Source organism: Megalops cyprinoides, chromosome 4 (genome assembly GCF_013368585.1).
Source record: "Megalops cyprinoides isolate fMegCyp1 chromosome 4, fMegCyp1.pri, whole genome shotgun sequence".
NCBI classification, from domain to species: Eukaryota; Metazoa; Chordata; class Actinopteri; order Elopiformes; family Megalopidae; genus Megalops; species Megalops cyprinoides.
In genome coordinates this window covers 26,056,561-26,127,206 of record NC_050586.1, presented here as the reverse complement: position 1 = coordinate 26,127,206, position 70,646 = coordinate 26,056,561, and the positions used below count along the sequence as shown (strand labels likewise).

At 45.4% G+C, this 70,646-nt stretch overlaps 4 protein-coding genes and 1 pseudogene across 4 annotated transcripts; 4 read left to right on the top strand and 1 right to left on the bottom strand.

Annotated features, from left to right (window-relative positions):
• Nucleotides 1-7,513: 7,513 nt before the first annotated feature.
• si:dkey-88e18.2 (interleukin-12 subunit beta) lies at nt 7,514-10,042 on the top strand. The gene is made up of 6 exons (XM_036526308.1): nt 7,514-7,586; nt 7,938-8,183; nt 8,362-8,452; nt 8,570-8,763; nt 9,124-9,272; nt 9,851-10,042. The coding sequence occupies exons 2-6, from the start codon at nt 7,952-7,954 to the stop codon at nt 9,971-9,973; spliced, it is 789 nt and encodes a 262-aa protein (XP_036382201.1). The 5' UTR covers nt 7,514-7,586; nt 7,938-7,951; the 3' UTR covers nt 9,974-10,042.
• A 5,055-nt stretch (nt 10,043-15,097) lies between these two features.
• On the top strand, nt 15,098-18,479 carry LOC118777239 (protease-associated domain-containing protein 1-like). Its single transcript, XM_036528028.1, has 5 exons — nt 15,098-15,271; nt 16,088-16,188; nt 16,340-16,449; nt 16,936-17,103; nt 18,137-18,479. Exons 1-5 carry the CDS (start codon nt 15,202-15,204, stop codon nt 18,255-18,257), a joined length of 570 nt encoding a protein of 189 aa, XP_036383921.1. The 5' UTR covers nt 15,098-15,201; the 3' UTR covers nt 18,258-18,479.
• A 17,682-nt stretch (nt 18,480-36,161) lies between these two features.
• Nucleotides 36,162-40,264, bottom strand: LOC118777260 (BCL2/adenovirus E1B 19 kDa protein-interacting protein 3-like). The gene is made up of 6 exons (XM_036528060.1): nt 40,016-40,264; nt 37,901-38,042; nt 37,706-37,778; nt 37,411-37,505; nt 37,038-37,184; nt 36,162-36,557 (listed from the first exon to the last, which is right to left on the bottom strand). Exons 1-6 carry the CDS (start codon nt 40,056-40,058, stop codon nt 36,512-36,514), a joined length of 546 nt encoding a protein of 181 aa, XP_036383953.1. The 5' UTR covers nt 40,059-40,264; the 3' UTR covers nt 36,162-36,511.
• Nucleotides 40,265-44,984: 4,720 nt separating this feature from the next.
• On the top strand, nt 44,985-47,356 carry LOC118776195 (annotated as a pseudogene).
• Nucleotides 47,357-48,244: 888 nt separating this feature from the next.
• Nucleotides 48,245-61,063, top strand: LOC118776312 (receptor-type tyrosine-protein phosphatase alpha-like). The gene is made up of 23 exons (XM_036526560.1): nt 48,245-48,612; nt 51,562-51,613; nt 51,765-51,852; nt 51,988-52,398; nt 52,585-52,602; nt 53,058-53,151; nt 53,390-53,463; nt 53,967-54,103; nt 54,397-54,487; nt 54,884-54,960; nt 55,153-55,189; nt 55,734-55,831; nt 56,682-56,801; nt 57,005-57,171; nt 57,316-57,451; nt 57,796-57,945; nt 58,217-58,310; nt 58,512-58,588; nt 58,756-58,890; nt 59,157-59,282; nt 59,790-59,941; nt 60,028-60,163; nt 60,384-61,063. Exons 2-23 carry the CDS (start codon nt 51,593-51,595, stop codon nt 60,456-60,458), a joined length of 2,514 nt encoding a protein of 837 aa, XP_036382453.1. The 5' UTR covers nt 48,245-48,612; nt 51,562-51,592; the 3' UTR covers nt 60,459-61,063.
• Nucleotides 61,064-70,646: the final 9,583 nt, after the last annotated feature.

Here is a 70,646-nt window from a genome sequence, read left to right as displayed (position 1 = left end):
CAGCAGCTGGTATTAATCTCATGGTTAGTCCCTGATATTAATCAGAGTCACAGATGTATATCAGTGACATTCATGGTTGCTGTGGTCATTGTGATATTTCAGAGAAAACGCCAGGGGCCTGGGACACTCCCTCTCTCCCCACCTCGCAGTGCAGCTTATGCATATGCAAAGTAAATGAGCTGAGCAGGAAACTCAGAGCGTTGAAAATACAAATTAAGAAGAGCCACAGTGCGTCACTGCGCTCCACTAGGCTTCTGTGTATCCCAGGCTGTTTGTTCTGGGGGTGGGGGAGGGTAAGGGTGAGGGTGGGTGCAGCAAAAGCCCCGTGAGAGTCACACATTATCACTACAACTGAAAAACAAGAACTACCAAAAATAAGCAAATAAATAATTAAAGTGTCTGTCTTGGTTTCTTTAGTATGCTGTGTACTCATTCTGTGAAAATTCTAACTGCAGAACTTTGGTCAGTTTATTGTGTGACCAGACTAAGTTGGTCACTTTGGAAGGTTTTCACTTCTGATGTGTTGTCCTCACACTCCTGACATGTACTCATGTCACTCTGTCACTCTCCCTCTCTCTCTCTCTCTCTCTCTCTCTCTCTCTCTCTCTCTCTCTCTCTCACTCACTCACTCTTTCATACACTTCCCCCTGCAGACATCAACCACAGAGCAGGAGGCAAATTATAGGAAAATTTGTGTCACTTTGACGTCAAAGATCTGAAGACAAGGTCATATCCCTTTCCAAAAAACTCAACATCATCACCCCCTCCAGACACCATTATTATTATTATTATTATTATTATGTAGGCAGCAGTGTGGACCAGCATTTGCATTCCAAACTTGCATTACGGTACATGCCCCAAATTTCCTCAGTAAACATCCAGCTGTATGAAATTGATAGGTGAAAGACATAACATACATAACCTGTTGTGGATAGGAGTGTCTGGATAAGCTAATATAATTATTCTTATTATGTAATTATATAAGTTAATGTTGTTGTCATTACCATTGACATCATTATAACCAACAGTAATTGTAGTAGTATTGCTATTCATTTGCTTGGGGGACAGTGTTACCCAGGGCAACATACCTGACATAACCCATCATAACCTACCTACCTAACAGCTTGACATTCACAGAACAGCAGCTTTGGACAAAGCACCTCACCCAGGGTAATACAGGACTGCTGCAACTGTGGCCCTCTGCTGATCAGAAAATTTCCCTAACCTCTGCATGGCACTGCTTTATGCCAGCCTTGCCAACCTCACTCCTCCTCTACCTACCACTCCACTGCTCAGCCCATGCCCATCTCCTGGGTGATTCTTACCCTCTGTTCCCCCTAAAGCTTTTTACCCTTCCTCTCACTTCTCCTTCTCTCTCTCTGCCACTCTCTCATCTTATACATTCCCCTATTTCTGCCCCCCTCTCTGACACCTTACTACCTCTTCCTCTATTTCTCTCACTCTTCGTACCCTTTCTCAGGCCTTCTGTGCCTTACACTTCCCACCCTCCCTCTCTCTCTCTCTGTCCATCCCACCCAATCCTCTCATGCGCCTCATTCTGAGTGGTTTTGCCGAACATCTGCTGCTCTCTGGTTTCGGTTCCTGTTCTGTGAACCCAACCACTGGCCTCTTCTTAGGACACAGAGTAAAAGTTTTAAAATCTCCCCTGGCATGGTGCAAAAACCTGTCATCATCGACACAGTGACACCTTTCTCATTACATACATAAATATATGTATATATTTTAATCAACCACTACTGCTACTGTGACTAATCCTAAACATACAGTACATGATGTGAGCTGTAGTCTATTCTGAATTTCAAGCCACACAGCTCAGCTCACAATCTGCTCTCGGCAGTCACTGAACCCATGGCATCATCTCCTCCACATGCTACTAAACAGGGTGAATCCTTGAGGTCTCATTGAACAGTGACACTGGCCCTCTGTGTTGAGTATTTGGATCTGATGTGGGGGTTAGGGCCTTGCCTTGTGGTACTGAGGGAGTAAGAGTACAGATCAATCACTTAGTCAAAACTGTCTGTTACACTCAAAACTGTCTGTCTGTTACAGTCAGACCTGAACAAACTTGTCTCTTATTATTGGCATAAAAAATTTCTTTAGAGGATTTTCAGTAAACAACTGTCAAAACTAAATTATCCTTCAGTAATGAGAATATAAAAAATAACAATAGTAGTAGTAGTGATCATTTTATACTGGGAACAGAGCTGGGAAACACTGTCCAAAGGGACATTTTTTTCATTTCAAATACAAATTTTGTAGCTGTGGAGTCCCAGTGAGGTTGACTTAGGTAAATATCCACCACTTTGGTCTCTGGAATTCTTGCCATAGTGGTTTGGGGTTTCCCTGTAATTCAAAGGACCTGAACACATTCTGAGGCCTGTCACCTGGCACTCTCTTCCACAGGTGTCAAATATAACTGTAGTGGGGTGGCAGGTGGTCCACTATTCAAGGTAAAAAATGATTTAAAGATGATTTATAGGGATTTCAGAATGATTTTAGACCAACAAAAATTATTAAACATTGTACTAAAATTGTATTGTATTAAAATACTTCACCATCCATCTAAAAATGGTGAAATATTTTAAGGATGATTTAAGAGTGGTTTAAGGAATTTAAGCAGTCAGAGATTTTCAGGCCTGATAACTTTGACAAATATAATCTCAAGGTGAGGGCTCCTCGAACAGCCAACATTCACGCTGTAACACGATGTCTAACAACATATTTATGTTTCCTTCTTGTTGGCTAGCTCAACTTCAAAGAGGACGAATATTATATTTTAGCTAACTACTATTAACATAGACCTAGTCAAGTTCTCACTGACATAGATACTGAAGTGTGACTTTAGTGGACAGAGATAATACGGAACGGTGTAATTTCTATGATTTATAAGTCACTTAGCTGGCTGGTGAACAACACGAGCATCATGAATCCATCATTGTGTGGCTGTTTCACACTTTTTCATCTACTGTAAAGTGGAATACACATCTGATGTTCTCAGATCACCTTTCATAGCTAACTTCATATGAAATAAAGAATCATCTCGATACTGCTTAAAGCCCATAACCTCATTGTCCTCTAGGTCTGTGTTGTCATCCATCAGTTATGGTTGCCATGTCTGTGACGTCATCTTGACGAGGTTAAGACAATGTCTGTTCAACAGCGACCTGTTTCACGTCTGTGAAAAGCTGCAAGCTGTTTGTCCAAATTACCCATGGAACAGTTCTCACGTTTCTGTATCCTTTATACATCTAAGAAATAAATAAGACAAGCAACCTCTGTTGATAGTTTTAAGAAACAGCTTAAAACCCATTTTTATGATCTTCATTTAATTCCACTTTTATTATTTTACACCATTATTTCATGTTTCTTTTATATTTCTTATACTTGTTTTAAATTTCTTGTACTTGTCTTATGCTCTTTATGTCTTAGGATTGTTTTTATCATTATCAATTTATTTTATTACTATTATTGTCTTATTTATTTATTTTTTTATCTTTTTAGGATTTTATTGTTTTACTGTTTTTTTTTCCTTTGTACATTGTGATTTTTATTGTTTCTCTCGTAAAGCACTTTGAGCTGCATTCCATGATATGAAAGGTGCTATATAAATAAAGTTTATTATTATTATTACTATTATTATTATTATTACATCTACCAATGAGAGTGAGCTGGGGTAAGTTCATGAGGTGATTTCAGGGAAAGCCACATCACTTAAAAATGTCACATATCAGCATCACAATATCCAATATCCACATGCTTTAATGACTCCTCATCAAGTCATCTGACAGTGCCATCTGAGGCCATAAGCAATAAATAAAAGATTCCATAAGTAATGCACTGATAAACAGAAGTGGCTTTCACAACGTTTTCTGATTATGGGCTGCAACTGGATGGAGTCACAGTCCTCACCAAGGTATCCCGTCCATATTGCTAATGACTGTCTGGACCACAGAGCTGAAGAGAAACTCACCAGCACTCCTCTTCTTTTACACCCCCTCACCCCAATACCCTCCCCCAACCAACGCAAGCCATGGCATAAAGAAAGGTTTTCCTGCCCTGATTATCTGGGTGCTGGTATTTGGCTCATAAAATCCACTCAGCTTTCCATGTCAGAGGGTCCTAGGCAGACACAGTCTGGAGCCTGGAGCCAGGAAGAGCCTTAGTCATGGGTCAGCAACCAGCCTGTAACAGATGAGCGAATCAGAGAGCAGGAGTGTGTGTGGCAGAGCTACACGCAGTAGAGTGAGCCCTGCATGAAGCTGGCTGGGCAGCAGGTAGCAGCACACTTTCAGCGGTGACGTCACTCCCTGAGACTTTGCAAGCATCGTTGGCTGTGGAGCTAGGGGCAGGCTCCCCTCATTTGAACTGGCAATGACGCTAGTTTTTAGAGTTGAACTGTGCAAGGAGAGCAAGGGTTTGGATCTCACTCACAGAGGTGCAGATCTCTGTCACGTTCATTGTGTGCTTCTGCGTGAAGCTCACATGGAAGAAAAAGGCACAGGCACAACCCAAAAATGATGGGCAGCATGTGTGGGCCATTCTAAAAATTGACCCAGATGAAACTGCAGCGCTGACATGTAGACGCTGCTAGCTTCCCATCTATCTGTATGGGTGAAGTACGGATGAAGACTGCCCTGAACCCTGTAGAGAGCGTAGATTTCAGTCTCTCCACTCAGGCTCGGAGCAGTTTCAGGAAAGCAGCACGGGGCCTGTGTACCAAGGAATGTCTTGTACTGTGAAGAATAGTAATGAGTTCCTCAGAATCACCAGTCCTGACACACTGGGGGGGTTCCAGCTTGGTGCATAGAGGGCATTTTCATACATGCTAAACCCCCTCAGCATGTCCAGCCCCCCAACTAACTGCCATCATATTGCTGACTCAAAATGTGTGCGGCATCTCAGCAACACTTTGTGCCAAAACTGTTTTCTGGTTTTTTTAATCCTAAAAGGTGAGATTCTGTTATGAGCCACTATGTGCATCTGAGCAACCTCTATACATAACCTTAATTTTAAAACATGGACTGGATCAGTACAGCAGTAATGAATATTTAATACTGCTTTTAAAAGTTGATAAAGTTGTAAAGTTGTAAAAGTTGTAAAGTTGATAATGTAAGTCTACTTCCAATCAATCAATGAACTGATCGGCCAATCAATTATTTCATAATTATGTTAGCGAGCTGCCTCTTTCAAATAGACCATCACAGGGTACAAAGCATGACGTAGTGACGCGAGAACGTGTGAATTCAACAGAAAACGTCATCCTTGATGAAAGTAATAAGTCAGCTTCTAATTTTTACTGACTCGTGTTCGATGGGCACTTTTGTCAGGTACTGCACCCCTGCCTTGAAATGTGCTCTCTAGGAATTCACCCCGACTCATAGATTATTTTGATTGACGTTGTGTAGGTGTTGAGCGGCGCAGATAAATACGAGCGCTGTGCCACGACACAGAACGACTCAGCTGCCTCACGGTCTCAGAGGACGGTAGACTGCGCAGACTCTACACCGAGGTAGGGGGGTTCGCTGTTTCAGACGTTGGTCCAAGGTCCACTGTAATGTTCGCATTAATGTGTTGTGCCCAGGCGTGTGACTGAGCGCTTCTGTGCAATTTCCTTAATGACTTAATAGATTATTGACAGTTCAGAGTCAGTTTCTGTTTGCCTCTGTATGTCTGTGATTGCTTTTCGTTTGAGGTAACAGTGATGTAGTAATATTAATACTTATAACACATCAAAGACATAGTTTTTAACACACTGAATTAAGCGAATCTTTAAAAGTAGACATTAAAAACTGGACTTTTGGCGGAGAATAAATAGTGTGCGTTTTTGGCATAAACTAGCTCAAGGAGAGATGAATGTCTCTTCTGAAAATGTAATATATCAACATTACATGTTGTATACTTTTCATTAAAACTACTATAGTCATTTCTGTTTTCATCCAGTTATTTTATTTATTTATTATGATGGATTTCATCCACGTTCTTCACATTCAATGAGTTTGAATGCTGTTAGCACTAAAGGAAATCTTACATAAGTACATGTAAACATTTTTATCATTATATACATTATTACCATAATTATGAACGTTTTTAATGTTATGTCATTAATCAATGTTGGAATATGTTATTATAATTGTATAGTAATGATTATTTTTATTATTATTATTATTATTATTATTATTATTATTATTATTATTATTATAAGTATATTGTTAACAGTGGTGGTTTCCAGTTCCTGCGTTTCCATATTTAATCACTCTGAGAATATTTATCTATTGTTTTAGTGTTTTGTATCATGTACGCTGACTTTCGAATCACATGCCCCTCCAAGGAAATTACCTAATATTTATAATGGGAATCTAATGCTGTGTCTTTCTGACAGCATGTTTCTGTAGAGGTGTTCGCTTACATTGGAGAGGTGTTGTTTAGTGTTTTACTGTAATGTATACTGTAGTTACAGCACCAGGTGGAGACCTTGGCACCGAGAGACTGATTTGGTTCTGGGTAACGTGCCATCCATGCCATCAAATGACTTACACAGGACACAGGCGATAGGTGACATAGGTGGCCTAGGTTCTGTCTGTTGCATTCCAAGGCAAGCAGAGAGGACTCAGCTGGATGGTGTGACAGTTTGATAAGGGAGAGTGATGCTTCATCAGCCCATTGATGAAGCTACCATGTGCTGATGATAACCAATCAAACAACTTTGCTCATCACAGCAAGACAATATGATTGGTTCAGATTAGTGAATCATAGGTGGCTGCACCCATTTTGCAATTTACCTTGCCTCAGTTCCCTGTGACATGAGAGAATATTGCTCTTCTGTATCTCTGCATTACAACAATGTCCTTACTCTATGAGAATATTTTTCTTCTGTGTCCCAGGGCACATTATGTACTGTAGAGTTCCCCATGCTCTGTTGTGGGGGTAGCAAATAAAATGTGTGGATTAATCCAGTGAAGCCACCTGAGATTTAAAGGTGTCTCAACTTGTGTCTCATGATTTAAAAAAAAGGATACATACTGGATCTGCAATTGAAAAAAAAAACATTCAAGAAGTGCATTGCTTTTCTTATAAGAAACACAAGAAAAAAATACCTCAAAAAAAAAGTTAAAAAAGAACAACTTGCCTTATTTTATTACTGTGTATGCTTGTTGATACAATTAATAACAACTCACAGATTACACTCACATTTCTGGCTCCTAATTTTGGTAGGCCTACATCAGGGTACAGGTATAGCATTTTTTGAGGGGAAGGGGATGCCATAATAGCAGATTTATTTTTGGTATTTGTGTAACAGACTTCAGGGTAGTATTCTGTTAATTTTGAAAATACTAGACATTTCTTTGTTATCATGTGAATGTGTAATTTATTAATATATTTAAAGATGTATAAGATGTGTATGTGTGTGTGCGTGCACGTGTTCATGTCTGTGGGGAGGGGGGGTATATGTAGGTAATGTTATATTTGTATATCCCCCTTTCAGATGAAGGGCACATCCTGTTTTTCACTGCTGCTTGGTGTGTGTTTACCCCTTGTCTGGGGCCTCACCTCCTTCCCTGAGAGAAGTAAGGACCAGCAAACCTGCACCTCACAGAACACCTGCAGCTCCCCAAGCTCAAAGAACATCTGTATCTCTCAGGAACACATTGCATCTCACAGAGTAGCTGTATCTCTTGGAAACACCTGTATTCTGAGGGGTCCTGCCACAGGATGATGCAGGGCCTGCACACACATACAGAGACATATATACACACATGTACACACACACACACACACACACACACACACACACACACACACACAAATACTGTTAGGGGTGACCAACAGTACAGGTAATTGTCAAGTGATGTGTAGGATTTTAATAGGCTTGGTCTATGTCTCTCTGTGTGTGTGTGTGTGTGTGTGTTTGTCCACAGGAAAACTGGGGCGCATGGAAGACTCTGTGAATCTGACCTGCCACACAGACTTCAAGGGTCAGCTGACCTGGAAGCACAATGGAAAGGTTTTGCCTAAGACTGAATATGCTGAGATGAGGGGGCATGACCTGATCCTGCATGAACTGGGCACACCTGATGCTGGGGACTACAGCTGCTGGGGGGGTGGGGAGAAACTGGACCACACCTACCTGCTGCTGCAGGTGGAGCATAATGAAGTGGAGGAAGGTGAGTAGAGACAATATAAGGAGAAAATCCAAGAGGCAAAAATTTGGCAAAATCTTTCAGTTTTTTTTTCAGTTTTGGTGAGCATGATCTCAGTTTGTATTTCTCTGCATCTCACCTGTTCTCTCTGTCTCTCCTCTCTCTCACTCTTTATCTCCCTCTTATTTCTTTCTCCCAGCAGATCTCTCCTGTTTGACTCAGACGTACAGCTGTTCCTTCACCTGCCACTGGTCTCTAAAGGACTTCACTGTAGCCCGACTCCAATACCATCGGTAACGTACACACACACACACACACACACACACAAGCCTTTGAAACACAACTGTATGCAACAGCCCAGTTTCTCAGCCATGCCCAATCAGCATCTGTCTCTTGTATGGCTCCCATAGTGATGGTCAGGATCCAGGCCGCTGGAAGTATGCCGATCACTCCACCAGCAGGGAGAATGTATTTGTGTTTGACGACCTGTCCCTCTCCAACTCCCCGTTCACTGAGGAGAGCTCCCCCATCGTGGTGACCGCCGAGGCTGTCAGTGACTCACTCTACCTGAAAAGGACGCACCGTTTCTACCTTCGCAACATTGGTAACATGGCCAGCCGCCATCCCTGTCTGTCTGGCTGCAGAGCCCTCTGTCTGTCCCTGTCTTTGTGCATCCCTCTGTCTCTCTATCTGCACATCTGTATGTCTCCATTAGTAGCCCTGTTACCCTGCAGGCTATCATGGCCTGAGAAACATCCCAAATAGCCAAAAAGCCACTCAAAACATCAAAGCCATGTTTCCAAACCCTGAGCTCACGTTCATCACATAGCGTCCCCTCTGCAGCACCCGCTGGTTCACCCTGCTTCATCGCTCCGTCCCTCTGTACATGCTTTACACTTATGAGAAGCTGAATGTGTGGGCAGTCATCAGCAGCGAACTCAGTGTCCACCCCCTCCGCCCACAGTTCAGCCAGACCCCCCGCAGTCGGTGCTGTGTGAGCGGAACGGGCAGAAACTCACAGTCACGGTGGAGCCCCCTTCCAGTTGGGCTGAACCCCTCAGCTACTTCCCTCTGGAGCATCAGATTGAGTACATGTACAAGGACAATGGCGAGGTGAGGGCTCTCCTATCTATAGCCATACCTACAGCTACACCTACACCTACAGCTACACCTACACCTAAAGCTACAGTTATATCTACTCCCTCTCCAAGTCATTCACACTGACAACCAAACACCAATCAACCAATGGCATGAGTCCATCAATCCAGCACACGAAGAGCATGGCATCAGTACATAGATGTAGACATTGTGGATTCTGAGATTTGTGAATTCTGACTGTTTAAGGCAGTTAGTTGCAGTACTGCAAGTGTCATTGAAACTAACAGCAAAACCAGCACAGTGATACTTACTGCATTAACACAGCAATTAACACAGTCTGGTTTATTTAATCTAATTTATTTATTTATTTGTTATGTTTTTAACCAATCTTAGCCTGGCAGGTTAACCGAGAGCAAGTTCTCATTTACAATAATGGCCTGGCTAAGAAGACCAGCACAACTAAGTCAGATAAAAACACAGGTATATACTGGGAGCCCTATTACAGTGAGGCTGGCACTGAGGGCCACTGCTAATATGAGCACGCTGGCTGTGGCCTGCCATGAGCCCTGAGTGACTGTTATGCTCTCCCACAGACAAAGCTTTCCGACAACACCATGATCCCACGTGGCATCAGCAAGCTTCGTGCCCGCTCTCGTGACCCCCTGGTGGAATCCGCTTGGAGCGAGTGGAGCCCCTGGAAAAATGTAACCAACTGACCTCCCTCCGTCATTCACCCTCCCTAACTCCTTCCTTCATGTCCTGAGTCACTCTTTCCCTTGAGTCCAAGTCCCACGCTGCCCTTCTGCACTTCTCTTTTCTCACGTCACCGGGGCTTTCCCCCTGTCACCCTGTTTCTCTCTGTCTCTCTCTCCTTACTATGTCACACACCTCATTTCTGCACACGGGGCCACGTCACACCCCCCAGACAGTGATCAGGTATAGCCAGTTATACAGTATCAAAAGCTAACAAAGCTGCAAGCATTCATGTTCAACAAAATCTCTTGAATGAATTTATTTATTGAGTGTTTATTTTATTTATTGTATTTATTTATTAAAAGTGGCATAAGCTAATTTGATGGAGTTTATCTGACTGACAAAGACTTTTCTGTCCACTAAATCATTATATCTACCGTATCACTGTTGTCACCATCATCGAAACTGCCCCCTCATGCATCATTTCCCATTGTCCATCTGAAGTTGTGAATCATCTCTGGATTGTACCATGTTGGCAGAATGCAGGGGGAGTAAGAACTGACATGTGAAAAAGTTGCACTGATCAGCCACATTCAATGTGTGCTAGACCTCAGAGTGGATTTTAGAAATCAGTACCTAGACTGTCTTTGATAAACTCTGCAAGGCTTTCAGGTGCTCTAGGAGCAGCTCCATAGGGTTCAGGTACATGCATTCAGCTACCCCTCCATGCAGAGGCATGTGTGTGTTACCCTAAAGCTGGCCAGAGCAGTGATGTAACACTGGGGCATTTCAACTGCCATTGGCAGTGGAATTATGCTGTTCCTTATTTAGTTGCTGCAGCTGCATGACAAGTGACTGTTGTGACTGTTCTGACAGTGACCAATGTTGTGTTCTGTCTGTTGTCATAGTTTGGTTGTATTGTTTTATTTTCACCACACAGACAGGCCAAGTTCTGTGGCCACTGTGTGGGTGAACTGTGCGTTCTCTCTCAGTGCCTGTGTGCACTTGTGGCTGAATTCTGTTGGTTGTTTGTGATGTCTCCTCTCTGCATGCTATTAAAAGCCTCAGGGCTTCCTCTCAAAATTTGCCTACCAGCTCTGAGTAATTATTTATTTCGCTCAAACACCCATTCACCAAGCACCCACACACTCCACCCACAGACTCACCCTCTGACTCAAAAAGCACTTTAGACACTCCGCCCAGAGACATACCCTCTTATTCAAAAAGAACTTAAACTCTCTGCCCAGAGACCCTCCCACTCAATTTGAGCACACATGCACATGCCTAATAATTGCTGTGACCTGAGAATGTTTGAGTGTAATCCATAATTGATGTAAGATTAATGATTAGTATGAGGACATTTAGAATGAATTTAAGGTGGTGTTGCTTTTGTGTCTTGTGACAAAGTTCACAAACTCTTCTGCTTTCATCACAGTTCTTAGAATTAGCACTCTGTAACTAGATCAACCAGGTCAGAGACAGGGATATGAAATTCTGCCTACTGTAGAGTCAGCATGCTGTTTTCTGAAACACACACACACACACACACACGCATGCATATACACGCACGCAGGCACACACGTTTTATGCATACAGTATACAATTTCTATGTCATGGGTGCAACTCCAGTGATGTATGATATAATGATCTCATCACACTTCTGCCATGTCTTATTAGGAGAGCAGTGAATAGGAATGTCTCTTACACACACACACACACATGCATGCACACATGCACTTGTTTTGTGCAACTGGTATACACTGTCTGAGTGATGGGTGCGACTCCAGTGATGGAGGATATAATACTCTAATCATACCTCTACCATGGAGGAGAGCAGTAGATTAGGAAAGTCTCTTACACACACATACACATTCGCACGTATGCATGCATACACACACACACACGCACACACACACACACACGCACACAAGCACACACACACATACACGCACACACACGTACACACACAGACATACACATGCACGCATGCACACACATATGCAAACATACATACTCACACATACAGACACATGCACATACAGATGTGTGCATGCACACAGACACATATGTAAACATTCATACACACACACACAAACACAAAACAGAATAATGTATGTATTTGCTGACAGCTCAAACATGGTCCTATACAGAGAAGGTCAGCTTCACTGTGCTGAAGATGTAAACTAACTCTGTATTACAAAAAATAAAAAAACACACACACACAAAACTCACTGTCTATCCTGTTCTCTCTCACCCCCACTCAGGTGACAATGAGCCGAGGGAAGAGATTCAACAATTCAGAGGAAAAGGGACCTAAGAAGGACAGGAGGCAGAACTCTGAGGCACACATTCACTGCAAGAAGAAGGAGAGGAGCTCACCTAAACCCAGAAGCAATAAATATCGCAATGTTAGCAATTTTTAAATTGGAAGATAAAATATTAAATAAACATGATTTATACATACAGACATTCAGAATCCATTTTTAATTGATTTTAGCTTTAGATTTTGACTTATGTGTGTCAGTGGCAATTGGTGCGTTATCTCTGACCTGACAATTGTCATGAACATGTTTTTGATTTTATTGTTTTCATGATTTGCTAATTTGTTAATTTATGGGTCACCCAAAAACTGATGATTCCTTTTTACTTCATTGTGTTTAGTGTTGTAGTATTACATTAGTTGTGTTCCTTTTAATTATAATAAAGAGATTGGTTTACATTAAATCATAACAACGTCATTGAAGATTGGTTTAAAATTACAGTTTCTTTCTTCTGATTTTTCTTCTGAAAAGGATTATTTGCGATAAGTGTATGAAGGCAAAACTATTGCATTAGCTGAAATCAAGTAAAGAAAAACACATCTGCTATTTTATGGTTAACCCTTATTTGAATGGTTGTATTTGTTATATGTGCAAACTATTTCAAAACATTAAGATAATTGTCTCATAAATGTTGCTTCTGACACCTGTTGACAGTGGTGCACATCAAAGTGCAGGCTTGCCATGTCTGGTTTTCTTATTTTCTTATTATTAAGCACAAAATCCTCCAACTGAAGCAATATTTCAGATTTTCCCCATGTCCCCCACTTAGCCTAAAGGGAACAATCAGCTATATTAATTAAGCAAGTACAACGTGGCTGCATTTCAAATAATTTCACAAGAAAGAGAACAACATGTTGATTGCTGGTCAGCTTGCTCTTCCACAACCCCCTATTAAAAAAATCTATTAATTCCTCTATAATTCTCTGTTGTTCTTTCCCATCATCTTAAAATATCCCTGTTAACAGGTATTTCCATGAACTGGCAACCCTGCTTGCAGTGCTCATGCATTCACCATTAGGCTCTAGCCTTGTTCTCTGTTCGAGTTTCACACTCAACACATGAGAGCTGGCAACCCTGCCTACAGCGCAGGGGAGATTCTAGGATGAGAATATGACATGCATACAGTGCCTTAGAAAAGTGTTCAACCCCTCTGCTAAAGCATTCATTTCACTGGATAACAATTAATACATTAATATTTTTCTATATATTATATTTTAAATTACGAATTACTAGTAAGTAACATGAGTTTTACACCACAAAATATTTTTTAAGAAAATGAAAAATGGAATATGCTGTTTGCAACAGTATTCAACCCCTTTCAGTTTGGCAAACCTCAATTCAATTAGGTACACTTTTGTTACCTTCTGAAGCAACCTAATTAGTTGGGTGGTCTTTTGTAGTGTATAATAATAATAGTTCAAATGTACTGTACATATACCATAAAGCCCAATTCTATCAGAATAAGAAACATTGTGACCACTTGAACTAAAATAATAAAGTGCATCAGTTAGCTCCTTAGCTGGTAAATGTGCAAGCAGACTAGCTCAGAAAGCTAACATTAGCCGATAATCTCTAGTCTAGTGAATTACGTCAGCCAACATTCTTTGACACTATTCACACCATGGAACTATAACCAGACACTTTCTAAGTAAGGAGTAAACCACAACTGGCGGTGCAGTTCTATGGAAATAAACCACAACAGGGTGGTGTGTTGCGGCCCTGCGGCGAAGCCAAGGGGCCGTTAACCACCCTGAAGTATTTATACATGGTATAAACCTGTTTAAATAAAGCCATTTGAACCTGTAATTGTTTGTCCCGTCTCTGACAGACAAGTTCGCAAAATCTAACGTTAGAGGGCTAAAAATGATTTCAGAAAATAATTATTTATTTATTTATTATCACTGGGGAATACACTTACCTCTGGTTGGTGTAGAAATGCCATATGGGATTCGGGAATCAATCATAAGATTGATTGAACAGACTGCGTGTGAACTAGAAATCCACCCGGTCGGCCCAGACAGGGTGAATACCTGTTCAGGCTCTGCTTCTGCATTGGATGGTCTGTCCTCCATGGATCTAGCACTCCCTACACAGGATGAGAACAGGAGCTCGTTTCGACTGGGTGCCAACACACATTAGTAAGGTGGCAGATAAATTTGCAGAAATAGCCTTTAGTGTCAAGAAAGGGTAGACATTAATGTGCTGTGTTTAGCAAGAGTGAAATGAAGCCATATCCCAAAACAGCAAGTAATGATATGTGGTGACAAACTATAATGTGCAAGGAGGCATTTCTGTAGGACCCAGAAAACAGTTAAGGGGTGTAGAAGGGGCGAGGGGGTTAATGGGCTAGCTACGTTTAGGGCATGCAGGACAGAGCTTGCCTCTCTGGAGACCAGGGAATGCCCAACTGGTCTGCACTCAACATGTCTGGTGGAGGAGAGAGGCCCTTCAACGCTGCTCATCTGTGGGAACAGGTGTCAACACTGAGGGAGTGGATTCTTAACACAGCAGAAGGGTACAGAGGAGTCCATAAATTTGTATTCAATTTTCTTTATTCGTAGGGATTGAGGGGAATATCTGACCACTTTATCGGCTCCACACTCCAAAACAGTAGGTGGCAATATGCGTCGTAAAGCTGGTAAGCCGCCATTAAACTAAAGAAGAAGAATACCGCAACGTTTCGCCGGAAGTCTTCCTTGAAAGTGTTAGTTTGTAACATGACTGAAATTCGTATCCACCAATCGTATCTTCTTAACGATCGCAACGCGCCGACCAATTCCTGTGGAGTTGTCTGGAGTTATTTCCGCCTCTCCGACTATTGGCCGCACAGCTACAGGGACGATGCACGTAAATGTGAGCTGTGATGTATTCGGGGATTGAGAAACGGATTTGTAACAGACTAGAAAAACGAGGTTCGGCTAAGAGCTGTGATGGGTGTTGACAGCGCAACTAGGATTTTCATTGCTGGGGTCTTATTACTGCAGCTGCGGAGGATATCAGGTGAAGAGGCACATGCAACTCGCAAGCAAACTGCACTGTTAGCTAAACGGCCACATTAGCGGGCTGGCTAATTGGCCAGCAAGCTAATCGTATCACTGTTCAGTTTACAGTATTGTTGCAAGCTGTCAGAGTCGTTAACGTCTCGCTAGGCAAACTAAAACGACATATTCTCTTCTCTTGCTGATGTGTCGTTAGCGTACTGAAGTCGCCTGTGCAGGGTTTGGACATCTGACAATTGGTCCAGTAACTGACCTCAGACGAGTGGTCAAGCGTTCTGAACAGTTGATCCACAGTGCACATGCGCATTACAGCTAGCAAAAGCATGTTGGCAAGGGTGATATCAAACACATACACACACAGAAGGTAATTGCAGCTGCTTCCATAGAAAAGCAAATCGGATAATTGACTTTTTTTTCCACAGTATTTCCCCCCTCCGGTGTGTGTGTGTGTGTAGCTGGCTCCTGTTACATCTATACTCTTATTAAATGCATGATGCACTCATAAGAGTGGACTGCAGTGGTCTGTTAGTTGGGGTTAGGGGCCTGTCTGCCAGGAACTTGTTTTCACTTCTCAGCAACAAAAAGAATCTCAGAGCAGTCAGTCACTGTGCATCATTACACAGAGAGGCATGAATGCAAACCTTACTGTGCGTCAGGGGAAATTTCTCACCCAGGATAACAAACACACAGAATAGTGTATAATTATTATACATTATACATATATAATTAGACTACAAAAACAACACCACAATAAATACACTTACCCATGTTTCTCCCTCACTCTCGCGCTCTCTCTCTCTCCCCCCCTCCCTCACAGCGCTGGGAGTGAACGAGCTGCTCTATTTCCGAATCCTCAGCCCCCCAGACATTGGTTACATTTTCAGTGCAGCCCCTGCCCGCGACTTTGGTGGGGACTTTGTGAGTATGGTTGGCTTGGCGACCATTGCTTATTTCTATCTTAGGATTGTAGATAGGGCTGTGGTTTTGTCAGTTAGTGCTGAAATGTGAGTGTGAGTGTGTGTGCGTGCGTGTGCATTCGTGTGATCCTGTCTTTCCTCTGTGACCCCAGACGACCTCGTATGATGAGATCTTCCTGGTGCCAGCGGAGCCTGTGGATGGCTGCTCAGAGCTGAAAAACCGAGACCAAATTGAGGGCCAGGTCACCCTACTGGAGAGAGGGTAGCGCATGTTTGTACTCAGTGAGAGAGGGAGAAATGGAGAGAGAGAGATAGATATGTGTGGGACGGAGGAGTGCGTCAAACGGGTGTGATGAACAGCCCCACAGCTGCTGACGTCAGTGTCATTAGTGTTGTTAGCATCATTAGCAGCTCCGTCTGTGGTGTAAAGGGTGCATTCCGCGCTGGGTTCCCCACAGGGAGTGGTACAGTAAATGCCTAACCTCAGGCTGACACACATGCTCTGTACTCAGTATTGCTGTAGAATGCAGCCCCCGTGATAATTCTGTGAACACATACTCAGTTTAGTGGCCTCAGCAGTGCTATCGTCACAGAGTACTGTGCAGACATCCTTACTGGACCTAGGAATTGTGTGATACCAAATACTGTAAACATGTCTCTCAGTCCAGTCCCTTTTCCCCTGTAAGGTTGTTTCACACTTTCACGTGTTTGTGGGCGAACTCATGCAGTGTGCCCTCCACTGCTCTAGGGGGTGCTCTTTCGTGCAGAAGGCCCGTGTTGTGGAGGAGGCCGGGGGCCGGGCGGTGCTGATTGCAGACGATGCATCTGACAATGACAGTCAGTACCTGGACATGATCACGGACGGAACGGCGGACCGGCCTAGCATTCCTGCACTCTTCATCCTGGGGAGGGATGGGTAAGGCCACAGTCACCCCCGTGCCCTCTGCTGGACAGCCCCTGCCGGAGCTTTCCCTTTCCCTACTGTCTCTTTCCCTACACTCTGCAACTATGGGGCAACTGACTGTCTCGTCCCGATGGGGTCGGTCCTCTCAGTCACGATGCCTGTCTCTACTGGTTCCTTGGTGGTGGAATGAACTCCCCATGGAGCTTAAGAGAGCAGAATAACTGACCATCTTTCCACGCAGACTGAAGACCCACCTCTTCAGACTGCATCTCGGTTCCACTTTAATACCCACCCCATAACACCTGCTACTGCTTGTATTTGATATTTATTTTACATTTAGTATTGTGGTGTATTTTGGATTATGTGTTCTGGTGACTGATGCATTGTAGTATACTTGGCTTCCTTTGCCTAGTCAGAGTGCACAAGTTAACATGTGGTAGGGCTTGAATAGTGTTATGCTCACACTCACTGGTTTGGAAGTGTTGTTAGCCTGGTCTGACACTGTTGCTCATTTAACTTGAATGGATACACTTATGTTCTGTGGTGCTGGAAGTTGCTCTGGATAAGAGCATCTCTTAAATGCATGTAATGTACAGTAAAGCCCACCTGTCCTCCCTCCCTCTTCCCTGTTGAGCCCCCCCATCTCAGAAACATCCTACGTTTTGGGGCAAAGAGATGACAAGCTTAATAACAGCAGAAGCACCAAGCTATGTAAACCTTTGTCTGTCTCTCTAGCTCTCCCCCTCCCCTGTTCTGTCCCACCCCCTCCCTCTTTCAAACACATACAGCACCCAGTGCTGTTTTAAGGCCATAAGGTCAGTGGGTGTACAGTGAGTGCTGTGTGTAAATCTCTCTCTCCCTCCCCCCCTCTCTCCCCCTCCCTCTCTCTCCTTCCCTCCCTCTCTCTCTCTCTCTCTCTCTCTCCCTCTCCCTTCCTCCCTCCCTCTCTCCCCCTCCCTCTCTCCCTCTCCCTCTCCCTCTCCCCCCCCCCCCCCCCCTCTCTCTCTCTCTCTCTCTCTCTCTCTCTCTCTCTCTCTGTCTGTAGGATGATGATCCGCCGCTCCCTGCAGAGCCAGTCTCTCCCCTGGGCTGTGATCTCCATCCCTGTCAACGTGTCCTCTCTGGCCTCCTTCCCACTGCAGCAGCCGCCCTGGACACTGTGGTAGAGAAGCTGGCCTGGGCTGTGTCACAGGCGCACACACACACACACACACACACACACACACACACACGCACATGCACGCATGTACACGCACACGTACACGTACATACATACTCACATAGTTCTGCTCTCTGAGTCTGCTCTGGATTCTCGCACGGTGCTGAGCATGCCCCAAACCATTTACAATGTGCTACATTGTGCAGGTACCCAGACAGACAGACTGACTGACTGACTGACTGACTGGTGGCTGACTGACTGACTTGTGGCTCCTCCTAAATTTTGTTTTAAGTTTGTTTCTTTACATTGTGATGTTGGAAATGGTAATTGTTATTTAAATTCAGTGTATTTTTATTAATAAATTAATCTGGTTGCAAACCTGCTGTGTGAAATGGGTGGAATTTGAACACGTCACAGTTTAGGAAGACATCCCTTTGGATTTTTCTCACCAGTCAGTTCTTCCAGGACACAGATGAATTGTGGTGTAGTTCCAGCACCGGTAATATTGTGTACTTTCGTCAGAGAGCAATGCACTCTCTGGAGCCACGTCTGAGATGATTTTCTTTTGCACACGTGCCAATCAGTTCTCAATGGTTAGTACCCTATGTGACCACCAGAGGTCACCATGTACCTTTGAAACCAACAATGGCTTGAAAACTCATTTTGCAGAATTTTACTAGCGACGTGGATCCAGCCTTTCCTGTTCTGTGTTCAAAATTACTGAACAGATATGAACTACGGGATGTGTCTAATCTAAACCAGTCTGACCACAGCATGTGCCACTGAAATGTGGGTGATTAAGCTTCACCATTATTATCCAATCAGAGAGTATTCAGGAAAATATTTTCACAGACTGATAGGCTGTGTGAAAGGACACTATAAGCACTGAAGGGAATGTAAAAGTGATTTTACATAGCTTGCTTCAGTGGACTGAACCATTCAAAGGTCAGAAAAGCACTGGGACTCTTGCAGTAGACAGTGGGCAGGATTTAGCATGGTCCAGTGCCTTACACAATAAACTATAAAAGCCTAAATTTATGGGATGTATTTTTCCTACATTTACTGTCTAATATAACAAGAAGTGGGTGAAAAAATTGTATTGCACAGTGTTTAGTACATAAAATTGCACATTTAGCACATTCTGTAATGTATTTAAAATAGTCATATACTATATTAGTGTGTGGTGCTTCAAGGCCTGAGGATTAGGTATTTTGTTAGTGAATATAGTGTGTCTAAGGAAAATTGGCCTTTGATGCTATTCCATGAAGGTGCGCCAAAAATGAGGGAAATGAGTCACTTTGATCTTGTCAAAGCCAGTATGGTCGGCTAATGCAGTTTGACAGACGGATCGATTCTTAAGACAAGTATCAGCCACCAGAATGGCCTGTCCTTTAGTTACACTGGTGAGTCATGTTCAGAAGTGAGTCACAGCTGAGTCAGTGTAGCTGCCCCACACTGAAAACATGGTTAATTGCATCCAGTTTGTAGCAGACTTTTCTGTCTGTGTGTGGCATTTGCTGGTAAGACTGTTCCCTGTGTTGTGGCACTGAAACCTAGGAGCTACCTCAGATGGGAGAGTGAGGCTTCAGGAATCTCATTTTGGGTGTAGGTACAGTGTGCTGTCGGTCTCTGACCCCAGTTAACCAAATAGTAATTGTTGTCCAAAGCAAAGCACTGTGGCTAGTTCACAATCAGTCACTGCTAGTATTCTGGCAGCTCTGTGAAGCTCATTAAGCCTCACTCTAACTTTGCTCCAGGTTCATCCCTCATGCAGAGGTCTGCTTGAGGTACTCAGCAGTTCAGTGCCATTTCTGTACTTCATTGAGCTCTTTGAAACCAAAACCTCAGTCTGTGAGCGTGGTGAGGGCAGGAATGTCACAGTGACACATAGCACCTCCAGCAACACACAGGACAGGACTGCACCACTCAGCGCCCCCTGGCTGTGGAGGAAAATACAGCCGAATGCAAACACACTCATATTTCCCTCCAGATATTTTTTCCCTACCCTAAATCATAATTGATGTCTATTCGCATTTTGATTTGAAATAAAAACAATCTGCTAAAAGATGCCTTAGGAAACATTGAAGCCTCAAGTAGAAAGCAGGGTGTCTGAGCTACAGATAGTAGATTATTAACAGTGAACACACCGGGTTTGTCTGAATCCAGGCAGTTTTGTCTCACCAATTCCCATTTACTCAGCCTGTGTAGCGGTCCTGGGCTCTCTCTTATATACAGTGGCCCATGTAATCCTGTTCTCCTTTTCCCTACCCTCACTCTACCCACTCTCCCTCTCTCTCCTCTCACGTCACTCACATAATTCAACAGAAATGGAAAGCCTTCAGAATTTCATTTCATTTCATCATTTTGAAGGAAATATCTTGTGCCAATGCCTCCTCAGGTTCCTGCTGCCTCTGTTTTTACGCACACTGCCTACATCCTTATCAGTCCCTGCTTTTACACACACCACCTACACCTCTGAGTCCCAGCTATTAAACTTTTTTTCTGCCAGTATAGCAATTGATATTGGGAGGGGAGAAGGGTAACGCTAACTCTGGAAATGGGGCATGACCCTCAGGTATACACCGATGTCTCCATTCTAGACCTTGATGATGGCCATTTCAGCTCACAGCTGCGTCCCCTGACAGTCTTTTCCTTTGAAGCCATATGTCACTGGAGAGACCCTGGGTGACTGATGGTGTCTTTTTGCTTTTGTGAAAGCGGGTCACATCTGTACTCACATCCTCCAGGGATGCTCCAGGGGGCTCCACATTTACCCTTGTGTCTGTGTATCCCTCTTTCCCTCCCTTTCTACCTCTCTCTCTGTGTCTCTGTCTGTCTTTAGATCAGGGTTACAACAGGGGAATGTGTGGCATGATAAACAGAATCATTTACTCCTGTTTACAGTGATGCAATAATTATAAGTAGAAAGAACCCTGAGATAAGGAGGAAAAATCCTACCTCAATAAAGACATCAATTAAAAATAACAATAACTGTAGAGAAGGTAAAGAGAAAAATAAAGAACATAAAAAAGTTGGTGGTGTTGCCTGGCTACTCGCTGTCCCTATGGTGGGCAGGCAGACATATCTTGCTGCAAGGTTTGTCTGTTCTTCCTTCTGAAACAGATGGGGGTTTTATTCTGAGTCTACCTTCTTTGAGGCTGGAAATCCAAACTGCACAGCTCCTTCTTGCTGTGTGGTTATGGGACATGCAACAGAGGGGTGACACAGAAGTGATCAGAACTTCTCAATGATCAGGAGGCCCTCTAGTGGTAACACGTTGTTCAGGACTCCATGGTTGTAAGGGCTGCATTTTCTGTCACAGCCAAAAGTTTAAAGTTCCCAGAAGCCTGAAATTTGCTGAAAGAGAGAGTTGTAGTCAAGGCAGTGGCATTGTTGCATGAACAAGCTGTAAAGGGCTCTATCAGTGTAAAGTTACCTCTATACCAGTGTACCCGTAAGGCTGTACCTGAAGCTGTTTTCCTCCTCCGTTTTTTTTTTTTTCAAGTTTCATTTTGGATCATAACTCCACTTATTCAAACAAGCTCCCTGCCCACTATAACCACACTACCCACACACACAGAGTTCCATTCAAACAGTCTAACACACTCTTGCACTCGTGCATGTGTGTGTGTGTGTGTGTGTGTGCGTGCTCCACTCCCCATAATGCACTGCACCCATCACCATAGCGATCTCACTAGCTGTGCGTTGCCTCTGCACTGCTCAGGCTGTGAATTTTCCACATTGTTTTTGCGTTTCTTCGGTAACATCCCTCCGCAGACACATTCAGGATGCTATAATTACACCACGGAGAAACAGTGATTACAGGCTTACACTCGTGCGCCTGCCACCCCCTCCCACACTGGCATCACGGCCCCACCTGCTGCCTCAAGTGCAAAGACACCACAAGCCTGCTCCTCTCTGAAGCACCAGTGCTGCTGCTCTTTAAATACAGGGAAATGCACCCTCTGAACCAGTTTTACCCATGTTTAATGTAACTGTGTTATAGAATTCTTAACTGTTGAGCTTTTGCAGAACAGGCTACCAAGTGAGTGTGTGATGCTGGATGGCAGATACCAGGCCATGGTTATGTGGGCTGTAGCAGAGCTGGTAAAATAATATTTTAAAACATAACAGTCCTCATATTCCTGCAAACAGGCACCAGGTAATCAGACTGGTAGCTGATAAAGGCCTGTAATTCTTACTCTGTACAAACTCCTCTTTAAAGACATTATCAGAAGTCCTTCTTGCTTACAGACAGTAAAATACTCACAATATGGAGATGTGGCTATGCTGAAGAAAACTGAATGGAAAGAAAAGAAAAATGGATTTCACTGTATTCGGAGAATATGTTTGGAGAAAAACGATTGTGTTCTCTCACATTATATAAACTCAGATTCTCTGCAAATTTAATATGAGAAGGCAATGCCAATTCATTAAAAAGAGAAATACAGACTGTGCGCTGTCATTCCTGTGCTGTGATTGGCTGAGGGTGTTGCTGTGCAGCCAGTCACACACTCTCGTGATGTTTTTTTTCCAGACCGCTCCTGCAGCTCCTGCCTCCCGCACAGGTGTGTCAGAGTACCAGGCTCTGTGAGGAAACGCGCACATCCCTTCCTCAGACCCTTCTTTCAACACAATCCTAAGATAGCATGTGTACATGGGCAGTGGCCTCCCTAATACGCGAGATCATTATAAATTAAAAATGTGCAAACCTGGAGATGGGAAGAGCAGTAAGGGGCTGGATGCTTCTAGTGCAGGTATCCTGTCCTCTGAAAGCTTTCTTTTGTAGGTGATTATAAAGGGGTTATTAGTTCAGGCAAACCAAAGAAGACAATATTTTACAGTTGTCTTACTTTTGATCTATTATTTACTCCAGAGATTTACTTTTGATATATTATTTAAAAAAAGATAGATGGCGTTAAATTTTTATGCTCCCTAATGTGAAACCGGGCCTTAATGATGACTCAGTGTGTAAATCATTAATAGGTGTCATTTTCAAACGCCCCAAGTGTGACTAAAAACAACTGAAACTGTCTGCCAGATTTAAAATATGTCAACTTCAGCTCTCTTATGGGGTATGGATCTATCTTCATCTTTTTAGAATTTTTAAAAAGCTATTTATAAAGAAGAAGCAGATTTCTCCTCTCACTGGAAATCAAAATGAAAGACTTGGGGAAAGAATGAAGAATTAAAGAGTTAAGACCCTGAGAATTTTCTTTTCAAGTTTTTAACAGTTTTCATCCAGTCTTCAGAGAGAGAGAGGCAGGACACATTTTTCCTGGTCTCTCCCAGGTTATGGTTGGTATCCTTTGGTAAGCCTTGGTATGGTTTGCCTGTGTTGTTTGAAAGTCTGTTATAACTTTCTATTATTCCAGAATGCACCTTCAGCATTGTCACATGCTCAGCTCCAGACCACTGCATGACTGAGACCACTCTCAAGGCTAGACTACTTTATCACTGCATGACTGAGACCACTCTCAAGGCTAGACTACCTTATCACTGCATGACTGAGACCACTCTCAAGGCTAGACTATCTTATCACTGCATGGCCAAGACCAATCTTAAGGCTGGACCACCTGATTACTGCCTGACCAAAACCATTTACAGAATATCAGGAGTTTTGGTGAAAAATACTTCCAGAGTCAGGGGTTTGCAAATTTAAGAAGTATGAGGAAGACTCATTTTAGCCATGTAACCCTGGATGCCACATGATCCCTAAAAATTCCCAAGATGCTTTATGACAGATGCTCCCTGCACCATGTAGACTGTACTCCAAATAAAACCAAAAACAGAAATTAAGCCCAAACTCTACAGAGGAGGGATCCTAGACCATCTGGAGAGCAATAAAGTCACAGAATATCAGCTGTGGGGTAAAACATTTCCTACAGCAGCACTGTCCATGAACACATTTCCTGGAATGTAGGGTCTGTGGAAATGTAGAATTCTGTTATCTGCCATTGTTTAATTCATGTTTACTAATTAATTAATAATTCATGCAAAACTTTTTTTTGTTACCGTTGTGGATTTTTGGCATGGTTTATTAGTTTCTCCATGGATTCAAGGGTGTTGTAGTGATTGGTCTGATTAATCTGATGGATTAGTCAGATAAATGAGTCTCTGAAAGGGCAGGTCTCTGTGGAGATGGTGGACAGTGTGGGCTGGACTCTCCCCATGTTCTCTCCTGCTTCCTCTGTCCCCTTGTCCCCCTTCCTCTTCATCCTCCTCCTCTTCCTGGCTTTCCTTTCCTTGTCCTTTCCCCATCCCCCTGTCATGGCTCTTTGAATGTGAATTCACTCTGACACGCTGTTCCAGGATCAGTGCACTGCAGAGTGATGAATTATTTCCTCATTTACTAGTGACCTGAATCCTTTGGAAGATGTCCGCAGTTAGTCAAACAGTTGTCACTTCATCCAGAGGTTTTGTTGAAGGGCAAGTATACATTTCTTAGCAGGAAAACAAAAAGATGATTTGTCTTCTTGTCCCTGTAACAAATTGGTGCAAACTGAACTACCTTGTACACTGAGAGAAGTGAGCCGCCCCTGCCATGTCTGGTTATTACTTCACCTGCTTTTTTGACAGTAGAACATTCTGGCAGTGGTTCCTCTGGAGTGTCTAGGGTGGAGTGCTCTGTATTTATGGAGACAGAGAGGGAGAAGAACACTATCTGTCTCTCTGTCCCTCACTGTTCGTGCCATTTTTTTTCCTCCCCTCTCTGGTCCTCTCTGTTCCTCTGTCTACTGACAGCAGTGTCCAAAGCATTACAGACATGTCCGCTGTGGGCGTGTCCATTAATAGGCATGTCCATTGATAGGTGTGTCCTCACAGGAACCAGAAGCACTTCCTCCTTCCCTTTTTGACTGTATGAGGGGGTCGGTCTGGCGGCGAGGGATCCTCTCTTAGGGGTGCAGGGGCAGGAGGAGGGGGAGGGGCCACCGGGGAAGAGCTGTGATCTGAGTCTTTGGGATCTACCATCATCCAGGATTCAGTAAACTTTCCCTCCTGGAGCCTGAAGTCATTTTCCACACTGGAGAGAGGGAGAGAGGGAAAGAGACACTTTAACAAGAAACTTTTGATGTGCAACAAAACAGTTACTCTTCACCCAGAACGGCACTGTAATAGACGTATACATGCGTCTGTGTTTTTGTAAGTGTGTTATGTATGTGCACGTGTGTATGCACGTGTATGTGCATGTATGTGTGTGCGTGTGTGTGTGTGTGTGTGTGTGTGTGTGTGTGTGTGTGTGTGTGTGTGTGTGTGTGTGTGTGTGGCCATATGCGTATCCTTGTGTAAGTGAGTGTTGTATTTTGAGCGTCAGTGGGAGGCTTTTATCAGCGGGCTCTCCTGTGCTGCTCGGAGGAGGTGGAATAAAAAGCTGAGTAAAGTGGATTAGTCCCGAGACGGTGGCCATGCCTGTCCTCAGAACGCCTGCAGGCAGGTCGCTCTGAGTGGCTGCTGCTCCTCCAATGGAGCGGAAGGAACACAGGGTTCCAGAGGAGAGCGCAGAGCACGCACAGGGAGAGGTAAACCACAGGTGACATCTGTCTCTGTAGGTCTGTGAGTCTGCTGCACACTCACGGGCACGTATAGCTCATAGTGTGAGTTTCAGTGATATGGAGTCGCTATCCTGGAGGCTGTTGTGGAATGTGTGAAGCAGGGGATAGGCTAAGGGGGCGTTGAAAAAGGGCAGGGAACCAGAGCATCCTGAGGAAGAGGAGGGAGAGGAACAATTTATTGGATGGTGATGAAGACTGGGAATTAATCTCCTCATGGATAAAGGGGGGGGTTACTCAGTCTGACTGTTATGCAATGTTGTAATTGTTGTAAAAGACACAGTGCAAAGCTGTGATTGGTGGATGTGGTATCTGTAAAAACAGATCGTCTGAATGATGGAAATGGAGCTGTATCCTAGAACCCAAATCCCCTCTTAATCTGATGGATTACATGGTTAGCATGTTGTTAAAACAATGGATTAGTAATGAATAAAATATTTGACCCGACATAGTTGAGCTAAATGGAGCTTTTAGTCTGAAATACTTGTAGTCTGGTATACTTGTAGGATGATACACTTGCACAGGCCACAGACATAGTGAGGATAGGGCTCAGGGTTTGAGAGCAGCCTGCACACTCCCCACTCCTCTCTCCCTTTCACTTCCTCTTTTCTTCTGTCATCTCCCCCTTTTTTCAACCCACATCTTTCTCCTTCCTTCCTCCCTTTTTTGAAAAACGCATTTCAAATTTATTCTTGCCGAAGTTGCCTAGGACCTACAGTACGACAGCGCAGATGAAACTATTGATAGTCAGGACTGGACAAATGAGAAAATGCTCTCAAAAAAATGAATGAAAAACTGGTGATTATGACTAAAGTGGAAGAATAATGATAGGAATTACAACACTAACCAACATTGCCATCTGCCTCATCACAGAGATGTGTCATGCACAAGTCAGGCTCTCTTTCTCTCCTGCTCTCTCTTACCGCCATCCCTTCTCTCTCTCCCTCTCCTTCTGTGTCTCTTCCTCTCCGTTTTACTCTCTTATTACTGTATCACTATCTCCCTGTTTCTATGTTTAGAGTTTGAGGAAGATTGCAAAGATAGGCCTCTCAATTTGAATCGGTTCAGTTCAAAAACATGACTAAAAAAGATTTACTAGCAGGGTATACTGTACATGTTACCAAAGCTCGCTATGTTTAATAACATGTAATAACAAGAGACAGTCAACAGTGCAGTATAAGAACAGGGAATGAATAGATTGATACTGAGAGGCAGTTTTCATTGTATTAGCACTTTGGGAAAATTCCTTCAGGGTGAGAGGATAGACCAGTCTTTAGCATTAACCAGACCTTTCATCAGCTGATATCATGAGGTCCGAAGACCTTCTTACTCTCCTCTCCTACTCTCGTCTTTCTTTACCTCCTTCTGGAACTCAGGAGTTCTGTAGTATTCATTCTTACTGTACTGCTCACCTCTGGCTGAATTCTATAAATTTTGGGGTAGCATAGGGACACAGATCAAGAGAGATAGGAAAGACAGAGAGTGAGAGAGGGATAAAACAAGACACCGCTATCTTGTCCTCCGGTGGTTCCATCTACAAACCGTAAAAAGGTGTGGTTAATTGGTCGTTGAGGAAAAACACTAATGCTTTTTTCATCTGTGCATTTTATAGCTCAGATCATCTGGAATGTTCCCCCAGCTCCACTACATCACACAGTGAATACATCTGCCCCCTGCTCATGCAGCCCCCCGGGGCTTGGGGGTAGAGGGAAAGGAGAGAGAGAGAGGAGGGGGAGAGAGAGGGAGAGAAAGGGAGAGGGGGGTGGGAGACAGAGTGAGAGAGAGAAGGAGGGGGAGAGAGAGGGAGAGAAAGGGAGAGGGGGAGGGAGAGAGGGAGGTAGGGGAGAGATTTTTTATTTATTTTATTTTCTCTTCGAAGTCTTTTTTTTAGCTTATTTACTGATTTTAAAATCGGTTTATAAGTCATTGTCACTGTTGTACTTGTTAATCATAATCGTATCATGTATTTCACAACTGCTGTGTTGTTACTATGCATAGTGAAGTCATTCCAGCAGAGCACGGAGTGAACGGTAATCTGAGAGAATGCAGGAGTCGAAGAGGAGAGGAGAGGCAGTTAAAGAAGACAGAATAAACATGAAGGGCTGTTGACTGCTCCGACTCGAGGCCGCCAGACACCAGAGACAACCGTACCTGAACAATACCATCTGTTCTGTGCTTAACACACGCAGACACACACACACTCAAGGGTGGTGCTGGGGTCTCTTCAGGTGTGGTGGTTGTGTCTTACCTGTAGATGACACAGGCATTGTCTGTCAAGGTGCCACACCCCTCTATGCCCTGACCAGTCCTGTAACTCCTAGAAGCAGCAGAGAAATTATGCCATCACATACAGCCAATCAGAGCAATGTATTCCAATCACTCTGACCATTTTGCAGGTAGACATAAGGGATAAAAATGAGACAATGAACATTACATAAATTTCATATATCACATTCGTATATTTTATATTAACATGTTGTATTTCACATTACAGTCTCAGTTGCTCCTTTAACTCTCCCAACTCTCTCCTGCACTCCACCCCCACAGGAAAATGACTGAGTTCCTTGCTGTTATCACAACGTTGTAAACCATGCACTCTATTCAAAGATCTGCTTGATTATTCAAACACATGAGTCTTTGATTTCCATTCATGATGGGCTGTCAGTCGCTGACAGTGAACCAATAAAAAACATTATGACTGAGTGAAATTGGTGATTAACTGATAATACATGGTGGCTCTGTCCATTGTGGGATACTGAAACCTTGCCCTCCCATCTCTAGGTTCAAACTTGTTCCCAACCTGACACTGTCCCCATGTCATATGATAGAACTGCCTTTCAGGACCCCTCCCCAGCTCAGTCTTAGACACAGAGAGTGCTATATAAAAAACACACCAGCTCTCTCATCACACTGCAAGGACATTTGTTCATTTAGTTATTCCTAAAAGAAAAACCTGAATAAGTGAATGAAGATTTATCCTTTAATCTGGCTGACATGATTGTCTTTTGAATGTTCCTTTTTGCCAGTGTAAAAGAGGTGGTTCTGCTGCAGGTTTCAGACCATGGCCCTCACTGCATGCCAGGTGATAAAATAAACTGAGCTAAAGACCAATGTCCCAAACTAAGGGAACTACCCTGGGTGTGCCTCTAGGGGGCGACTTCATCTTCTGTAGTGGATTTTCCAAGCCCCCTCGTTCCAGAACTCTACTATGCCTTTAGAAGCTGAGGGGATAATCTCAAGCAACTCTTGAGAACATGTTGATTCACTCATCATGCATTTCTGTCCATAGCCTCACCTGTCCCCTCCCCACCTGTGTGTGGGTGCATCGTTGGCCTCCAGGTCATGGATGGCATCCAGCAGCACTCTGACGGTGCTCTGGCTGGTCTCCAGCAGCCCCTCCAAACTCTGCAGCCTCGCGCGGAGACCCTGCACGTCCTTCAGGGGTCCCCTGCTGCCCCGCCCGCGGGCCCCTGACACCAGGCTCCCCAGCAGCTTCTGTACCTGCCTCAGCGTCTCAGCCTGATCTGGGGTCAGCGGGGTGTCTGTGGTCCTGTGCAGGTAGGGGGGTGCAGCAGGCAGAGGCAGGGTGGGGCGTGCTTTGGGGGAGCCCCTCTCGCTCTCACAACTCCCCCGTGCTGGTGACCCTTTGGGTGTAGAGGGTGGGCCTAGCGCACAGGGGGCCCCTGGAGGGGAGCGGTATGGTGGAGGGGGTGGGGGCAGGGGCGGGAGGGGTAGCTGTCTCTGCTCACCTCTCTCCTTCTCTAGCCCCACCCCAGTGACCCCAGTGCTGGAGGCTGGGATGAGAGGCTCATTTCCTGGGTCACTCAGAGCCCTGCCCAGACACTGCCTCCTGCTTGGCGATGGGGAGCTGATGTGGGCAGGGCCGTTGGACCCGGTCACCTTAGAGGATGGGGTGCAGGAGGCGGAGTCCCTACGGGGTGGAGGGGTGGGTGGGGTACCAGTCCGTTTTGTTTTTATGAACAATTTTGGGGAGGCAGTGACAACAGCCTGTGGCCCATGGTTATGCCGCCTGGCCTCCTGGGGACACCCATCCCTAAGTGAGTGGCTGTTGGAGTAGGCAGGGAGCTGACCAGGACAAAAGGCGGGAACATGATTAGGCACACCCCCCTCAACCCCATCCTCCTGCCCCTCCTTCCCGCAAATGTCCTCCAGGCTTTGGCAGCGGGTTTGATTGCCAGGCAGTGGGAGGGGCTTTTGAAGGCTTGGTGAGGTCTGGATGGCTGTGCTCAGGCAAGGCCGGCGGGGGAGGGGCAGGGTGATAGAGTTGGGTGGGGCCTGATGGCGGGGAGGCGCCAGTGCCCGACGTGTCGGAGCAGGGGTGAGGGGGTGTGGGGGCGCCCTCGCTAAAACAGCGGTCACAGCGTCTATGGCCGCCACCATGTCTCCCCTGACCGCGCCCACCACTGAGCTCCCGTTCACAGTCACCTGTTTCTCCCCAACCTTCCCGCCAGCCTGCCTGCCCCCGTAGGCGGTGCCCTTGCGGTTGGGATGGGGGCTCCCCGGTCCCGCCCCCAGCCGCCTGCGCTCTGCACTGGTGCGCCCCCCGGGCTCCGTGCAGCCCTCATCCTCCAGGTCCTTGAAGCGCACCTGCTGGGCACCGCGGCGGCGGCGCTGGCGTGCCTGGAAGTCCGGGGAGTTGCGGTCGAGCAGCGCTGAGCGCATGGTCGAGGCCGTGTCCCGGGCATTGCTGGTGCTGGGGAGGTGGTCAGGCTCCTTATTGACCATCGCTCCAGCCACCCCCCGACAGCCGTGCCCCTCCCTCCCTCAGGTAGAGCAGATTTTCAGGGAGGGGAAAGTTTGGATGCAGGCCTCAGACTACAAGCAGGACTCCCAGTGTCTTTGATTCACTTTTATTCCAGCTCTTTAAGCTGCACGTGCAGCTCTCTCGGTCTGGTCTTGGCTGTGACAGTGGTGTTGATGTTGACGAAGATGATGATGACAATGATGAGCATGAGCCAGACAGGGTAATCCGTTTAGTTATCCAGAGGTCCCATCTCACCAATTAGTCACATGAGCCCTCTGGGGCAATCAGCTGGTCCGAGCGTTTTTGGGGTCAGGATCTCGGAGTGGGCCAAGGGTGAGGGGCTGGGAGGGGGGCTCCCTGACCCTCGTTAGTCTCATGGAATGCCTCTCTGGAACCCTCCATCCCTCTGTCCCAGCACCCCTCCTACTCTGACTCCCTCATCTTCCTCTTTCTGCATGCTATTTTCTCCTTCCTCACGGCGTCATCCTGTCTTCATGGTGAGGCTCCCACCTGAAAGAGTGGAAAGCTTTGCTTCAGGGCCAATCCACCTCAAATGTACTTGTCTACAGATAACATGGATGCTACAGAGTGGGTTTGTTTTTTTTTCTTTGTATATTTTGTCATTTAGCAGATCCTGTGATCCAGAGTGACCTCAAAGGAATGAGTCCAAAGTGTATCTAATAAAGTCGTGTGAAAGATGGTCTGTACGGTATGCAACTGGCCGTATCCAAACATACATCAGTCCCCAAGCTTGTTTACATTGACCAGAAAATGTAACGAAGTTCAAACTCATCTTGAGTTACTCAAAGGCTATGCAACAGGGCTCGGAGGATCCACGCCACTCCCCTGCAAAGTCCCCACTCTGCACTGCCCTACAGCCGGCAGCCTGTGAGTGAAGCCTCACAAACCCTACAATGGATAAGGTTACTAGGTTCTCACAAATTTGAGCCAATCATAGTGCTTTTTAACCAACTGTAAACCAATAGCAATCCAAAACAGCTTCCATCCAGCTTCCAAATCCAAAAATAATAATAATAAAAACTACCATCCTCCCACATGCAGTGTATGGGCCACTGCCTGGGCACACTTCTCTAAGACAAACCATCTCATGAACAGTAAATGCTGAAACACAGCCCTGTCTTAAGGTATAAAAATAACTGGACATAAATCTGTTTTCACAGCCTACACACCCAGACATTAACACAACTACAACCACATTCCCATTCAAGTCAAGACCCCAGAACTGTACCTTCTCTAACAGTGATGGCAACATAAACCTCTAAACGGGTGGAGCTAGCTGTCAGCAAATTTACTATTGTGAGCAAATATTTTAATATGCTGAGCTATGTCTTTTGATTGGTTCAGATGGGTCAGTGATTGATATCACGTGGTAACGTCACCTATAACACTGACTCACACTCACGATATACTCAATTTAATTTAATTCAGTTCAGTTCAATTCAATTCAATTCAATGTGCTTTACTAACGTGACAAAGGTTTGCATATTCATCTGAATGAACACTCACTGTCAAATCAATACTTTGTCTCTTTCAACATTACCACCACCAGGCAGCAAAGGGACTGCACCTTGCCTTGCTGCTCTCTATGCAATCCCACCTTCACTCCTTCTCTCCTCCTTCTGGGTCTTTCCAAAAAACAAACCCTTTTTTAGGACAAGCAAACACTGACTGGACGTAAGTCTTTGTAACCCACATACCTCTCTGTTAGTCTTGCTGTTTTTCTTTCCAAGCCTTTGCAGTGTAGGTTGCACATCCTTTTTCCCTCAAAGCCTACATTACCTTACTGTGTCTCTGGTAGAACTACAACACCCAACAAGACGAGACAAAAAGTGGCGTGGTGGAGGGGCAGAGGGGTTGTGGGGGGGGGGGATGAGGGTGCTAGGCTTGGCAGACTCTGATATGTGGGTAATGTGTTTGTCCCTAGGAATGAATGTTCAGCTAAAAGCATGGAACCCCCCCCCCACCCCCAAAACCGGTGCACACTCCATGTAGGAGCACGAGGATCTGCCCAGTGCAGAGGAGCCACTGACACAAGGACAGACATCCAGCAAAATGACTCAGGCACTGAGGCAAGGGCAGCCAGACACAGGGACACACTGAGTCACATGCAGAGGCGGAAACAGCAACAGGACTCAAGTTCTGTGACAAATCAAGACTGACACAACACATCACCACAGTTGGCGTCTTCCACTCACCCTCAGTTTACTTTTAAATCTTTCTGAGTTCCATCGCAAGCGACAGGAGTCCTTTCAGTCTCTGGGCTTCGAGGATATCTCCCAGTTCCTGAGCATCTCCCAGCTTTGCTTTCTGCTCTCCTCCTTTGCTGGCAAAGAGCTTTGGATGAGGTGATGGTGACGTTCTCTCCAGAGCGAGGTCACTGAGTGGATTCCACACTCACCTCTCTCTATGTCTTTCACTCAGTATCCGTACCTCTCATTCTCAAGCTGATCTTCCTGTATCGCAGTCTGATTCTTGCATTCCTTCTTTCTGACTCCCTCTCTCTCTCCCTCTCTCCCTCCCCCCAACTCTCTCTCCCTCTGTCCAACTCTCTCTCTCTCCCTCCCTCTGACTCTTTCTCTCCCTTGCTGTCTCCTGTGCTCTCTCCCTCCCTCTCTCTCTCTGTGTCTTCCTCCCTCTCTCTCTCCCTCTGACTCTCCAGGATGTAATGATTCAAGGATTCAGACTGATGTTATTAGGCTTTATTAGCTTGACAGGAGTTAGCCAGTGTTGCCAAAGCATTTTAGGACATGAGCATGTGAGACCAGCCCTCCCTCCTCTCCCTCTGGTAGACCGAAGCAGGACAGTACAAACCCTCTCCCTGCCTCCCTTCCCTCTGATATTTCAGGTTTTTAGTTCAATGTTGAAGGATTGGTGTTATCTGGATGGAGATGGATTTTGTGTGTTTCCTTGAAATAGTCCGAATAGATCCGTAAATAACATTTTATTTTATCCCTAAATGGATTTTTGATGTTACTATAATGGGGATGTCAAAAGTCAAAGCCTCTCTCTTTTTCACTCTCTCTCTCTCTCTCATAAAAGCTCCCACGTCGTCTTCCTTCCAGTTCATTTGAAAAGCCCATCTGCCCCTCAGTCTTTTTTTATCTCCCGCTCTCTCTCTTTATTTCTCATTTTCCCTCCCTCTCTTACTCCAGTTGTGATGACCAGTGCAGTCTCTTGAGAGAGAGTGCGAGCGTGTATGTGTGTATGTGTAAGTAGGTGCGTGAGTGCCTGTGTGAGCAGATATGGTATCCCTGCTGAAGAGCGATCAGTGTCAGTCCCTCTCACGCACTGTATGTGCCACAGCTGATCAGAGCATCATACTTATTACAGAGCACTTATTATAGGACCTCCATCTGTAATATTTGATTATTGGTGATAATTCATTGTTACGTAATAATTTTAACCTTTTTTGATTTAATTAAAATTTAAATTAATTTAATTAATTTTAACGTGTGTATACATACACATCCCTGTATATGTGTGCATATATGAGCTTTTCTTAATGTTTGTGCTACAGCCTTGTTGCTGTCCTGCCAATGAAGCGCCATTGATGTGAAATGAACTGAATGAAAGAGAACTAGAGAGAGGATGATGTGCATTCCTTATTAATTACAAACAGGAAGCACAGCTGCGGTGAGCTACACACACACCTGCATGGTCATGCTAATATAGCTAATTTGGAACTGATGCTGAGAGGGAGAGGGAGCGATGTGTTTAATCAGTTTTGTTTGAGACAGATAGCCAGCACAGCGGAGGGGAAAGAGAGAGGTAGAGGTAGGTCACATTAGAGAGACGGAAAGAGTGAGAGGGAAGGAGAGAGACAGAGCGGGACTGAGGGAGGTTAACTCCTGTCAAGGAAGAACAGAGGGAGAGAGAGCAAGAGAACACGAGGAATAGAGGGGTGAGGATGGGGGCGGGAACTATTTATAAGACAAGGAAGGGGATTAGCTGAGGTACAGCGAGAGTAAGAATGAGGTTGGGTATATGACAGTCAGATGGACTCCCCCCGCCCCCACCCCCTAAGCATGGTGCGTTCATGGCTACCCCATGTACCTGTGTGTGATGTGCCATTCATGTGTCTGTTCAGCTTCCGGATCAGTGTGTCCCAGCACTGGCCCTGGGACCATACTGTCTATGCTGGGGGTCACTCCAGCTGAGCTCTCGGTTCATTAGCTTCGACTGAGCTGTTAACTGAACACTAACTGCCACTGGATACCATTAAAATCCACACTGTTAGTGCTCTCTCTCTCTCTCATAGACATGGACTGCAGGAAATGAGTTTGTTCCAGAAGAAAGATACAAGTGAAGGTGATGCTTTCAGGTCATTTATACTAATTTCTGGATATTAAAAAATACTAATTAGGTATTCAGCTTTAACTAATGTGATTGAGATTAATTCATTCTTCAGTGGGGCCTTAGAACATTTAATTGAACAACTGCTTAAGACACCGATCCCAAGTTTGTTCAATGGGCAGATATTGGTTCATTCACATTTGCACAGCAGTACAGCTGTGGAATTCTGTTCCCCTCTGGTGGACACACTTGGGTATTGCATGAACTCTTCTGAAACATGCTGCTCAAGGGTTAAGACCAGGACACAGATTAAGCATGAAAGTAAAGTTTATCATTTTATTCATTATTTTTATTTGACAGGAACACTGTACACTAAATGAACATTTCTGCAGATGCACCTATGTAAGAGTGCCAGATTCAGTCATAATGCTCATTTGCATCTGTGATAAGTTTCAGTTTTTAGTGTTACTATGGTAATAATGCATACAGAGTTCAGTGACATATGCACACATATACACTCTCTCTCTCTCTCTCTCTCCCCCCCCTCTCTCTCTGTCTCTCTCTTTCTCTCTCTGTCTCTCACTCAGGCTCCCACTTTCATCTTCATTATCAGTTACAGTCACAAATATATTGATTTATTATGCGATCATTTCTGAAAATTCTGAAATCCTTCACTGTCCATCAGTCTCAGATTGAAGTTTGCCTAGTGTTTTACTGAAAACACTGATGATGGTAAATAGATGAGAGATTATCAAAAGGGGATAACAATGGACTATATTTAAGTTATTGTGGTGAGTAGAGGATAGAGTTACTGTGGAGAGACTTATCATGACGAATGGAGGAGAGAGGCATACAGGGAAGGGGGACTTACTGAAACAGGGACACTGTCTCCCACAATACCTGCAGCACCATGTTTACCCTCTTTCTGGGCAAATGCAGATGCAGCTTTTGGGTGATATATTTACTCTTTGGCTCCTTATTCTCTTTACTGCTCCTCCTTGCTCCTCTCCCTGCCTCTCTCCCTGCTACTCTCCCTCTGCCTCTCCCCCTGCCTCTCTCCCTGCTCCTCTCCCTCTGCCTCTCTCCCTGCTCCTCCCTGCCTCTCCCCCTGCCTCTCCCCCTGCCTCTCTCCCTGTTCCTCCCTGCCTCTCCCCCTGCCTCTCCCCCTGCCTCTCTCCCTGCTCCTCTCCCTGCTCCTCCCTGCCTCTCCCCCTGCCTCTCTCCCGGCTCCTCTCCCTGCTCCTCCCTGCCTCTCCCCCTGCCTCTCTCCCTGCTCTCCCTGTTCTCCTCCCGGTTCTTGCCTACCATCACATGCTACGATGCTCTGTTCTGTGCTCCTGGTTTACTCTGGTTCCACTCCTGTTCCTACTGTGAAAGTGGAATTCCTTTCTATTCAGCACTGCAGGGCAGAGACATACGGAGCAGAAAAACCTGAGAATAGAGGCGAGGGATGGATAAACAGATATCCACACCAACAGAAGGAGAAAGAAGGTCACAAACATTTAAACATGCCGGTTTCCTGTGACTCCCAAAAACTAGGAGTGGAAGGAGGAAATGGTAATCATGATCCTGTTGGCTGTGATCCTATTGGATTTGGTGTCAGCAAAAGGGAGGGCTGCACCAGATCACATGTCAGAGTGTGCTGGTGGATGCAGCCAATCGTTTTCCTATATAAATCCTGGAAAAGAAAAAGAGAGAGATGGGTGGCTGGGGTGGAAGGTCAGTTTAGACTAATGTCTAGTTTAACTAAAGAGTCAGTCTTACTGTGTGTGTGTGTGTGTGTGTGTGTGTGTGTGTGTGAGTGTGTGTGTGTGTGTGTGTGTGTGTGTGTGAGTGTGAGGGAGTGAGTGTATGTAAAGGAGTAGGTGTGTGGGCAGTAGCGTGTTGTAGTGGTAAGGAGCAGGGCTCATAACCAAAAGGTTGCTGGTTTGATTCCCTGCTGGGGCACTGCTGTTGTACCTTTGGGCAAAGTGCTTAACAAAGAGTTGCCCCAGTAAAATGTCCAGTTGTATAAATGAAACAAAACTAAGTTGCTAAATGACAATAATGTAATGTGTGTGTGTGTGTGTGTGTGTGTGTGTGTGTGTGTGTGTGTGTGTGTGTGTGTGTGTGTGTGTGTGTGTGTGTGTGCGCGTGTTTGTATGTGAGTGTGTCTCACCCCAATCCCAGGGTCAGCAGGTGAGAGGTTAGTAAGGATGGGATGAGGAACAGAGGGAGGTCAGAAGTGAAGAGTCCACTCTTCATCATCACACTCCTCCTCATGCTGAGGGAAGCTGACTGCTTCAGCCGCTGAAACACAACGTCCCTGATGGAGAGTGTGGGGGAATGAGACAGAGAGAGAAAAGAACTCAAAACCGGTTAATAATACTACATAGAAATGTTCGTCAGAGTAACCTCTACACCTAACTGCCTGCTGGCTTCAGTGTGATTGAAATCTCCTGATTACAGTTAGAATGTAAGGGATATGTAAGCGAGCTGTAATTTTCTGTGTGATGATCTTATTGTGTGATTTTCTGTGCTGTTGGCCTTACTTGGGCGGTTGATTTTCAGGATGACTGGCCCAGTTCTGCAGCCATTCTGGATTGACTCTCCTCTCCGATTCGTTACTGTCCTGGCCCTTATCCTCCTTCCACAGAGGGAGAGGGACGGAAGGATAGAGTAAGAGAAAACAATTGTATTCCATCCGCTGTCTTTGCAGGAGAGATGTCTCTGAGCAGAACAGATATAAGACCTGTACAGCTCACTGAATGTGAATATGTGTGCATTACTGCCATTGTGGCACAGTGTGTATATATGTGTGTGTGTGTGTGTGTGTGTGTGTGTTACCTGTGTCATGCAGTCTTTACTGCAGTTGTCCAGGCTGGCTGTCCGGGGGGTACCGGATGTATCCTGGGGAGGGCTACAGAGACGAACACACCTCCATCAGAAAATCACACACACACTCACACAGGCACCTTGACACACACACACACATACACACACACAGGTATATTGACATACACACACACACACTCTCCTGACCTGTCTGTGTGGCTGCTCCTCTCACACTCTAGCTGTGCTTCCTGCAGCATGCTCTCTAGCTCCCCCTGCAGGAATGAGGAAGCTGTGCTCTGTAGCCCTGTGGTTAGCACAGCAGGGAGCCCTTCCAGCTCCACCCAGGAGCCTGACAGACGCAGGGCACAGACAGGGGACACAACCAGTCAGAGCAATCAACTGATGAACAGACATTTGCATCTGAACAAACCAGAGAGGAGTGCACGATTATGTCACAGTAAGACACAATATACCCCTCTACACAATTTTACATTACAAACAAAACAGTGAAAAAGATGTATTCATGAAACATATTCATTGAATCAGGCAGATATGAGGGGCATTCTAATAATAATAATAATACAATTTAATTTGTTGTTTTATTAGTCTGAGTATGTTGTGACTCACACACACACACACACTGCGGGCAGGTGGTACTTCTGTTCGATGCAAGTGTGTGCATATGTAATATTTACTCCTGTTAAAGACTGACTTCTCCTCCATGTCTGTCTCTCTCTTTTCTCATCTACTCATTCAGATGCACATGCCACCTCTCTGTTTGATCCATGTTTTCCCCTCCTCCAGTCCTTCCCTCCATCCTTACACTATAGAGAGGGACCTACACAATATCCGCAAAGCGATAGATAAGGGAGTAAAGAAGGAGTCAATGGAGTCCTTGCTAAAATAAGGGAGTAAAGAAGGAGTCAATGGAGTCCTTGCTAAGTGTGTGTGTGTGTGTGTGGAGGGGGGGGGGGGGGGGGGGGGCAGTGTGCCATTGACCTAGATTTCTCTGTGATGTCATAATCACAGTACACACTCTCAGAGACAGTGGAAGAGACCATAGCCCCCCTCCAACAGGGGGGGGGGGGGTATTAGTTCGCTACTTCAATAGAAAACAACATGAAAACACCACAAATCACCCCTCTATGAGCTCTGAAGTTGTGGGTTCCTATTTTGTGTATATTCTTGAATGTTTTCCTTGAGACAGCAATACACACAGCTCCAGGCCCCAAGCATCTTAGATCAGACTGTCCGGAACAATGACACAATGACAACATTCTTAAAGCCCGAGAAACAGGCAGCCACTCTTTGTGTGTGTTAGCTCAGTTCATACATTGAGGGGCTGTGCATATCCATGCGTTTCTTGTGTGTGTTTATGTTTAACTGTGCACCCCCCCCCCCCCCCCCCCCCCCCCCAACACACACACACGCTTTGGCACACTCAGTGAGAGTAAAGCAAACTCCCTTACTTTTTCGGTTATCAGAAGCAGAGCCTGAGTCACCAGGGGCCTCTGCACAACATAGCAAGAAACCATGACAACGTTTTATAATCAAATCACGCACAGCCAGGCTGCATCTGCCGGTTTCCCGTTACAAGTTAAAACTTTTCATTGCGGGGCTTAGAACAAAGCGTTAAGTATCCGGTTATTTCCATCGACTGAACCTGGCTTTGTTACCATTCATTGCAACTTAAAATGAACAAACTTGAACCGCTTTGATAATTTATTGTTGCTTTTTGGCGAGGAGGGTGTGTTTTACAAACACGGATAAATCAGAAATCACAATATAAATAACAGAACTGCATTTCTGGGATAGATGGCGCGTGAGGTTCGGCAGGGGCGCGCTTTCCATGGACGTGCGCTCCCTCACGACCGCGGACAGGCAAATTGCGCGTGTGTCATACTGCACTAAATAGCTGCATCAATTACATCAGAACTGGCAACAGAATCGGACTGTTGTTTTAATTTCAGAACTCCAAATAGTTCAGTCGAATAAGAATTAAGTCAACAGACAATTTTTAACTTCCCTTTGTTTCAGTTGTAATCTTATTGTGAACTGACAGCTGCCATTGGGTACGCAATGTCACCTTAGCACCCCATCAACTTGCTTAATGTGTTACTACCGCAGGACGTTTTCATCACCTATGTGATAGCTGGATCCCATTATATTGTGCGAGTTTTTATTTTCGACTGAAGGGATCATCGCAACTTAATGTTCTAAACGTCATTTTACATAACACTCCATTGTGTCCACACTTCCCACGGAGGGAGCGCTGACCCTGATGTCTGCTTCAGCCTTCTGTAACCTACCGGAGACACTTACCGTACAAACTGTCATCTTGCGACTGGCACGAGGGCTGAGACATTGTTTGGAGCCGTAGAGGATGTTCGGAGACAGAGCAGACAGTGACACCGCCAGGCGATGTTATTCTCTTTCATTCAACGTGTCTCTGTTATTACTGAGATCGCACGTAAGCAGTCTGTGACCGAAATACGTAGCCTATCCGTACGCTAGTTCGCTGGCATCAGTTTATAGTTGGCGTTCCGCAAATTCACTGATGTTAACTGTAGATGGATGCGTCCTTCACGTAATCTGCGCGCACTGGTATCTGACCCATATGCTTTGGCTATCAGTGAATGACGGCGACCGGGCTGAACCGATGCTCGTGAAAAACTGCGACTCCCTCCCTTTTGCCCCACGTGTAGCTGCAGGAAGTAAACATACCTTCCATTTAACTCTTTACAGGTACCGTTCCACAGTTTCACCGACAGTGTAATCAGTGTGAACCCTTAAAAAACATCTACAGACATTGCTCTTCCACTCTCACCTGAGCACCTGAAACAGTATCCCCTAAAGCCACTTCTTATTTCCCAAAACTATCTCCTACTACACTATAAAATAAATAAATAACATTAGATTGCTTTTAAGGCAGTCGTTAGCTGTACCAGCTAGTTTGCACCTTGCCTGGCCATCCATTGAAACCATAGTCACACAGCGCTTCTAATATTGTCGACTCCTTATGGTTTTTTCGCTTGTGTTCTACTCTATACTTCACTTGTAAGTCGCTTTGGATGAAAGCGTCTGCCAAATGAATAAATGTAAATGTAATACTGAAGCAGAGACCTCACGAGATGCATAAAAGCTTCAATGTTTTCATGCGTATGAGTTTCTTCACAGAATATGCGGCTGATTGTATTACTCTAGTTAATTCTTTGTTTACAGGTTTGGACCTGTCATCTCAGTCGATGTTCCCAGATTAAATAATATTGTTTTTCCTATCCTTACTTGTAAAACGCTAAAAGGTTAAGGACTGGCACGGGACAGGGGGCGTGCTGTTCGAAGGTTTACAGAAGTCTTTTGGGGTTTCCTGTTGGAAATTGCCTGTCCTCGGCTGGGCGTTTTTAGTAATACGTGAGAGTTGACACAACACAAGCATGATCGTTTGACCCGTAAAAAATAGGCTACTACCCTCACGCATACACGAGCACACCAGACACATATATACGACCATGCACATGCAGCATTTGTGCATTAAAGTATTTATGTAATGTATAGGTTACACAGCCCTCTTACACCTCCAACGAACGAACACTATACCATGCACGCGCGCACAAACCAAGCCGCTCTGTAAACATCACCGCATAAACACATGTAACCCTGTGACGCTATCAGATCTAACACTGTCACGCTTATGTAGGGCAGTTTGACTCGTCGAGATGATGACAGGTCTGTTTGGTCTGGAGCTTAGTTAAATGGCAGAACGTGGTTTAGCTCTGGCTATTTTTTTCCATTAGCTCGGACTAGTTACTCTGCCCCCTTCTCAGGAAGAGAAAAAACATAACGCTTTCTTCCTTCCCTTTATCGTCCTGCTCCGCCTCTCCCAAACTCTCCTTCCATGCCTCTTCCTCTCTCTCACTCTCTGACTTATTTCAATTCCACTGTTCAATTTTCTGCTTTATTGGTATCACACACACACACACACACACACGTACCTAGTTTGCCAAAACATGAGTGTACCAAACAAAAGAGGCAACAATAATGTGATCGCTAATTAATGCAACAACTGCGATTAATAATGATAAATACTGTACACATGTGTAATGTGTATACGTAACTAATGATTTCAAAATTAAACAAATAAGTAATTCTATCAAATTTAATACAATGAAAAAAACATAGCTTTTCTAGAAACCTAAACCTCTCTTGCTTGTGGCAAAAGCATTATGCCTTTTACATGTAGTTCTAGAGAGTAGACTTCAGTGTACGAAAGGAGGCAATCTGTAAATTCATACCTATGTTGTTTATTGTAGGCCTATGTCAACCAACCGGTCACCGCTTATCGTTCAGAGTCATTGCTCTTTGTGTCGTCGTTGAACACCGCCACCTAGTGATTCATCCGTTTTACCCGCAGTCATATAGGTGTCTTGTCAGTGCTGCGCGAAACCATTCCCACCTATTAGATTCAACACCACAGTTGCAAAAGCTAAGTCATCGAAATTCCGTTGTTACCTTAAATTGTTTTTTCTTGTGTGCACTTTTGTAGTATTTCTTCGACATCTGCCCTCTGAAGAAAAATGAACAAGTAAGGTAAGTAAAAAGGTAAAAATGTTGTTAAATGTATTTCAGTTCTCTGGAAAAAAGGCCATCTCCTCATGTGTTCAGTTTATGCCTGTTGTCACTCTTGTGCGTTGTTATTGAATGCCTCGTCCATTGGCTGAAGGAAGGGGGCTCTTCATAACGCAGGTGATAAATCCTCTGCTGTCATGCAGAGAAGAAGTGAAGAGTGTGGTTCGCTGAACACCTCTGAAAGGCTCAGCTGAGATCACACTCACATTTTTCCCTTTTCCCACAACACGTTTTCTCTTTTCAATACAGTTATTATTTTCTGGAAATGTATTTAATAGCTATCACATCAATCCTCAGACCTGTGGAGGTTGCAGGTTTTATTCCCTTGTGGGGCACTGCCCTTGTACCTCTATAAGCAAAGTTCTCCACAGTAAATACCCCGAGCTAAATGTATGTATCTTCTCTGATTCTCCACAGGAAATACCATGAGATAAGTGTATGTAGCCCCCTTGATCCGCTGTTACGTTCCGTGGTTGTCGCTCCGCCTGTTTTTGGATAAAAGCGTCAGTTCTGATATTCGGGGGAGCTGTCTTTTTACTATCGACCTGCAAACTATTTACATCCTCGACAGTTATTTTCTTGACTATTGTTCTTTTTTTCTAATGAAATCAAGAGTATTCGTTATTTCTCTGTCGCGTTGGCTTTCTTTTTTTTTTTTTTTGTTAATTCTCTGACCATAGACAGGAACGTGACAGAAAATTGAGGACTCGTCCGTGAGATTTTCAATCAAGTGTCTTTTGAACATCTACGAGTAGGGCCTATTTGGGTGAGTAAGAACTGTCTTGAGTGATCACTGTATTAACAGAGTGAACTCCAGTTAGTAGGAGTGTTTCAGTTAGTAAGGTTGTTATGCAATCTTACTTCCAAGTATTCTTCTAAGGAAGTCTTGGATAGCTTTGTTAACGAACAGCTATTACAAATTTCTGAGCGTTACAGTGTCGGGATAAGAAACTTAGATAAGACAAGAAACTTAGACTCTGGTAAAAGCTTTAAAACGAGTTTGGTGGAAAAGGAGTCCTTACAGCAAAATCGGAGGGGCTAAGTTCTTCTGAGCCATCGCTGTCATCTGCTGCCAGTATCGCCATGCAGCGAATTAAAGCTAAAAGAGGTCTCCGAGAGACAGATGCAGCTAGAAGCAGGCCAACTAAGAGCTGACCAAGCTGATCAAGGTTTTACCCTTGAAATAAGATACAAGGTAACGATAAAGTTTTGGGCGTCATCCTGTCCTGTATTTTAATTATAATTTGAATCAACATGGGATGTTGATTTTTTTTTTTTTTTTTTTTGGGAGGGGGGTGTTATGTCCCGTGGTTGTTTTTGTGCTGTTTTTCTGTGTCTCTCTTTCTGTGTATGTGTGTGTGTGAATCCTTGCAGGCATACCGTTCCCGCGCGTTCGGTGAATCGCTCTGCCTAGTAGAGGAAAAGCGTCAGTTCGGGGCAGCCGTCTTTTTACTATCGACCTGCAAACTATTTACATCCCCGACAGTTATTTTCTTGGCTGTTGTTTTTTTCCTAATAAAAATCAATACTCTCCGTTATTATTTTACATGTCGCGTTGGCTTTTTTCGTTAGCCTACTTCTCTGACCCTAGACAAGGACGTGACACCACAATACCCTGGGCTAAGTGTATGTATCTTCTCTGATTCTCAACAGTGAAAACCATGAGCTACATGCATGTACGTACCCTGATTCTCCACATTAAATCATCATCATCATCCTTCCCCCGCAGCCGAGATCGAAGTCACTTGAAGCCTCCGGGCATTTCTGTCTGCCATCAGTCTGGCCAGATCTTCCACTGGCAGCTGAAGGTCTCTGCCAATGGCATCAGTGTAGTTGAGGGGTCTCTTACCACTATTGGGGCAGGGGAGCGTCAATAATATAAGGTCTGAGACAACTTGTTCTCTAGCACACAAGCATTGTCCAGCAAATCTAGCTCTGCGTTGTGCTACAGTGGTGGAAATTGGTGGTAAATCACCGTAGATTTCACGCTTCATTCAATGTTCTCACCAGGATATGTTCTTGACCCTCACAAGAAGTTTTGTGTAGGTGTTATCAAGTCTATCCTGAAGATCTTTCTTCATGGTCTGTGTTTCCACCTTGAAGAAAGCTACTTTTGTTTGTTCTGAAATGTCAGACTGCCAGATGTGCTGTAGGCATTCCATGCTTGTCCCATGCATATTATAATGTCTTTTTTGCTGTCTGCAACATATGAGCGTAGGTATTTGAAATCGATCACCTCTTTGATCGGTGTGCCATCACATGATACAATGACCCGGTGTCCCTCCTCTTCGTTAACTGACTTACTGTATATTCAGTCTTCTTTCCATTAAGAGAAAGACCTACTTTGGCTGCTGCATCTTCAAGAGATGTTAAAAGATCATGTGCTGCTTGGAGCTGATCAGCTGTAAGCGCTATGTCATCAGCATCGTCAAGATTTGTGAGATGCTTACTCTTGTGTCTCCTGGACTTACAAGGTTCAATCGTAAGACCTTGTTAGGGTTCGTGGACTGTCTTAAGATGTAATCAACAACAATGACAAAGAGATAGGGTGAACATTAAATATCCAACTGAATAAATCTGCCATTCAAGCCTTATTGTTAGTTTTATTGTTTCTTTATTGTTTAGGGAGTTTGTTGATCTTCCTCTTTCTGTTGGCCTCCTTTTGTTCTTCGTCTTCATCTCATGTGTTGTGTGCTTTCTTTCTACTTGCCACTCCCTGGCAGTAACCTTGCTCATGTTTTAAAGCTATTTGTGCTGACTGAGGTGGAGGGAGATCCTTTAAAAGGCAGGGTGGCAGGGAAAACACAGGGATAAGACAAAGACAATACAGACATACACACACCGCGCAAGAGAGTATTCTAAGGAAATGAAGAGCACCAGAAGAAGGCAGACAGGTAAGGCACCTGCAAAAGGTGGCAACAAACTGCCCTCTCACAGCCGACATATTTATTCATTGAACTTCCTGAAGAGTTTGATTCAGCCATTAATTGTGTTTGCGCTGTTACACTCTATGCCATCACAGAAAGAAGCTAGTGTTCAGTGATCTCTAGTGCTGTTTGCTCCTGGTGCATTGTCCTCTCCAGGTCTAATCTTACTATTTTCTGTGTAACTGACAGACTCACTGAATCCAAACTGAGAGGAACTGCACAGGCATGTCACCTCGTCTTCTGTGCCCTTCATCATTCCACCTGGTCCACTTGTCCATGCTGGCACTGTCTCACCTGTGCGCCGTGCACACCTGCCGTGTGGGGATGCTGGCAGAGTGCCATGACTCCCCCTTCGTGCCTGGCCACAACCTGGCTGGCGAGGGCTTCGACATAGCGCGGCTCCAGCGCAAGGGGGCCTACGTGATTGATGTGCAGGGCTACTTGACGCCCACCAACACCTGCACACTCTGTAAAAACCCCTTGCGGGGCGAGCAGCTGCAGAAGCTGCCACTCTCTGTCCTGGACTGGCGCTCCTTCAGCACCTGCAGGCAGGAGCTCTCCAGCTCCCTCTTCACTTCCGTCAGCTCCCTGTTGGAAAGCTCCACCTCCCACATCAGCAATGACTGGCAGGTGGAGCTGGACCTGGGGGACCTGGCCAATCTGCAGGTGGGAGCAACTCTGTCCAACGTGGCCCAGTTCTCCACCTCCAGAACCAGGGTGGACAAATCATCCTTCTCATCCCACCAGCTCACCTGCAGCCACTACAGGTGTGTGTGTGTGTGTGTGTGTGTATTTGTGAGAGAGAACCTTTTGAATGTTTCTGTAACATGATGTTTGGGTTTAGTTGTAAAATTGCTGGTTTCAATCTAGAGTGCTGCTTTAGCTTGCAGAACATATCCAGCTGCATAAATGGATAACACATAAACTGTGTGAATTGTGTAAATTACTACATAAACAAAATTTAAATCATGATCTGAACTGCCGTGATGTTGTAACCATGCCCAGTGTTAGGAAGCACCTGAATTGTCAGCTTTATTTTTGCAAAAGTGCATCTCACCTCAGCGTCCCACCTGTCACCTGCAGCTACCGCGTCTCCAGCACCCCTCCTCTCAGCGCTGAGTTCCTCCAGGACATGGGTTCTCTCCCCGAAGAGAACACCCCAGCCACCCAGCACATGTACCGTAGCTTCATCGACACCTACGGGACCCACTTCATCCGGCAGGTGTGGCTGGGGGGGCGGTTTACTCGTGTCACCTCCATCCGCTCCTGCCTGGCCACCCTCAACAGCATCCTGGCCACACAGGTGAAGGACTGCCTGTCCTCGGGCCTGTCTGTGGGGCTGGGCTTCCTGCATGCCTCCGGCCTGAGCAGACAGTGCAGAGAAGTAGTGGAGAACAGAGACAGTAAGACGGGGTACCACCTGGGCTTCCTGAACCACATCACCGAGGTGGTTGGGGGACAGAGGTGGCTTGGGGAGGTGTCGTTGACCAAGAATGACTCCCTGGGGTTCCACAGCTGGCTGGACAGTTTGATTGAGCACCCAGACGTGGTGTCCTACTCCCTCACCCCCCTTCACAAACTGATCCCCAACGCCAATGTAAGCACAAACCTAAAGGCTGCTGTCACACAGTATGTGAGGGAGAATGGGAGTCCCAGAAATTCAGGGTCCCCCAGCTGTGGATGGAATCACCCCAATCTCTCACCGGAGTGCTGCCCCCTGCAGTCAGGAAGGGGTAGGCTCCAGGTGCATGTGATCAGGGCCTGGGGCCTGAAGGGGGACCCTGTGGGGCACCCTGAGGGCTACGTCAAACTGTGGTATAGTGGTAACTTCCGGGAGACCCACTGGATCAGGTCAAACAAAAATCCCCACTGGAACAGACATTTTGACTTTGGCAACATGGACACCTTACAACAACTCTGACTGGAGGTCTGGGATAAGGATGTCAGGCATGACGATCATTTGGGCGGCTGCTCCGTGTCCTTGCAGAAGGGGTGGCACTACCATGAGTGTGGCCTGCACCGGGGCGGGTTCGCCTTCTCTTACGGTCTCACTTGTGACCCACACCTGACCGGAACCAGCTGTACCCTCTACCTGCCTTCACCCCAGTAGCATGAGAGGACAGCATGTCCTAAAGAAAGCTGCATCTGAGGACTTACATTTAGATAAATCTCTTTTGTGACCTGATATTTCAGCAGTTTGTGCTTTGATTTTTCAGGGTTTTTGTCAATAAAATTACTGTGTCCTGTGCAATTGTGTTTTTTGTGTCCTCGTGCTTCCGTAGAGTCATTTGACAATAAACAGCTGATATTATTTGCTAGTTCTGGTCCTCTGAGTCATCTTTTTGGTCTAGGGAGGTCTGCCAGGAATATTCATATGGTTATTATTTATGCACGTGTCAAGCACTCAGTGTGAAGGAGGTGGTGGTGCTTTGCGCCTGCGCGTGTGAGACGGTGTGATTTAGTCAGCCTGGTGTGGTAGCAGAGGGCACAGGAGGACACCAACAGCCACATGAGCTCGGGCTGTGTGTTTTGTCTGAGTCTCACAGATGTGGGTGAAATTTAACACACACACACACACAATAAGAATGTCCTATCGCCATGTTCTGGCACGGTCTTTTCTCTTCCAGGAGTACTGTCAGCTGTAGGATAAACATACAGGGCATGGTACCATAAACGTAACCAGTGGACGCCAGAGACAGGTTATCTGATCGTGTTGAGGGGTGGGGGGGGGGGGGGTATTGCTTCTGGGATGTGACAGGCGTATTTTAATTCAATCTGAGCTCTGTGTGTGCATTCTCCGCGTTTTCGGCGTATTCCCGAAACTACCCACACGGGTACCGACACAGCCAGATGTTCTTCTCGCTTCTGGCTAACCAACGATATTTCCCAATTTAACCGCCAGGGGTCGTGGTGTCAAACGCTGCAGTGGAAGGAGGAGGGACCCCGGACCGGGATTTGCTGTTTCCCATATACCCAGTGCAGAGGCACAACATGGCGGAATAGGAACGACCAGAGACGTTCCCGAATACAGCGAGTAATCCTAGGGACTGGGCTCACGTTACACTGCATGGAAGACAGGGTCAACCCTCCGCTGCCGGGAACACACGGGGGAGGGCTGATGCTGTCGGGGGTGTCTAGGTGACTGTTTCAACGGAGTGGCAAAAGTGTGCGTGCTGTTGCCCCTGTCCAAATCCGCTGTCCCTACCGGATCATTCCAAGCACCCCGGTTCCCCAATCCAGCACACACGCACACTGTTGCCGGGGTGTGGATGCAACGTTTTTCGAAGTGGAGAACGCGACAAAAATAACCGCACCATCATACCAGAAAGATTTTTAAATACATCCGCCAGCTCAGCGGAAACCGCGGTGAGTTTTATTTTGGATCATATGTATCGTATTAAACGTTTTGTGTCTTTTTTTTAAACAAAACTTAACACTTCGCAAACATTTCAGTGTGTGACACACCAGTTGAAGTGGTTACAGAGTGATGCTCGTTCCGGGAGCGGAGAGAGGGTGAACAGAGAAATAGAATGTGTGAGCCTTCTTTTCGCATCTTCACTTCCCATGGGAGCGCGCCCAGTTCTGTGGGGCTGCGAACGTTCTTAGAACTGTCTCAGGGTCAGGGAGGGAGATGAGTAGGAGGGGGCGGGCGTAGACAGGCAGAGGAAGAGTGGGGGAACAACGTTTGGTATGTTTTAAACAGAACTCCATTGAATACCGTAGTAATGTAAACACTGAACAGATTCCATTGTAATCATAAACGTGAGCGAGAGAAAAGGCGAAAGTTGAGGGCGGTCGGTTCAATACCTCTAAAACGAAAAGTGAGCACACTGAGCGACGCTTTGTTGCTACACGTTTGGACAGTGGGCGGAGGGGTAATAAGAAGGGGTATTTTGAGGAACGACAGTCGAGAAATGAAACCATTTCCACAAAACCCATGCTCCGTCAAATCACGGCACAGAAAGAGCTACTCTGTCCGCACGGTTGAACTTACCCTGTTGGAATGTGCACATCTGTAGGAATGTGTACACACATGCACGTGCTGTAATTAATAGCCTTCCTTCATGAGTGGGGCATTCGTTTCCTAGGTAGCGTTAGTAACTATTGATTATGATATATTTAAGGGGGCCCCTCCCTAACACGCCCTGTTCAGAGTTTAGGGAAGTCCAGAGGTTACCGTTCCAGGTGTGCTGTGGCGTGTATGCTGGCATTTACATCCCTACAGAACACTGCCAGCTGAGGTCTGTGTGTGAGTCAGCACAGGACCAGAAAATTCTGAGGTCTGCGAAATGTTAATCTGTTGAAACGGCTCTGTGTGAGTGTGTGTGTGTGTGTGTGTGTGTGTGTGTGTGTGTGTGTGTGTGTGTGTGTGTGTGTGTGCGTGCGTGCGTGTGCATGCACCTATATGTGTCCATGTGTACGTGGGGATTGTGTGTCAGAGAGATTATGTCTATGTGTGTGTGTGTGTGTGTGTGTGTGTGTGTGTGTGTTTGTGTGTGTGCATGTATGCATATGAGTGTTTGTGTTTGCCGGCGTAAGTATGTGTATAGACTACCACTGGTTGCTGTCTGGCTTCATTCATGGGTAGGTGATGACAGTAGTGTTGCTGTTGCCTCCTGATCTGGTATGCCCCCTTATGGTCAGTCATTGGAGCAGCTCTGCTGTCTGTGGCTGGTGTGCTCATGTGAAACACCCACAACCCCCGGGAATGGAGGGACTTTCAGAGGGATCACATGTGATTACAGGGCCACCATTGTAATGAGCTTCTTCAGCAGGACAGGGACCAGCACAGCCTGCAATTCACTTCCTGTTTGTAGTTCCTCTTCACTCTCTCAATTCCATTCCCATCTACGTAACTTGGTCACCCCTTCCACAGGAGTGTGTTTGGATTAAACGAATGAACAGCGTTCACCTCCATTGAATCGTAAATGACCCCAGCAGTGTACATGTATGCAGACACACAAACATACACACACACACACACACACCACTTAAGTCGACTAAAAGACATTCTGGTTTTGAATACGATCTAGTATAGTTGAGTCAGTGTGGGCTGGGCTCCTATGTCCAGGCCAAAAGTCTTCATGCTAAAAATCCCAAGCCAATTGGCAGGTAATAGTCTCAGAAGCAGCCACCCAATGACCCTGGCCTCAGTATAAATTCCAGAGGTCTGCAGCAGTTGATTGTGAGAGTTTGAGTCACACAGAGCAGCATGATTCGCTCAATGTGAATCTGTGGGCTATTTGTGGGCCAGAAACATGTGTGGGCAGGCTGCAATGTTTAAAACGGTGTTCATCTCTGAACCAAGAGTGCAATATGGGATATTCATGTAGCCCATTCCCGTCACTTCACATTCAAACTTTTAACATTTAAACTGCTCACAGTTCTTGGGGTCAGCCTGCAGTGAGGTATTCAGGGCCGGCAGTCAGAGAAGGGACAGGAGGAAGGGAGAGAGAACCCTTTCTGCGATCCCTCTCTCAGTTTCTGGGAGGTGCTGTTGGGGGAGATGGGTGCCAACTATTTTTCTAGGTACTCCAGTTAATACGTGCTTTCTGATGCTGGCAGCAGTAGTGGTAATCTAAAGCAGCCCTCTATGCTGCAGATGGTTTTATAAAGTGAGAGTGCCAGATCTAGTTTAATGCTGGATGCCATTGCAAAGCCAACTCTCTCATCTCTGTAGGATATTGCAGACAGTGTAGGTTTCCATTTGGCCCTCTCGGAGATGAGGGATTTCTCGTCTTGGTGAGCCTGCACAACATCAGAAGTACCACACATGCTCCAACTCACAGCTCCCCCGGTTTGGGATGGAATTGCTTGGTTTAACTCCTCCATCACTAAGAGAGAGAGGGAGAGAGAGCTAAAGAGAGGGATGTACACTGATTGTTTGGACAGTCTGAGGGGCACCAGATGGCTGGATTATTTAAAGGTTTAGGATTATGTCAAGGATGATAACAGTTCAGGGATCATTGTGGATTGAGTCAACACTGAGAGGCCAGTGGGATTACATTGTGGCCATATTTCACTGTCTGGATTCAATTACCGCTGCAAGCAAACACACAAACACCTCTCTACATACACACACGTACACGCATGCACACATACACATCACCTTTCATTTAAGACTGGATTGGCTGGAGGTCTAATTGAGTTTCATATTTGATGTCAGTCAACAATACCACTGATATTCCGAACAGGTCTAAATTCAAATCACAAGTCATAGTTGTGAAACCGGGCTTTAGTTCAGACTGGGACTCTCTTGTAATGAAGTGAGAATTGGAGTGTTCTAAAGAAGGTTCTGTGTTTGTCTGTCTATAGGAGGGAGGAACCAGCCTCAGATGAGTTACTGATGTCATCGTTTCTTCTCAAGGTGTGTCACAACAATCCTTTCCTTCATCTTTTTGCTGGTCAAGCTCACCTGGAAGTGAGTGTGTGTGTGTGTGTGTGTCTGTGTGTGTAACAATGTACACTGTACCTTCCCTTCTCTCTGTCTCTCTTCTTCTTTCTTGCTCTTGCCCCAGGGCATCATGGGAGATTGTCCCTGGCACCTGTTCCTTGCTGTGACCATTGTGGCCCTCAGCTCCGCCCAGGGACCTGTCACGCTCACAGGTAAGAGGCACTGACAGTAACTCATGGCTCTGTCTGAATGAGGCAATTAAGTGGTCAAATGATGTCACCTTTGATGTCACACAGAGTTAGTTCATGCTTACCTCAACACTGTCATTTCACGTCTTCCTCTTCCAGATGCCCCTGTTCTGACCAACAAGCCAACCTCCCTCCCTACTCACTCAGCTCCTAACATCACTTTGGCAACAGTCACCATGGTGACAGCAGAGACAGTAGCAACAACATCACCCCCACCAGTCGTCACAACAGCAATCAGTAACCAAGGCAGAGCGGAACTTCCAGGTCCAGTCACCGCACCCCCGGCCCCCACCTCAGCTCCGTCCACAAATCCACTTGCCCTGGCAACCACTGCCCCAGCTATAACCTCCTCTAAAATCAGTGATGGCGGGACAAGGAAGGAGAATGTAACCATGGCGACTGCTCCCTTTACCCTTCCCCCTGCTACCTCCATTGCAACGCATGCAAAATCTGAGGAGACTACCACGCCCCCTGCTGGAAACACCACCACAGGCACCAGTTTGCCTCCAGGTACCAAATCTTTACTCTGTGGTGGTGCTTATATGTGGTTTTCATTTGGTTTATTTATCATACTTTTTTCATGAATGTTGACATTCTGTCATTTCACAAGTTTATATGAAGAATTGCAGCTCTGAATTGAAGCCTAATGTTGCCATGGTTTTTATTTGACCAAATGTGTAATTTTTGTCTTTCCAGGTGGAGGTGCAGGAACAGGTAAGTCAGGGACGAACCCTGCTTTATTCTATATGTGTCAAGAGACAGAATCCATTTGTACAGCCAGTCAGGCTGGGCCAGTCTCAGACAGTAAATCGCAGTGAGTCTTTGAGTCAGTCAGTCAGACTCAGCCAGTCTCAGTCAGTTAGTCACAGTGAGTGAGTCAGTCGGCCAGTCTTCTCATGTCAGTCATAGTGTGTTAGTAAGTCATAGTCAGCCAGTCTTGGTCAGTCAGTCACAGTGAGTCAGTCATTCACAGTCGGCAAGTCTTAGTCAGTCCCAGTGCCTCAAGGAACGACAGTGCTCTTTCGTGCTTGAGACAAAGCTCTGAATAGTGGTCTTGAGTCCTCCTCCCTGGCTCACACTCTCTACCATCTCGTGTGTGTGTGTGTGTTTATGTGTATGTGTATGTGTGCGTATGTGTGCGTGCGTGTGTGTGTGTTTCACTTGACCAGGTTCTGCAGAAGTAACACCGATCATTGCTGTCATGGTAGCACTGTCCTCTCTACTGGTAATCATCTTCATCATCATCATCCTCTACATGTTGAGGTGAGGAAATTATAAAGATATGTATTCACACACATACATAAACGCACACACACACACACGCACACACATACATACCCACATGGAAAGATGCGTGCACATGCCACATTCACGTCTATGCTCACAGAAGAGGCCACATTAGTGCCCACTGACAGTGTAGCTGCTGTCTCTGACCAACTGTGCTAAATTCTGTCCTGTTTGTCTATCTGTCTGTCTCTTTATCTCAATGTCTGTCTGGCAGGTTTAAGAAGTACAAGCAGGGTGGGAGCCATTCACACTCTTACAGGCTAACCAATGGCAGAGCAGATGACACAGGTACATTTATTCTCTCTGCCCATCTGTCCATTTGTCTGCCCAGGTCTCTCTTCCAATTAGTTTGTCCCCAGTGTAATTTTTCTCATCTCCTTATGAGTTTTTCAGAGAAGGTCATTGTATGTTCTGAATGAGGAAATGATGAAATCACCAACACAATGATAAAGTAGAACTCACCTTCCTCCTTAATTCGCTTTTATGAAACTCACAAACAAATGCATCTGGGACAGCGTCTCATGGCTGCAGTGTTGGGTTCAGTGATTCATTGTGTTTTGTGGCCCTCTAGTGGTCAGTATTCAGCCCGTTAAGCTATAGATTCTGTGAGCCTTTGTTGTGTTGACTGAAGGGAATTGAGTTTTTTTCTTGCTCCTGTTTTTTCTGTGTCATTTAAAGATTTCTGTCATTCTGAAGTGAAGGATTTCTGTCCAAAATTGCTGACTGACCACCAATTCTCTGCTGTTCCTCCTTTTTTACTCCTCTGTACCTCTTCTTTGTCCTCTCTCCAGAGATGCAAAGCTTGCCTCTGCTGGCCCGATCCCCCAGCACCAACAGGAAGTACCCGCCCCTTCCTGTTGATAAGCTGGAGGAGGAGATGAGCCGTCGCATGGCTGACGACAACAAGCTGTTCAGAGAGGAGTTCAATGTGAGGCCTTGCTGCACGCGCACGCACACACACACACACACACACACACACACCCACACAAACATTACACAAACATTACACACATACACTCACACTACATACACTCTTACCTGCACAGAGAGTCATACATACACATACACAAACATTCAAATACACACAAACATACATACACACACACACACACACAAACCATCGAGTCTGTCCATCTGTCCTGTCTGTCAGTCTGTTTGTCTGTCTGTGGCTGGATTGTCAGTACCATTCTGTAATAAAGCTCTGTCTGTCTGTCTGTCCAGGCATTGACTGTGTGTCCAATTCAGGCGTCATGTGACGCTGCGTCAAAGGAGGAAAACAAGGAGAAGAACCGATACGTCAACATCCTGCCCTGTGAGTCTCCAGCCCTTACTCCTTCTCTCTTTCTTTCCTTTTACCCATATCTCTGTCTCTCTTTCCTTCCCTCTCTCCCTCCCTCCCTCTCTGTTTCTTTCCTTTTATCCCTCTCTCTCAATTTCCCTTTCTCCCTCTCTCCCCCCCCTCTTTCCTTCACTCTCTCTGTAAAGCTGATGGACTGGCTGTGGGGGGCAGTAGTGGTCTACTGCTGCCAGAGCAGTGAGGAACATGAGCATCTCCCCCACTCCCCCCCAGTGAGCACCATGTCTCTGTGGCCTGACACCTGCTAGTTTAATCAAAGCAGACTCTCTAGACAGTCCCAGCGACTGCAGGCAGGTCAGAGTGAGTGACACTTTTAAAGGATTCCTCCCTCTGTGTCTCTCTGTTTCCCAGATGATCACTCTCGGGTTCACCTGTCGCTGCTGGAGGGAGTCCCTGACTCAGACTTCATCAACGCCTCCTACATCAATGTATGGCCCTGTGTGTGTGTGTGTGTGTGTGTGTGTGTGTGCGTGTGTGTCTGAGTGGTTTGGGATCGGTGGGTCTCCAGTGAAAGAGTGAAGCTAGGAAGAAATGGTAGGAGAATAATGTGACCATTTCTCTGTCTATCTCTCTCTGTCTCTTGTGCTCTCCCTGTCCTTCTGTCTGGTGATTTTTTTCAGGGATATCAAGAGAAGAACAAGTTCATTGCAGCACAAGGTAAATATATATTTAAGCCCTGCTGGTCACTGAGTGTACCATTCTCATGTGAATTAGACTTATAGCATCATTCAATCAATTTCACTTAGTATATCGCCTCAGCAGTACCACAGAGAATCCTTTATACAGGGCAGTAATAATTCTGGGAATGTGTGTGAAATGGGGAGATTAGAAAAATGGCACGTTGTGAAAGTTTCAGAAATGGAGTAAGATTGGGGTAAGATGATTGGATGGTCACATCATAAAATAATGTCTATCACATTGTGTCTGAATTGACAAGATTAGATCAGTGATCTGAGGATATGAACAGAATAATCTGACACCAGTAAGACAAACTAGATAGAATTATTGAAAGGGGATCAGATGACACGGTTGTGATGAAAATTGACAGTTTTTGACAAAAGGGTAGAGGGCGAATATGACTTTGATTTGTGCAATTGCAGTTTGATTTTAAATGACAAATGGTACAGGGCCCAAGGGGGATGAATATTCACGGGGAAATGAATTAAGATTTGAATATGATTTTTAACAATGACTGCCCTAGGGCCTAAGGAGGAGACGGTGAACGACTTCTGGAGGATGATATGGGAGCAGAACACAGCAACCATCGTCATGGTGACCAACCTGAAGGAGAGGAAGGAGGTGATTCAGTCCTGGACCAGTCGAGGCATCACACACGGAGGAGTCTGTTAGAGCAAGAGACACACCGTTTCTGCAAACGTGCAGCTTGTGTATTATCCTTTACTGGTTGTGGTCATGTCACATTAACAGTGCTGATACCTTTGCTTTTTATTGTTCTGCTTGCGGTTTGTATAGATGCTCTGCCAAAATGAATATGAATGTCAGTACAATAAAGTAAATGTCATGATCTTATAGAGGAAGTTTTTGCGCTGATTGAAATGATAACCGAGACAGAGGCCTGCTGTGGATTTCTGGAAGATAAATAATGGTGCATGATAATCAGAGTTGTGTTTGATGGTTGTTGAGTGGCATTGGGTGCAGTAGTGTGCTTATATGCTCTGTGGTGTTTTAAAAGTCCTCCTTAAAATGCACCATTTGAAGATATAAGCTGCTCATCTGTTCCTCTGCTTTAGGTGTTTTCCTTTAATGTGAGATGGCTGTTGTGTAATTTGGTTTACATTAGAATCTCCATGTGTAAGAGAGAGGATTTGCAGTGTAAGATTGTTGGAGTTCTGCAGTATGTTTACCAAAGAACACTGTTTTTTGCAGTTTTTGTTTTTTTTCTCTGCCATCATACAAAGGTTATTTTGGAGTAATTGTACAATAGGTTCTTTGACAGGTTGTTTTTACAAGTGATAGCAGTTTTACCATAGTATTCTTACTGTGACATGGTAGTTTTGTAGATGTTGTGTGGTGGATGATGGGAGTTTTACAGCAATGTCCTGTGTTTCTCAGTGTGACATGGTAGTCTTGTAGATGTTGTGTGGTGGATGATGGGAGTTTTAAAGGCCTTTGTCTCCATGCTCTCCAGTGTAAGTGCGCCCAGTACTGGCCTGACCAGGGCTGCTGGACCTATGGGAATGTGCGGGTCTCTGTGGAGGATGTCATGGTGCTGGTGGACTACACCATCCGCAAGTTCTGTATCCAGCAGGTACACCACCCCACTAACTGTGCTCTGTACTCTATATGCACAGATACACCACCCCCCCGCCACCTTTGCTGTATCCTCTATATATGCAGATACACCACCCTATTATCTGCGCTTTCACCCTAACTGTACTGATGCACCATATCATCACCAGATTTATCGACTGTTTCCTGTGTGACTGGCGTGTGCTCCTTCCCTTGACTCAGGTGGGGGACGTGTTGGGGAAGAAGCCCCAGCGTCTGGTCACCCAGTTCCACTTCACCAGCTGGCCGGATTTCGGGGTCCCCTTCACCCCCATCGGCATGCTGAAGTTCCTGAAGAAGGTGAAGACGTGCAACCCCCAGTACGCAGGGCCCATCATGGTGCACTGCAGGTCTGTGTGCTCCGTCTGTCCGTCTGAGCTATTGCTGCACTCACGCACCATGTGTCTGTGCCTGTTATTTATGTATCCTCTCTCTCGCCTCCTCTCTCCCTCTCCCTCCCTCACTTTCTCTCTCACGCTCTCTTGCTCTCTCAGTGCGGGAGTGGGTCGGACTGGGACCTTCATAGTGATTGATGCCATGTTGGACATGATGACGGCTGAGAGGAAGGTGGACGTCTTTGGCTTCGTCAGCCGAATCCGAGCCCAGCGCTGCCAGATGGTGCAGACGGACGTGAGTCTTAACCACTGCCTCCCACCGCCAGCCGAGTCCAGATCCAAACCCAAGTCCAAAATCTTCATTCAAACTCAAATCCAAATTTTAACTGTTTTTCAAATTCATGCTTCATCCAGATTCAGACCCTGGTTAAATTCCAATCTTAACCCCAACTCAAAGCAGTTTACTCTCTGTTACTCTAAAACTAAATAAGCAAGTTGTTCATGGTTAAGTACCTTTTTCATCAGGTACAAATGGGAAAAGGTGAGAAACAGGGCTGCAATGGCCCTGCAGCCCTAGTTTCCCTCTCTTTCCCAGAATGGTGTGTGTTATGCCCCTCTGTTTCCCTGTCTCTCCCACAGATGCAGTACGTGTTCATCTTCCAGGCCCTGCTGGAGCATTACTTGTATGGGGACACAGAGCTGGAGGTGACGTCCCTGGAGTCCCACCTGGCCAAGCTCTATGCCCCCGCCCCTGGCGCAGGCTGCAGGGGTATGGAGGCTGAGTTTAAGGTGAGGGCCTGTCCATCCATCTGCCCCTCAGTCAGTCCGTCACCATGTGTCTGTCCATATGTCTGCCTGACACTGGTGCGTGTCACTGGGTGCCTGTGTGTGTCTGTTATGTTTTCTTAACTTGCCCCTTCATCTTAGCTCTCTCTCACTCTCTCTTTCCCTTATCCTCCATTGTCACTCTCTCACTCTCCCCATCCCTGCTTCCCTCTCTCCTTCCCCCTCTCCTGCCCTCTCTCTGACTTCCTCCATCTCTCTCTCGTTCCCCTCTTAGAAACTGACATCCATTAAGATACAGAATGATAAGATGCGGACGGGAAACCTTCCAGCCAACATGAAGAAGAACCGGGTCCTGCAGATCATTCCCTGTGAGTCAGAGAGTGGGCGCTGCTGGGGAGGGGCATGGTCAGAATGAGGGCTAATCAAGGGTTGTTTTACATGAACAGCAGGTCTAGATGGAGCAAGGATATTGGGGGTATTGCCTGATTGGGCAAAGGGGGGTCTGGACCGTGACTCATCTATATACTACCCGGTCAGCCATCTTTTTGCTGATATCGTTTTCCACACAGACGAGTTTAACAGGGTGATCATTCCAGTGAAGAGAGGTGATGAGAACACGGATTATGTCAACGCCTCCTTCATAGATGTGAGTGAAGCCCGCCCACATATCACTGAGTGCGTGGTAACCAAGCCAACGCTGTCGCAGCCAGCATTGACACTGTGTGCCCACTACTCTGTCTCCCTCTCTCTCTTTCTCCCTTTCTCCCTCCCTCTCTCCTTTTCTCTCCCTCTTCCCCTCCTTCTCTCCCCCAGGGGTACAGGCAGAAGGACTCATACCTGGCCAGCCAGGGCCCCCTGCAGTACACTGTGGAGGACTTCTGGAGGATGATCTGGGAGTGGAGGAGTTGCTCCATCGTCATGCTGACAGAACTGGAGGAGAGGGGGCAGGTAGGAGGAGAGGGAGGGGGACAGGTAGGGTCACAGAGAGAGATACAAGATAAGGGGACAGAGGTAAAAGTATGGGTCAAGGTATGACCTGGGGTTGGGGGACAGGTATTTGTGCCATGACTGTCGAACTTGTCTAAAGCTAAAAAGGAAATGGTTCTAATTCCTGCCCTTGTTCTCCCTCCCTCTCCCCTTCACGCTCTCCCTCCTGCTCTCCTTCTCTCTGCCTCTACCCCTGTGCTTCCCTCATTCCCCTGCTCTTCCTGTAGGAAAAGTGTGTTCAGTACTGGCCCAGTCAGGGGTCCCTGCTTTGTGGGGACATCACCATCGAACTGAAGAGGGAGGAGGAATGTGAGAGCTACACTATCAGGGATCTTCTCGTCACCAACAACAGAGTGAGTCCAGTCTCAAAGCTACACATAGCTCCACACAACTACACACAGCTCTGCACTACACACAACTCCTCACAACATCACACAAGTCTACACAGCACCACACAACTCCTCACAACTACACACACTTCTACAGAACACCCAACTCTACACATCGCCACCCAACTCTATACAACTAGACACGATTCCACACAACTGTATTGTTGTATGCAGTGTGACACAGCACTGAAGAACTACACAATACAGTTAGCACTGTTACATAATGCTTTACGGTGATCATTGCCTAGCATTGTGGCTGAACACTGTTCAGTTGTGTACAGTTAGGGCAGAGTTTGTGGGTGGGGTTATGGTTAGGGTGTGGTTTGAGGTGGAGTTTCCCCCCTTTTTCTCACATTTCATGCCAGTTTTCCTGAAGGGCTTTTAGACAGAGTGGTGCTCCAGGAGAGCAGGTTAAAGTGCATTGCGTGTATCCACCCACCTCACATGCTCCTTCTGGACCCCCCCCCCCAGGAGAACAGGGCTCGGCTGGCACGGCAGTTCCACTTCCACGGCTGGCCGGAGGTGGGGATCCCGGCAGATGGGAAGGGGATGATCAGCCTGATCGCCGCCGTGCAGAAACAGCAGCAGCAGTCTGGCAACCACCCCATCACTGTGCACTGCAGGTAGAGTTACACTAGCAATCTGCTGACATTATTCTAACGTTGACTACCCCCTGTGTATCAGAGTGACCATGTGACCCTGTCTACAGCGCTGGGGCGGGCCGCACCGGAACCTTCTGCGCTCTGAGCACAGTCCTGGAGAGGGTGAAGGCTGAGGGCATCCTGGATGTGTTCCAGACCGTCAAGAGTCTGAGGCTGCAGCGACCGCACATGGTCCAGACACTGGTGAGTCTGAGGCTCCGGCGACCGCACATGGTGTAAACAGTGCAAAGACCATAAATGACCTCTACAGACACCATCTCATCAGTCTGCAGGTGCACCAAGAGGTATTACTGGAGATCTTTTCCCTTCTTTTCAATCTCTATCCTCTCTCCTTCCCTCTCTCTCCCTCCCTCTCTCTCCCCCCTCTCCCTTTCATTCTCCCTCTCTCTCTCTCCTCCTCTAGGAGCAGTATGAGTTCTGTTACAAAGTGGTTCAGGAGTACATCGATGCCTTCTCTGACTACGCCAATTTCAAATAGCACAGGGGATGCAGGAACAAGAGGACTGCCCTCACCTGACCAATACAGCGCGACAGATGGAGAGACAGGCATCCCGAGGCCCGGGGCGGGGCCAGGGAGGTGTGTTGGCCGAGGGGTGGGGATCAGAGATGCCTTGTGAAGTTTCTGTAATGCCCTTATTGTTCATGTCCCCCCCCCCCCTCCCACTCACCACACAACACATTGAAGCCTGGTGTGTTCGTGCTCAGCGCGGCTGCGCTCTTAGGGGCTGTCCTACCCATGCTCACTGTTGGTATATATGAACATATGTACATATTAACATAGATATTTTATTATTGATGCTACAAATGTGAAATTTGGGAAGTGGTGTGTGTAGGGGGTGGTTTGAAATGATGGATTCTGAATCGAGTGACTGGCTTAGATGTACACTGAACAACTGTGACACATTCATACACACACATGCTCAGTTACACACAGTATGCATTTCATACACAGCCACATACATATGTAGTTTTGTGGTGTGCGGGGACTGGTAAGTATCGATGCTTTGCTTGCACTGAAGTAAGTGTGTGTGTGTGTGTGTGTGTGTGTGTGTGTGAGAGAGAGAGAGAGAGGGAGAAAGAGAAAGAGAAAAAGAATGTGTCTTTGTATGTGTGTATGTGTGCGTGCGTGTGTTTGAGAGACAAAGAGACTAAATGCACAGAAGTGAGGGTGCTGTGACCATATATTCAGCCTGACAGATGATAGTTGTAGTCAGTGGCTGCTGACTGCTGATCTGACTGAGGCTGATGACCACTGAGACCTTATTACCATACTTGGAGAACCCCGGTTCATTGGTACCTTTTTACTGAACAGTCATGTGACTGTCACTCAAAGACGGATTTAAAGAGCACTGCTTCAGTCAGGAGTCCAGTAGAGCATTCTGGGTTTAGTACGCCTTGCTCATTGGTTGGTTTACTCGTATGTCTGCTATGATAATCAAAAGCACGATTTTACACTTCATGTGACCTGTCACTTTGGGACCGTCTGACACCTTGCATCATTGGCTGGGATACCTCACCTCAGACATGTTACACGAATAAATCTCACAAATTTTATTTTAGGGGAGGGTGGGGGAGTTCCCAGTTCACCTTCACTGATTCCCAGTGTTGCGCCCACCCTCCCCCAACCTAATCTTTAAGAGATCAGATCTGAGGAAGCCAGCAGAAGGCTCTCTGTTAGTCCACAGTCCTCCAGTGGACCCAGTAACTCCTTTTGGAGGGTTTGAGTCAAAGCTATAAAATGTTAGTATTGATTTAATTTTAAAAAATTATCCAATTTCTTGTTTTTAATACTGTTTCTCTTGTCTGGTATAAGATGGATAGGTGGCTCTGATAGTACTTAGTTTCAGTGTAATTGCTACTTCTTTCTGTGTAACAGTCCATACACAGGGGAATTTGCAACTTAACATTGTGGTGTGTAGCCACATTTTTATGGTATTGCTGTCTCTTTTTTTCTGAGCTGTGAAGCTCAACAGATAAATGCCTTTTTACAGCTGTCTGCCAAGTGTGGCTTTTATTTTTTAATGCTTTCTGAGGTCATGTTTTAACTACAGTTTTATAACAGCATTCGGTATATAGTGCTGGCATGATTGAGCAAGCAAGTGATGGATGACTCTCTCTTTGATGAGAGTTCAGCTCTGTCCCATAACTGAGACACAGAATATGGGGCGCTGTGGGTTTGAATCCAGGCCAAGACAGGACTGTGTATATGTGGATAGTATTTACAGACAGAAAAGGGGCCACAGAAAAGAGAGGGGCATCAGCTAGGCGGATCCCTGATTTGCTGAAATTCTTTTAATGATTCTGAGGAAGAGCAGCGTAGGTCCCAGAGAGCAGGGGGCCGGGGCAGGATGTGACTCGGAGGCACAGTGAAAGAGTCACTGCCTCAAAAATACTAACGCTCCTGTGGTCCAGAGGTTGCAAGTGATGTAGACAAAACACAGAAAAAGTGACGTTCCCTCCCCCCATACTCACACAGGGACAGGTGAAAAATATTAAAGAGGTCCAGGGTAGGCACTCATCTGCTTTGTTCAGGTGTAAGGAATTACTCATGGTCGGCACTGGCTGGCACCTCTTGACATGTCCCTGTACGAGCTGTTCAGTCTTTTGAGGAAGGCGATTGTGAGCAAAATGTCAATTGTACTTCAGTGGCGACAATCATATGTGCCCATTAGTGCCAATTATTATGTCTGAGAATGATGCACTGTGTGAATTTGTCCTTCTCTCTGTCTACCCAAGGTCCTGCCCCTTGGCCTTGGCTCCACCCTTAGCCCCTCCCTGATCCGCTCTGCTCTGCCCCATACAGGGCCCTCAGCACACTGACACGCTTCACTCGGTTATCCATTATTCATATTTCCTTTTATTTTTGCATTAGGGCAGATTTTATAACTTGTGAGAAGGAGGAGATTGCACCATGTCCCACAGAAAGCTTGCTTCAGGCCGCTCAGATTTGTGAAGCCTCGTCATATTTACGGCCCATTTGTGTTCTCCTACCTTGAATTGGAGGTGTTGACAATGCACTGCTGCTAGCTTCCTTTAGAGGGGCTGCAGGTGGTTTGAGCTGGAATTCCGCCAAGTCTCTGACCCCATTTTCCCTGCTCATTGGGATTATTTTGTGCCTAAATGTTACACACCAAAGTTTAGAGCTTAAAAATCGTTATTTCACAGTCATATATATCTTAGCTCAAACTGAAATCAATTACAACTTCATAAATACCTCATAACTAGAGCTACATAACTGGCTACCCGATCCCGATATTTATCAGTACTGTGAACCTTAGAATGACATAATTTTAGAAAAATGTGTCCAGATTACTGGTCAATATGATAGCCACCTAGCTGCAACTTCTTGAAATAAGCATTTAAAGATGGCAGTGTGATAGGATGCGGCTGGAGGTCAATAACTTTTTTTGTGAACTGTTTCCGTGGTTCCATAAATTGTTAAATGATAAATAGGCCAGAACAGATGGGTGTGTACCAAATTAAACACTTAACCCCTCAGCCCCTCTCTCTCCCTCACCTAGTCCAGCACATCCTCAACAACATCAGTAAAACAGCAAACGTGTAATTCAGTTAGGGATCCAGTGATCATCATTCAGATTAGATACTGGTAGATACCGGTATAACGGCCTCATTTCCCGCTCAGCTGTACTTCCTGGCTGCAGTCCAGTCTGTGAAGCTGTTGCTAGCAGGGCACCCCCTGTCTGTGGAAGAGGAGCAGGGAGCTGTCTGAGGAGAAGCGTGTGGAGGAGGCGTGTGTCTGTACATACTCCAGTATGTTATTTATGATTCATTTCGTTTTCCACCTTGCTGCCTTTGTATGTGAAATTTATATTAAAGTGCAAATGGGACCATTTTTAAAATGTCATTTTAATTTTGTATAATGGTTATTATTTTTATTATTATGTTTATAATTGTCTTTTTAAAAATAATCCTGTTTTTTCATTTTGTATTTTGTTTGTTTTATAGTGTTAAATGTTGATGTTAATACTATATATATATGTAAATGCAAAATTGTCTTTCTAAGCAAAATATGTTAAATTGTTAATAAAAAAACTGCTTGAATTTTTTCCCAATAGTGGGCTGAAGTGTGGCATTCTCCAGAGCTGGGGGTGGGCTGGTTCTGCTGATCATCTCTGGAGATGACAGGTACTGTTGGTAGAGATGTTTGTCACACAAAGGGCACTGCATGTCTGCTAGAGACTTATAATTCTAACCACGAACCAAACAAAGTGACCCTGCATTTCTGTCTAAACATGCTTCTGGTCAGATCGAGGTCTGGGTAACTTCTCGAGTTGTCATTGCGGTCTGACTGACATGAATCCTGGGATCTGTGTCTTCATACAGAAAGCATTAATTCCAACCAGCCACCAGAGGGAGACCTTGTCATTTCTGTTGAATTCTTGCTTGGATTTATTGCGATTTCAGACTGAAGCGAGTGGCACTCAGTAGACGGAGAACATGTTATGTTTTCAAGTTAGCAATGAACTTTAGGAGTACTCTTTTATTTAGTGGAATCACTCTGATGTGATGACTGGTTCAAACTGCAGGGTTCTGTCTATTCAGAGGTAGCATGATGTCATTCACCACTTTTTGTTGGTCAGGTGCAGTCAGGGTATGGCTAAACAACGTAGGTGTGGTCTATTCATTGACGACACTTTCTTCAGGCAGCCACAAAAGCCAACCGTCATAATGGCAATGCAAAACATGCCACTATTGGTCCATCCAGGATCAGTTTACCTTCCCATAATTTCAACCCAGACAGTAATGGAAACAAAAGATGAAACTGACCTAGGATCAGCATTTGAGGGCAGAATTTATTGATACCCAGCTACAGGGTCAGGACAATCAGGTTGTTTTTTATTTTCAAGCATATCTCACCATGCATATGACTGTAAGTATAATGTATGTATTTATTGTCAGCAATATTGTAAAGCAGTAGCCAAGTATTTACAACATAAATATCCTGTGTGCTTTGGCTGTTATGAGCAAATGAGAAGAAAATGTCAATAATTCCCCCACCCCCCTAAGAAAATGATCCACTTCTTTCCGGGATTCGTGTCGTCTCCCGGGAGACCACAGGCAGGCTGGTGAGTTCGAACCCAATAACTGATCCAGTTATTTAAGATATTTTTTTTTGGGGGTGGGGGGCAGAACTTGGAGACATCTCCATGGTGACTGACCTTTGACCTCCCTTATGTACGTGCACTGTAATTGTGATTTGTGAGGATTTTCAAGCATGTCTGTTTCTCTCATGGGTTCATGACTAAGAACACTACCTACCCACAAATAAGTTGCACAACAGAACAACCAAAATATTCATTTTTCTTTGATTGTGAACATTGCATTAAAAAACTAGATATTCTTTCATTTAAATTCTAAAATGTTAGTTCTCTAATATTCTCATTGCTGCAGGAACATCAACCAATTAACCATGGTTGCAGGGCTCCAGGGTCTACAAACTGATGAATACTTTAATCCCCAGAATATTAACACAAAATATAAACACATTTTACTGTTCAAAGCAGCTGGTATCTATACACACGGTCCTACTGATGAAGTCTGAAATTATGAATATTCTGTGGGAACCCTCAGCCCTCCTCTTTCTGTCTGTGTGTTTAATCCATTGTGTCTCATTTTTGCTTTGAAAATCACCATATGGAAAAGGGCCAGGTGGATATGTAACATTATTTCAGACTTTCTTCAGTTATGTAGTGACTTTGAATTGGACTGTCAGTGCAGAGGGTCAGGGGGAGAAAAAGGGAACAGCAAGACGGGTCTGTGTGCAAGTGTGCCCCCTGGAGAAGACCCCAGGCCACTAGGCAGTATCCCCATGGCCGAACTGCTAAGAGCCCAGCAGAGGGGGTGCTGGGATTTGAACACACACCTTTCTGGTATCTGGTGTTTTTGTGAATGTGTGAGACAGCGAGTATGTGTGAGAAAGAGGTCATGAATGTATATGTGTGAGAATGCCTGCATGTGTAAAAGTGTGTGCTTGTGAGTGTATGTGCATATGTCAGACTGTAAGCACATGCATCTGTGCAGGTGTGTATGTGAGACTGGGTTTGAGGATCTGTATGTGTATCTCTGTATGTGTGTATGAGAGAGAGAGAGAGAGAGAGAGAGATGGTGGGTTTGTGAGTGTGCTGTAGTTCATACTCTGCAGTGGAGCAGGGTGTCATTCATTCCCCATCTGGCTCCAGTTCAGGACTGGGAGGTGCTGACAGCACAGGCAACGGGGAGCCTGTCAGCAAGGTAACCTTTGCTCGCTGTCCAGTCCTCAGCAGTGTGTGTGCGTGTGTGCGTGTGTGTGTGTGTGTGTGTGTGTGTGTGTGTGTGTGTGTGTGTGTGCATGTATGTATGTGTGTGCGTGCATATGTGTGTGATCCTCCTCTTGCTGGTCAGACTCTTATCATTCATCATAGCCAGTCATCCTGTTCCAGACATAATCCCTTCTCTCCCATTATTATTATTGATAAAATAAATCTTTATCCTCCTGTTGTCTGCCTTTTTTGAAAGCACAGAGAGAGAATTGGGAGCTCAATCTTGAAGGATCAATATTAAAGCTGACATGTGCAATGCATAAAGATACTGAACCTTTTCATCTCTTTCAGTAACGTCTGCTGACAACAGCAGCACAATAGATCCTGTTGGATTGGAGATCCTGTTTGGTGAGTTCAGCACCTGGCTGTGGCGCCATTCCTTTCTCTCAGGGGCAACTGCAGCCTGCATCTCCTCTGAATCCCAGCTCCTACCCTCACACAGAGGAGAATAACCATTCTTACTACATACTGCATTATGCAGTAAAGCAACGATGCAAAGAGCATGTCAATGATATTCATTTAAATACAGCAGTAGCTGCAGACATATTATCTGCCTGTAGCAGATTTTAGTCTGACTCTTATCGAAATGTAAGTCACGGAATCTTAAGGTTGTGCATAAACGCGCGTGAGAATTCGGATGAGAGGGGCACTACATAGTAGAGCTGATACACAGCTGATTCTCTGCCTACACTCAGTGCTTTTGCATGGTGGAAAATACAGAAATGTGTGGAAGTAAGAAGTGAAACCTTGACAAAGTGTTTCTGTGACTTACACAGAATCACTGCTACTACAAAGACAAACAGTGGATATATGGGATATAGTGGATATGGGGATATACTGTATATAAGCTTTCCCACCTCCTTCAATCATCTCTTTCAAACTGAATCCTTACATCGGGATTTCATTTCTCAGGAGTTTATCTCCACCCCTGCTCCACTCAAACTCACCCAGCCCTAGCCACTGTGCCCCACCTGCTCCACCCTGCCCCACCCTGCCCCACCTCTCCTGACCCTGCCCCTGATTCCCCACACCCACGCTCCCTGCTTTGGCCTCATTTCCAGTGCTCTCTGCTTTGTGCTATGCTGCTCTTATACAAATACAGACCCTGTACAACATGTAAGTTTCCATAAAAAAAAATTATGAAAAATCACCCAGGTGGAATTTTTCCTTCTCAGTGAAAGAACTTTTTTTAATATCAGGCTCCCCCAGGCGGGTCTGTGCAGCGTGTCAGGACATAAATCCAGAATTAAATATGAGGATCAGTGAATCTGAAGGTATGGAGGCCCTGACTGCACAGTCCTTCCCCCCAATAACTGCAGTCCTACCCCTCCCCCAAACCCATCCCTACCCCCGCGTTCACTGGCTTTGTCTGCCACTGTGGAGTGGTGATGTAGCTGCCGGCTCAGGAGGGTCTGTTCCTTTACAGAGGCATTCTAAGTCAGTTCATTGTAAAATGGGGCTTTATTACATGTTAATGGGCCTATTTGTGGATGAATGGAGGTTAGTGGGTATGAACAGAGTTTTGTGTAAGTGTGAAGAATTAGATATTAAGTCTAGGATATATGTATGTGAGAGTCACAGATCTGCACTCTTTCTGTCACTGCAAATAAAGACACACCAAAGTGATTGCACATAGCACTAGGAGTTCATTAAGGCATAACTTTGACATAACTTTACGACAGCTCCCTCTCAGCTGTGCCATACTGGCGCCCCCTCCAGGACCGTGAGTGCAATCACAGTTAGAGTGATACCTGAGGATGGCTCATGTTGGCTCTGATTCATTACATTTTTAGTACATGTATCAACTGGAGAGGTTTTGTTGACTCTGTTCTGCAAAGTTGGTGTTCTTGAGAGGAAGAGTCCACTCTGAAGTATCTGCAAGGAATGATCAGTGCAGCTTCAGAGGGGAGGAATGCAAGCAATGTAATGAAAGATAGAAAAACAGACAAAAGAAAAAAAATTATAAAATACACTGAACCCTTACCTACAGCCTATCTCCTTGAGGCAGGGAAAAGTTCTCTCTTGCCTGTGTCACATGCAATTACACAACGAGGCCTTATGCTCTGACAGTAAACTGATGACAGATGATGATGTCATACAGCATGAGTCACTTGGCGCTGCCCCTGGTTCTTTTGCTCTTTGAACCATTTGGAGTGCATAAGGAATCCGGATACAAAGAGATCTGACCAGACAAGTGAGTGAAAGGTGACATACATTTTAATTAAAGGGTTTGTTGGAGGTGGAGAGAGCAGAGTGGGGCTTGCTCGGATGCACAAATTTGTTTCCAGGTTTGCTCATATTTTATGAATTAAGCAATTGAAAGAGCACCTGTACTTTGACATTGACTTCCCAAAACTGTCTAGAGATATGGTGGAAAAGCACTTGAAAACAGTGGAGATAACATTGGATCAAAAGAGTTGTGTTTATGGAAACTCCCCCCTTTTCAGGAAAGAGAGGATCTCAAGGGTTAGTAACCCCAAATTACCAGGAGCACCCAGCTGGACTTGACCAAATGGTGGGGGTGGGGTGGGGGTGTGATGGACACCACAGTCCTGCTGTGGAGCATGAACTCTAAAAGAATGAATAGACCCTGTAGAATTCCAGAGTCCAGAATTCACCTTTGAGCTGTCAGCATGGAGGTCTCACCCTACATGGCCTGTTTATCCTTATCTGAAGGGGGCCACAGAGATCACAACCCTGCCAAGCCTTAAACGTGCAAGTGGAATTGGGTTACAGTGCGATTTGTATCCCCCAGGCTAAGCCCTTAAAACAGAGGGGGGGGTCATATGTCACTCAGATTTTCACTGAATGACTGACAGGTGGTGGGGGGGTTATGGGGGGCACAGAAAGAGCAATAAACCATGCAGTGGTAAATGATCAACAAAATACCTCTATGTGTGATAGTAATATTTAATATTAAAATATCTATTTGTTTGACCTTTGAGCTTGTCTTCCTAATGCTCCCACTATATTTGTGGATAAAGATTCAATACTTGAGGTTAAATGCCATGATCAAAGGTGAAACAACAGAGCTTGAGTTTAAAACCTGAAACCTTCCAGTGTCTGGTCTGGTTGATGATGATGGTTCGCGTATATAAAGAGTATTTCATGAATCTTAAAGCACTTTACTGTGAAGGGGGCGGTGCACCACTTTTATAAGCCTTCCCACAAGGCCATTTGTCCAGTGGTAGGAAGAGCTGATTGGGAGCTCCTGAATGGGTAGAGCTGTTGGAAGCTATCAATGACTCATGAACTAATGCAGAGCAAAGTGCTCCGATTGCCAGTCAGCTATTGACACCAACATGGTAGCTCCATTCACAATGGAGGTCATGAAATGCCACTCTGATATAATCTGTCAGCACATCAATGTGCAATTTGTAAAATAAATAAATAAATAAATAATGTATCTGTGCATGTGCTGAAATTTACATGATTTCAAAATCCACAGCCTATTTATGATTCATGCCACATACTGTACCTTCAATCCGTCTGATTTGTGAAATTTACTAAATGACAGTCTGTACAGAGAGAGACTGGAAACTTTATAAAATGTATTCTGATTTGTCCCTCAGAGTGTAACAGTGTCCTTTTGGTCAGTAAACTCTTTCAACACATTAATTAGGGATGTAGGATCTTTGATCGCATATTCACTTTGTCGGTAACCTTCAGGGAACATCAGAAATGAAACCGTAATGAATACTAAGAGCTTCACACTGTGATGCTGGCTTGTTTTAGCTGTTCTGAGGCAAAAATGTCAAAATATTTTATCCTAGTCACACACAACAACCATCGCTCCTTATGTTTGCATAAATTCATGGAACACCTGCTAAGTTTTTTTCTTATCTACGAAGAATATGTTCGTCTGCTTTATTGTTTTGGTTTTACAGGGGAATAATTAAGTAGGTTTATCAAAAGGGTTTTGAATACACAAAAAATGAAAAGGACAAAAAGGTCTTTGAATTATCATACATTTCCAGACAAACTCTACAGGATTCCATGGTCTTTGTGAACAGTCTGTTCTACGGGGGCTTGATCATAGGTTAATAAATTGATGTTTTACAAAAACTGATCGTCAATGTCGGACAACTGCGATCTGTAAAAAGCATAAAGTACTTTACCAGCGATGGCACACATCCAACAGCCGTTGAATGAAATACTCAGCTTTACTTTTATGTATCTGACATTTTTCTTTATAATGTCTTTGCCCCAGAGTCAACCCCATTGTATGCCATTAAAATGAAACGGATGGTTTTAAAGCTAAGCTGTGCCAACGAATAAACCCATATGCCGGTTACAGACTATACTCAGCTGAATTACAGATGTAAATTGTCACGGGCGAGAAAACA

What these genes read in the sequence shown, in the direction of transcription:
- si:dkey-88e18.2 (XM_036526308.1), top strand. Translation starts at nt 7,952, where the DNA reads ATGGAAGACTCTGTGAATCTGACCTGCCACACAGACTTCAAGGGTCAG. An exon ending in GCCCGACTCCAATACCATCG is followed by an intron (nt 8,453 to 8,569) that starts GTAACGTACACA and finishes TGGCTCCCATAG; the next exon opens with TGATGGTCAGGATCCAGGCC. An exon ending in TTTCTACCTTCGCAACATTG is followed by an intron (nt 8,764 to 9,123) that starts GTAACATGGCCA and finishes CTCCGCCCACAG; the next exon opens with TTCAGCCAGACCCCCCGCAG.
- LOC118777239 (XM_036528028.1), top strand. Translation starts at nt 15,202, where the DNA reads ATGGGTGTTGACAGCGCAACTAGGATTTTCATTGCTGGGGTCTTATTA. An exon ending in GCGACTTTGGTGGGGACTTT is followed by an intron (nt 16,189 to 16,339) that starts GTGAGTATGGTT and finishes CTGTGACCCCAG; the next exon opens with ACGACCTCGTATGATGAGAT. An exon ending in GTCACCCTACTGGAGAGAGG is followed by an intron (nt 16,450 to 16,935) that starts GTAGCGCATGTT and finishes CCACTGCTCTAG; the next exon opens with GGGGTGCTCTTTCGTGCAGA.
- LOC118777260 (XM_036528060.1), bottom strand. Translation starts at nt 40,058, where the DNA reads ATGTCTCAGCCCTCGTGCCAGTCGCAAGATGACAGTTTGTACG. An exon ending in AGGAGCAGCCACACAGACAG is followed by an intron (nt 37,779 to 37,900) that starts GTCAGGAGAGTG and finishes TCGTCTCTGTAG; the next exon opens with CCCTCCCCAGGATACATCCG. An exon ending in GTAAAGACTGCATGACACAG is followed by an intron (nt 37,506 to 37,705) that starts GTAACACACACA and finishes CCTCTGTGGAAG; the next exon opens with GAGGATAAGGGCCAGGACAG.
- LOC118776312 (XM_036526560.1), top strand. Translation starts at nt 51,593, where the DNA reads ATGTCATCGTTTCTTCTCAAG. An exon ending in GCCAGATGGTGCAGACGGAC is followed by an intron (nt 57,452 to 57,795) that starts GTGAGTCTTAAC and finishes TCTCTCCCACAG; the next exon opens with ATGCAGTACGTGTTCATCTT. An exon ending in TTCTCGTCACCAACAACAGA is followed by an intron (nt 59,283 to 59,789) that starts GTGAGTCCAGTC and finishes CCCCCCCCCCAG; the next exon opens with GAGAACAGGGCTCGGCTGGC.